This window comes from Macrobrachium nipponense, chromosome 2, assembly GCF_015104395.2.
Source record: "Macrobrachium nipponense isolate FS-2020 chromosome 2, ASM1510439v2, whole genome shotgun sequence".
In the NCBI taxonomy this organism is placed as follows: domain Eukaryota; kingdom Metazoa; phylum Arthropoda; class Malacostraca; order Decapoda; family Palaemonidae; genus Macrobrachium; species Macrobrachium nipponense.
Genome location: NC_087201.1, coordinates 120,614,449 through 120,681,844, shown reverse-complemented (window position 1 = coordinate 120,681,844; position 67,396 = coordinate 120,614,449). Strand labels below are relative to the sequence as shown.

General features: G+C 43.2%; 1 protein-coding gene across 1 annotated transcript; it reads left to right on the top strand.

Annotated features, from left to right (window-relative positions):
* Positions 1-6,768: 6,768 nt before the first annotated feature.
* LOC135221509 (serine/threonine-protein kinase haspin-like) lies at positions 6,769-31,901 on the top strand. The gene is made up of 5 exons (XM_064259240.1): positions 6,769-6,807; positions 6,937-7,020; positions 7,632-7,773; positions 9,019-9,204; positions 31,816-31,901. The coding sequence occupies exons 1-5, from the start codon at positions 6,783-6,785 to the stop codon at positions 31,856-31,858; spliced, it is 480 nt and encodes a 159-aa protein (XP_064115310.1). The 5' UTR covers positions 6,769-6,782; the 3' UTR covers positions 31,859-31,901.
* Positions 31,902-67,396: the final 35,495 nt, after the last annotated feature.

Here is a 67,396-nt window from a genome sequence, read left to right as displayed (position 1 = left end):
TAAACTTCAGGCAATGACAAAAATGGAGCCAAAAATGAACTTTTAATCTTGAAAATTAAGCTTGCTGTGATTTTTTGAAAAAAAACTTTTTTCCGCTTCAGCGCTCACTCACGAACGCTGCTGGCATACGGGAGACTCTTTCGGAAATACCAGCTCGGCGTTTAAGGGTTAACTAATAGAACCAACAAGTGTTGTTTTTTCAACTCTAACAACTTTTCTATTTTAAATTCATTACATGACTTAATGCTTTGGAGTGGAATATGTGAATGATCCCAATTCATTTAAATGTGGAATCAGCAATATAATTACTGGGTAAGTCTCATATACAAAAATAATATTTTATAATAAAATAAGGTTTTGTATAGACTTACCCAGTAATTATATGATCGAAGCCCACCTGGCTCCCCTCTGATGGACATTATACATAAAACAAAATGAAGTGCTTAGCTAAGGCGTTCCTACGTAGTACTATTGCCGTCGTGGGACGGCACTGTATACCTACACTGAGCAATCAAAGCGCTACCCGCGAAATTTGAATTAGGCTAACATCCGTGGAAACTAATAGCTATATAATTACTGGGTAAGTATGTACAAAATCTTATTTTATTATAGAAATATCATATTCATTACTGCCAGTCAAATACTGAACTATAGTTTTTTTAGTAGCATGATTTTGTATTATCACCAGATGGTTGTCTGATTGACATTTTGGTGACATTCATTCTGTTGGTAGCCTTTGTGCTATTTATTTATAAATTAGATTTTGATGTTGACTTTTCCCTGATTAAGACATTTTTTGAACCATGTCTGACTAGTACTTATTGTAGTATCCAGTTGTAGCAAAGGCTGCAAAACCAGTCTGATAAAAGCCTTGTACAATTCACATACTATTTGTATCAGTTGTAGAGGACAGATAGAGGACAAATTTCTTCAGTTGATCTGACTTGTGATGAATTGTAGGGAGTGGGATCAGGGGAAATGGAAGATGTTCAACACATATCTTGACAGAATTGAGAGACATAGGAAGAGGAAAGCAGCTGCTAGAGCCAAAGCTAGGAAGTTAGCTAGCCAAGTACTAGTATCTTCTCCTAAATCAGGTGTAGCCAATTTACCTTTTTTTTTTCTTTTAACCTGTAACTGCCTTTTCCCCCCATTTACCCTGTCACCAGCCTCCAACTTTCCCACCTATTCCATTACTTGGCTCCCATGCTTCCGACCCCAATGCCATCACTAGCCTCAAAGCCCGAATAGACCAGAAATTCGGTCTACTTGTCAATACTGTGGCCCAAGTAAGGGCATCCATTAGCGTCCTTATGGACAAGGTGAGTGCTAGTGACATAGATACTAGTGCAGTATTGTTGGAGGAGGTGACTACTTGTCCCTGTCATACTCCCTTAAACCTGGGATGAGGCATACTGGAAGTCCAAGGGAGGTCTGTGGGATTTGCCCTTGGGTAGTTGCTCCCTCAGTCAAGCCTGTTGTCTGTAAGTCCCAGGCATCAGCAGACAGCCAATGGAAAGGCATCCATAAGGATGTACATTCAATGTGCTCAAGTTGTTCAGACTCTAGTGTGGACATGAGATGCTGATGATGCTTTTCTAGTGATTCTGCGCCATTGAAAAGGCACGTCTCAGAAGCTGATCGCTCTTTGCTTCCCTGTAAGTGGCTCAGGGAACAGGAGCTTAGTCCACAGCCCTCTTGTAGCTTCTGGAACAGTCCTGAACTTTTGTCTCCTGAGCTTTAATTTACGGAGTGCCAGTATTTGGTGTCAGAGTGCTCTTCCTTCTTTAGGAAACACTCTGTGTCCGAGTGTCCACCAGTGTCCGTGCATCCAATGTTCAAGCGGGCACCTTCTGTCCATTTGGTGCCAGATGTCAGGCTTCAGTGCCACAGTCTGGGCTCCACCTCCTCAGTTTATCTCGGCGGTTTTGTCCACTCCTATACATAATTCCTGACCCTTTCTTGGAGCCCATTCAGCGCCAACTTTGCAACATTATTGGACTGTTGCAAAAGCCTCCTGCAGTGGCACATGATCCGTCAGACTTGGGTCCCTCTCCAGTTTCATCCGATGATGAATCTCCTGATTTAGATAACGGACCTTCTTCACTCCAGCGGCCTTGACTTCTTTGCATTGACTTTTATGACGAGGAATCAGCCTCTGGAGTCACATTTAGCTTTAGAACAGTCTGCCCCTCTTCAACAGCGGCACTTTCCAGGCAGTAGAGCAAGATTTCAGCCTCGAATATGCACATACCTATGCTCAGTCAGACCAGTCAAGAAGTCCCCTGCTAGGCCTTCCTCTCACAAGTGAAGAGGCCGTCCTCCATGTTACAGTGGGAGCCAGGCTTCTCCATTTTTGGGAGAAATTGGGAGCTTGAAATGTACACCTGGGGTCTTGAAAGTTATCAGAGAGGGCTGCTCCATCCTGTGCAAGGAGAAACCTTTAGTTTCGTCACCCATCGCATTACAGCCTACTCTGTAGGCTTAGAGAAGTTTTCAGCTCTGTCGTAAGAGGTCTCGTACCTTCTCAGGAAGAAAGCTGTAGAGGTGGTTGAGGACATGAGCACAGAAGGTTTTTACAAGTCATCGGGGGTTGGAGATCTGTCCTCAACGTCAGCGCTCAGAATTTCTTCGTTCAGAAAACGAAATTCAGAATGGAAACAAACCAGTCAGTTTTGTTATCCATTCAGCAGGCCGAATGGATGGTCACCATCAGTATGCAGGTTGCATACTTCCATGTCCACATACATCCAGAGTCCAGGAAGTGCCTAAGGTTTGTGTTTCAGGACAGAATCTTCCAGTTTCAGACTCTGTGCTTCGGCCTCTCTACAGCTCCTCAAGTATTTACCCATGTTCTCGCCCCTCTGGCGCAGTGGCTCCATCTCATGAGCATCAACATCTGCCTGTATTTGGACGATTGGCTTCCACACCCTCTCTCAAGAGAAAAGTGTACGGAGGATTTGGGGCTTTCTTGTCAACTTACAAAAGTCGCATCTAGTTATGACTTAAGTAATCCTCTGTTTAGGGATGAAGATCGACTCCTAATTTTCTCTATAACATCCCCCCAAAAAGTTGAGTCATGCATTCAGACAGTTTGACGCTTCATCTTTCTCTCCTGTCCTGTTCAGCTAACAAATGGATGAGTCTGCTGGGTACTGCAGTTCTTCCTAAAGGCCAGTTGGAACAAGAAAACTCTTCCTGACTTGTTTGTTTCTCCCATCGTGCCAGAAATCAAGAAAGACCTTCAGTGGTGGCTATCAGACGGAAGGTTTTTAGTAAGGAAGTGTCTCCTTGCTTTGGGCCCCAGACTAACATTATATGTACTCAGATGCAGGAAAATTGCACCAAGATTGTTACCTGATTTTTCTAGGGCGAGTTGAATGTCCAGCGGATGAACTAAGTCACTGCAGACGGGTTCTACCTATGGAGTGGACGCTGAATCCTCAGGTATGCGCCAACCTGTGGAAACTGTTGGGGAACCTGTCAATAGACCTGTTTGCAACGAGAAACAATTGCCTCCCAATGTATTATTCTCCAGCCCTGGACCCTCTGGCATGGACAACTGATGTCATGCTCCAGGACTGGTCAAACTGGATGTGTATGCCTTCCCACCATTCACCATGACCAAGGAAGTTTTACACAAGTTTTTAACACACCACAATACTTCAATGACCCTAGTAGCTCCTTTGTGGCCACTGAATGAGTGGTTCCTGGACCTTCTCAGGCTGCTAGTGGACTTTCCAAGACTTCTGCAACAGAGACTAAGTCTTCTCAGACAGCCACACTTCCATTGATTCCACAAGGACTATCCGCTCTCGCTCTCACAGTCAGGAAACTTGTAAGAGTGAAGGGGTTCTCAAGACCAGCTGCATAACTGAAAATCGGCGCTCATTGGCGCAGATAAATGGTTAATGGGTCCTCTGTTAGGTATGTTTTGGCGCCAATGCTCTATTATCGGTGCATTTTAGTGGCAAAAATCACTGAGGCCAGGATAACCAGGGACTGTGTGTACCATACACATAGTAGTCTCTTGCAAGATTGTTGCTTTTCAATCATTTTACATAGAAAATGGGAGCCATAGAAAATATAAATCTGAAAGTACCAGCAGTTGCCGCCAACTGAGTAGACTTGCCACCATCCTCCCACTCTCCCATTGGTTCCTGATGCTAGTCACTGCCATAAGATCCTGCTCTCTATTGGTCAGCATCTCTCCCATCGTGCTCTACGTAAAGGCGTCCTTCGCCCACTGCTTCGCACCAGCGTTTGTGTACTCACACGGAATTTGTTCGTTCACATATACGAGCTCGTTTAACGTAAATTCTTGTTAGTGATTTTGTTGTACTACTTTATCGTGTTGTGTGAGAACTTTAGTACTATGTTACTACATAACTTAATTACGTACAGTATATGTAGTCATGGGTCCCAAGGAAGTTGGTGAAGTTCACGGAAAGAAGAGGATGCTTTCTATGGAGACAAAGATGGAGATCATTAAAAAGTATGAAGCGGCATGCGGTTGAGTGTGATTGCTAAGGAATACAGCCGAAATCCATCGACGATAGGCACCATCCATAAGCAGAAGGAAGCCATCAAAGCAGCTACACCTTCCAAGGGCGTGACTATTTTGTCCAACAAGAGGAGTCACATGCACGATGAGATGGAGAGGCTGTTTCTTGTCTGGATAAAAGACAAAGAAATCGCTGGCGATACAATAACCGAGACGGCAATCTGCCACAAGGCCAGCGCTATTTTCGGCGATTTGATTGCCCAGGCCGAAGACGACAGAGGAGAAGGGACATCAACGCCAACCCCAGACTTCAGGGCTTCTCATGGGTGGTTTGAAAAATCCCGTTAACGGACTGGGATCCTTTCGGCGGTGCGGCATGGGGAGGTGGCCAGCTCGGACACGAAAGGGGCCGAAGCCTTTATTAAGACGTTCGACGAGATGACGATCAAGGAAGGCTATAGTTCTCAGCAAGTCTTCAACTGTGATGAGACTGGCCTTTTTTGGAAAAAAATGCCTCGGACTTACATCTTGGAGGAAGAGAAGAAGCTACCCAGGCATAAGCCTATGAAAGACAGGCTTATGCTCGCACTTTGTTCGAACGCCAGTGGGGATTGCAAGGTGAAGCCCCTACTTGTCTATCATTTGGAGACTCCTCGAGCCTTCAAGGCCCACAAAGTCCTAAAGGAGAAGCTTCCGATGATATGGAGGGCTAATGCGAAAGCCTGGGTAACGAGACTTTTGTTCATCGAGTGGGTAAATCTGTGTTTCTGCCCAACAGTAAAGAAATTCTTGGAAGAGAACCACCTCCCTCTGAAATGTCTGCTGTTGTTGGACAATGCCCCTGCTCACCCTCCTGGCCTTGAGGAAGATAACCTAGCAGAGTATTCTTTCATCAAGGTTCTTTATCTTCCACCTAACACCACCCCTCTCCTTCAGCCCATGGACCAGCAAGTGATATCGAACTTCAAGAAGCTGTATACGAAACATGTTTTCAAGAGATGTTTCGACATCACCGATGCCACAAACCTCACCTTGCGTGAATTTTGGAAGGAACATTTTGACATTGTCATATGCATCCAACTCATAGATCAAGCTTGGCAGGAGGTTTCGGGGCGAACCTTGAATTCTTCGTGGAGAAAACTCTGGCCTGATGCCGTATCCACCTGAGACTTCGAAGGATTCGATGTTAGTGAAGTTGGTGCAGATTCAGAAACAATTGACGATCCTGAAACTGTTTCGCAACCAGATCTTGACGAGATCGTTGCACTCGGCAAGTCCATGGGGCTGGTCGTCGACGAGGACGACATCAATGACCTTTTCGAGGAGCACCAAGAGAAGCTTACGATGGATGACCTGAAGGAGTTGGAGGCCATGCAACATTATGTCGTTCAAGAAGAGTTCTCTAGCAGCGGCGAGGAGGAGGAGGACGACCCTATGAGAACGGCAGAAATTAAGGATGCTCTAGGTGCTTTTCATAAGGTGCAATCATTTGTAGAAAAGAGACACCCCGAAAAGGCTTACACAGGTCGTATGCTTGTGCAGTTTAATGACGTTTGCTTGAGTCGTTTCAGGAACATTGTGAAAAGCAGGCAAAAGCAATCTTCCTTGGATAGTTATTTTTTAGAGGCCTTAGAAATTTAAAAAAAAAAAATGTAAAAAAAAAGAAAAAAAAATTTAATTTTAAGTTTTTTGTAAAGTTAAGTGTTAGGGTTTTGTGCCATTTGTTAATGTGTTTCTTAAAGTTTAGTCTTAATGTTTCCTGAAATTTTTTAATGTTTCGTAAGTTAAGTGTACGTACAAGTTTTCTGCCATTTCTCCTCCTCCTCTGTCGCCACTTTCGGAGATAACCTCACTCGAAAGGTAAGGTTCCACATTTTACTACATATGTACGTATGTACGTACAGTATTTCTTGTATACCTTGTACACTAATACACTTTATTTACAGGTACTATGTAGTACATATTAAGTTAGGCATTGAATGGTCCAAATTGTTGTATTTCATTGTTTATTGGTCAATTTAGCTTTATTATAAAATTTACTGAGGTTTGTAGGGCTTGGAACGAATTAAGCAATTTACATGTAAAATGCGGTTCAAGATACAAAAAACTCGTTACGAAGGCCGCCTCGGACTGGATTAATTTCGTATCCTGAGGTACCACTGTGTTGTGGAAATGGCAAGATGATTGGTTTTATTCATATTTTGTTGGCTGTGTTACTTGAATTACTGTAGTTTATTGTAGTAAACCTTACCGAGTTTTTTTTCTTTTTCAGGCGTCTATGTATGGATCTGACCAGTTTGGAGGTAAATAGTTTCATGACATCTAATTGTACAGTATGATATTGTATAATATTTATTGTGTTTTTAATCATGTAACTGAGTAGAAGTAGATATGTTTGCTGTGATTGCTTTCTTATATTAAAATATTTACAGATATCCGACGCAAGACTGTCCATCGCATGTCAATAGGAAGGAGAAGAATAACACATTTTAGTACATCAGGTTTTGAAGCTTCATGTGAGTGCAGCTACATACTGTGTGCTGTTCTTTATTGTTAATGTATTTTATTCAGTTTAACTTATAATGCTATTTACTACAGTAAACCCCTGTATTCCTGGGGGGATGGGTACCAGACACCCTCCCCCCACTGTGAATAGCTCAAATCCATGAATAGTACTTAGAACCCCTCTTAAAGAGCTTAGAACTGCCTATTTTGATAGTTAAAACACACACAAAGAAGCTAAAAATGGTTATACCAGAGTATTTTATGTTTTATCACAAAAAGTGCATTTAGTCACAATAATTATATGAAAATACAGTAATTTATGAATATTTCTCGGTGAAAAATGCCGCAAATAGGCAAATTTAACCAAAAAATTAGGCAGTCCCCAGTTATAGGCAATCTGATTTTATGGTGTTTTTCTAGTGATGGTGGTACGATGACTGGATTTTTGGAGCTGATATGTGTTGATCTCTAGTTATCCACACTGATCCCCATATCAGCACTGATAACCAGGGTATCGTCACACCATCAGGAATGGGACCCCCACCAATAACTGGCAGCTGTCATATTGTGGACATGTTTATCTCTGTTCAGGGATTTAGTTGTATCATTGTTTTTTTTCCAGGGAGTTCCATTAAGGAGGAAGGGTATTATAACCAACAAGGAGAATACTTGAGTCAGAGCATTTTAGAAGATCCTCAGAGACATGTTTTAGCATTATGCAGTCAAACAGAACCTGTTCCTATCACAGAATGTTTTACAGAAAGGTATGAGTGTAATCATAAGTTGAAAGTTGATAAATCCTCTAAGATCTGTTTGCATTGGCTTTATTCCTGGTTAGAGCAACTAGGACTTCATCACTGGAGGAACCTTCATCTCATTGGTCAAATGCTCTCATTCTTCGGCACGGTTTCACAGAAAATGAAATTAGTATACATTTAGTGCTTCTCTGTCCATCTTTCACCTTCCTTATCATCATCATTATTGCAGTCATATTTTTTCAAGTAAGTCTTGTATAATGTTTTCAAGTCAGTGCATATTATACTTCTTTATGCATTCCCAAAACCCCTAGCCCTTTTTTTGGGTTGGGAATGTCAAAGGGCAACTATACTTAATCTATCAAAAGCCCTAGCCCTGTTTTTGGGTTGGGAACATCAGAGGACAACAATACTTAAATCTAATTATTGAAACTCCTAGTGGACAACTGTACTTCAATTTAATTATAAAAATCCCCAGCCCTGTTTTTAGCTTGGGAACATCAAAGGGGAACTACTTAAATCCAATTATTGAAAACCCTATCCGTCTTTTTGGGTTGGAACATCAGATGGCAACTACTTTAATCTAATTATCGATACTTAGCTAAAGATAGTAGCCCTGGCTGAATTAGCTAGGCTTTTTTCTTTTTCTCATACCCAAGTTTTTCCCTGTTGCACTTTATGGATTCACTTTTCATGTAACACTAACCTGTAGAATTGATGTAGCTAACAAGATTGAGCAAATTGAGATACTTAGGCCAAGAGATTTTCACCAGAGGAAGGAATTTGTTTTCATCCAGCCTTATGCTCCATACACTATAATTGGTATTCCTAGATTGGTAATATGTGACCAGAGGCTCCTTTTTTTTTTCCTGTGATGTAGGATGTGGGATAGAGTATTGTCTAGTTAGGAGATAGCTAAAGGGCATAGAAATAGATCACCATTATCTGTGAGGAATGTGAGCAATTTTTATATTATCTGTTTGATGCTGTTGCCCTTCCAGCCCGTGTGATTGCCATACTTCTACAGTGTGTGGACAGTATGAAGGAATGATAAATCTATATGGGCAGAAGTTTTTATTGCATTTATACACAACTTTTTCTGCCTTACCAGGCATGTAGTCATAGAAAGAGCTTGCTTCAGTAGAAATATATAAACTTATTAGTTTTTTGCAATCTTATGGTGTGTATGGATGCATGTTATTTGTGTTATTAATATTCAACTCTCAATAATTATATTGTTTCTTCAATTTGTAGCCGGCTGAGTTGTTGCAAAAAGATTGGTGAGGGTGTATATGGTGAGGTTTTCATGACAAAACCCAATCCTCATAACATGGATGGTGCCACTGTGTTGAAGATTATGCCTATTGAAGGAGATTTTGAAGTAAATGGAGAACCTCAAAAGCACTTTAGTGAAATCCTCTCAGAAATCATCATATCATTGTAAGTATTATTGTAAACATGTTTGTGTTTAAATGATAAATTGCAGAATGTGTTGTTTATACTATTATATTATCATTATTTACTGAGATGAACCTTACCTACTGTTAAAGTTAGCGTATGTCGCCGCGCTGATTAGGTGAGCTGACATTCAAACAAAAAATCAAATGGCTGCCCGGATGACTTCTGGTTCACCTGTTCTCCTCTAGGTGTGTTTCGAATATTTTAGCTCGTCAGAATTCTCTTTGCCGCCATTGAGCTTAGGCGATTGCTGATATTCTATAAAGTTTGACTGTTTTGCACCTGTTCACGGTATTGTAATTTCGTTTTCCTTGGATGTCGTCCGTGGGAAGCAAAATCAATAATATCAGGATATTTTAAGAATGATTTTGTTGTAAGCAGGATGTTGGAATTTGAAGTAGATCAACATTCGGTTTGTACAGGCTTCAGAGCATCAGAGGTACAGAGTGTGATCTTGGAACTAGATGTGAGGAATCTAGGGGATTGGTTTGAGGATTTTATGCCTGAATATGTCAGATAGAGGAAAAAAGGGAAGCTGATAGGTTACAAAACCAATGATTAGGTCAGTACTTAAACCTGTCAGTTCTCTCCCACCTAGTGTTCCTTCATCTGTGGCTATCCCTGCTAAGCAATTTGATTGCACCTTCATATTGTGCGCTCTTATTCACGTTCCACTGTTAGAAGTAAGGTGTTGGTGCCCACGCCTGTAAGTAGATAGAGCCTGGACTGCCCTGCAATAGTGTGCCTTAGCGAAAGAGTCAGCTACCTGGGAACTGGGTCGGTTCTCGAGGCAATGGGGTTCTGTGCTCTCTAATATACCTACTTTTAGGTATAGACAGTTTTATTGAGCTATTAATGTCTGTAGCGAGTTTTACTTACTTTGTTCTGATATTACGTCGACTTAGTCAACAGTTTAAGCAATCTCTAAATTCTAGTCTGCTAGCCTATTCCTCTTTCTCTGTCGAAATGCAATTGTTTGTTCTTTGCATGTATTTTCTTCGGCTATTGGCAAATGTCTTCCTACTGCCTCGATTAATATACTAGTTCTCTCAAATCTACAATGTTTATAGTATCTAAGGTTCTTTCCAAGCTAGACATTATTCTAGTTTCAGAGCATTCTAATATGTCGTATGGGAATGCTTTCAAATACTGGCAGTCCCCGGTTATCGGGGCGGGAGGGGGCGGTTTCATTCCTGATGGTGCGCTGATAAGCGAAAACCAACATTAATTGAAACCCGGCGATTTATGGCACTTACGGTGCTGATAACCGGTTCTCAACCCATTATGATGCTATAAATTTTTGATTTTATGGCGCTAGACAAGCCCCATAAAACCGCATCAGCGAATAACCAGGGACAGACTGTACTGTGTTGATTTACTCTTGGACAAGGCAGGAGTTGTTGTAACTCCTTCTCCTCCTCCTCCCAAACTTTCCTGTTTTTCCCATTTTCTTTTGCACTTTGTTTTCTTTCCCGCAGTGGACTTGGACTTGTGTGGACGCAACCGAGTCCTTGAGTGAGTTACTTAAGACTGGCTCCCCTTCATGAAGTCGTGGATGCGATACAGTACTCAGCTGCTGTTGCCTCCTATTGACAAGTTTCGCTTCTTGTCGCCAGGTGTTGCCTCTTGTCGGCAGCTGTCTCCACCTGTCAACCTCTGGCAGAAAAGGAGTTTGAATTAGAGAAACTTGTTCAGTTTGATTGCATTTGCTGCAACGTTATGCTTCGCTATATCCTCATTTAGCTGAGGAAAAGGCCACATTGAGAGTAGTGTCTCACTTGTTTGGGCATATTTGGAGAAGAGAACCTAAGCTCTCCTTCAATTAGAGCATGTTTCGTAACTTTTGATACTGACTAGTGCTTTGGACATGCTGAATTGAGTGTCAGTCTACCTTGTATATTGTCTCTTCTCCGCATCAGGTTAGACAGGTGGAGGCGCCAACCCAGCAAGTTAATGAAGCCAGCTTTAAGGTTTTGGCGCCAGCGTGAGTTAGCGAGGGAGAGAGTTTTAACTCATTTCTGATGCTGCAGACTAATGTTCTCATGCTTATACTAACTCAGTTTGGAAGAAGTGAGAATATTTTGCTTCTGTCTGCTTATGCTGCTTAGGTTAAGGCGATAAGGGAGTATCTATTGGTACAGTCTTGTTTTATACCTTTTGGGGATAAGTGCAGCCCTCAGGTTCTGGTAGATAGACAGTTGCAAACCTCCTGGCATGCTTGGAGAGACTTGGGACCAGTACCTTACATGGTAGAGTTTGTGAAGGGGAGTTATGGTTCTTTTTTGATTGCCGTCCACTGGTTTAATCTCCTATAGCTGTTCCTTTGTCTTCTTCAGCAGAAATCTCTTTCTGTAGTAGGAGGTTGATATAAAGAGAATTAATTTACCAGGCAAGCGTGCCTTTCCCCATTGCTCTTTCACACTCAGATGCTGCCTTCTCGTATCTAATTAAATAGTCTGCCATCTTTTCACTAAATTCTCATCTTATTAGAAGGTATCTTTTTATTCTGCCGTAATTCTCCATTACCGAGTCTTTTAGATAGGCTTTATCTAGTTTCTCTAGGATTAACTTTGGACCCTCTGTACCAGTAAGTTTATCTTTATCTAATGCTTCCACTAGCTCTCAGGCTTTCCCTTTTAAGCTCATTCTCATTTCTATCGCCAGGTATTTTGTATCTTCTCCATACAACAATAGCCAATCTTCGGCTTGACCTTCCCATTCTTTGTATTCTTCTTGTATCCCGCTAAACCTGGGACATTCCCTTCTCCATCTAGTAGTCTCCCTTTGTTCACTGTCGGATCCAGACATCTTTGATCAACCTCGCACTGCTACCAGTTTGAATTTTAGCCTAGCTTAACCCCTTTTTTCTACACAAATGAAGAATCTACCCACCTGTACGCTTTCTCCAACTCCAGTATACTCCAGAAATCACCTTAGAACAAAAGCACAACAAGACTTACGACCCAAAAACTCCTACCAGACAGAGAGCTCTCCCCTACCAACCACACACCACCAGCATGTGCTTTCTACTGCCCCATGTTATTGTTTACATCCCCCCGACGCCGACGCCATCTTGTCTATGACGTCACAGCCTATGATGTCACAACACAACTTGAATACATCAACAGACACCTTCTAGAATCAACCATATGCTGTCCATATATAGGACACCCACCATATTTCAACAGTGCATAAAATACCAATAACAATTATACAATATATAATCACATCTTTCTCTGTATCCATTTCCTTACCTTCTCTCAACTCCAGAGACACTCTGAACTCATGAAGCTGTCAAATATGTCAAGTAATGTGACAGGGTAGGGGTGCAGTGCCATATAATGGTCAACGATTTTAATGGTTTTTATACAATTTCTCTCTCTCTCTCTCTCTCTCTCTCTCTCTCTCTCTCTCTCTCTCTCTCTCTCTCTCTCTCTCTCTCTCTCTCACTGAGATGAGATCATTTTTATGGTACATGTATGTAATAAATTTATTATTAATATTTTCCAATAATAATACTATCATATGCATAATAATAATGCTATAACTGTTATTACAAAATTCATATGTGAGTATTTTAAATACAATAATCTTTCCATTTCACTCATTTAAATACTGTAAGGACAACTCTCTCTCTCTCTCTCTCTCTCTCTCTCTCTCTCTCTCTCTCTCCTGGCTGCAAGTGTTAGAAGTACATATGTATGTACGTAATACCTTTAGGGGTACTAATGTCTAAGATTACTTTGAAATATATTAATACAATCTCTAAGATTAATACAGTAATATGATAATGATTTAAGGTAAATTTGATGTAGGATGTTACATAAGGTATGCAATTGGTGTTTCTCTCTCTCTCTCTCTCTCTCTCTCTCTCTCTCTCTCTCTCTCTCTCTCTCTCTCTCTCTCTCAGCAAAAGAATTGATAGACAGGCAAACAGATACTTGTTCAGCCCTCTCATTCTCTCTTCTCTGGAAAAGATATATGTATTTATGGGAGGGGAAGAAGTGTTGCCTGTAGAAGTTCATTTCAATCTTTTGATATTGTAAGGAGTTATTCTCTCTCTCTCTCTCTCTCTCTCTCTCTCTCTCTCTCTCTCTCTCTCTTCTTCTCTTCTTCTCTTCTTTCTCTCTCCTCTCTCTCTATCTCTCTCTCTTCTCCTCTCTCTCTCTCCTCTCTCTCTTCTCTCCTCTCTCTCTTCTCCTCTCTCTCTCTCTTCTCTCTCTGTTATTGGCTGATATATATTTCTAATGGTAAAATGTTTAAGATGACTTTGAAATTATATTAATAATACCAATTCAGTGGTATATTTGATGTAGGATGATGCTTTTAATAATACATTTGGTATTTGAACTTTCAAGATCGGCAGATATAAGCATTTTTGGAGGGGAGTTCTAACTTTTCACGGGATCAAGCTATTCGCGGGGGTGTATGGTACCCATCCCTCGCAAATATGGGGGAACACTGTGTATGAGTTGTATTCTACTTAACGCCATTTGTAACATAACTACGTAATTTTTTACTATAATACGATGGTTGAAATGCAAGCAAACCATTGTTGTTATTGGGTTCGGCTTGTTCATAGCGAATCAGCTGTTTCTGCTGTATGCGTTTACACATTGCTAACGATACTTTTAGCATTCTCTTTTACTTTTTTTAACAACAAGAAGATGGGATAGATAAAGAGGAGGAAAAGAGGTTAGCCTATTGTAATTTGGTCTCAAAACTTTAAGCATGTTACTTGAGATACATGATCAAATCTTTGTTTTGTGGTAAAAATTTAAAGTTATTAAAACTTTAAAACCTTGTTAATGTTTTGTTTAACCATAAGAACAATTTCATATTAGAAAAAATACAGTATTGTACATAGAAAGTATTGAAAATGGGTAGTAAAAAAGTGTGACTAGTAAGTTGCTCTTTGCCTCTGCCCTAATGGAATTATTCCCATAAGATGTGTATTGAAATCTGGGATTTTCCAGTTCTGCAAGGCCGTGGATCAACCAAATTCTCGCGTAATTGTGGACCCTACAGTGTGTGTGTGTGTGTGTGTATATATATATATATATATATCATATATATATATATATATATATATATATATATATATATATATATATATATATATATATATATATATATATATATATATATTATAAAGTGGGCGCTGAAAGTCTTTGCACCCCTGAAGGCTGCGTAAAGACTTTCAGCGTCTTAAAGAATCCTCCATATCAGTCACGGAAAATGCCTGAGAGAAAAAATGACTAATTGGCACCTTTTATTGTTTCCACTGTGTCCTTGATTAAGGAAACAATAACTGATCAGTAGTCATTAGCCGTGGTGTAAGTCGGTTTTTTTTGCTGGCACTCCTGTCAGGATTTGTTCGTCCTCGTGGTGTTGCCCTTGTGTTGCCAATCCCTGTGCCTTTATGCGTAATGGTGGGTCTTTATACTTCTAGGGATGATCGTGTAAGGGTCATCAGTGTTTTGAATTAGTGGGTTAAATACCGCTGAAATTGTGCGGCAGACGGGATTTGAAGCGTCGAACAGTTCAGAACATTGTTGCGCTGGTACAAGGCGTCAGGGAAGAAAGAGGTACCTCTTCCCAACCGCCAAGAAGCTCTGGGAGGCCCCCGTTGCTGTCTGAACGATCTATTTCGCTACTGAGAAGGGAAGCAGAGCTTAATCCTTCACACAGCGCTCGTCAATTCAGGGAAGAAAACCCTGAAATTTTAGGAAAGTGTAAAGTACGTACTTTACAGACGTACTTGTCATGCAAGTTGGGATTCAAGAGTGTTGTGGCTCCTAAGAAGAGCAAGCTAACTGACGCCCATATTAAGAAACGAAAGTTTTTTTTTCATAGATTTGGTAAATGGGACGTTAATAACTGGAAAAAAGTGTTGTTCACTGACGAATCCACATTCCATTGCTCGGCAAGCACCTCAACGAAAGTTTGGCGAAGTCCCCGCCTTAACAAGTGCAGTGACAAACTTATTCGTCCTCGTGAAAAGTTTCCCAAAACTTTGATGGTATGGGGTTCTATGGGTTATGAGGGAGTTGGGGAATTGTGTATATTTGAAAATAATGAACGAGTGAACCAGCACATTTATTACGTTGTGCTAAATGAATATTTAGAGGGGAGCTTTGAGAAGACAGGTGCTTCAATTCTTCAGCAAGACGGCGCACGGTGCCACACAACGCCATTGATTAGGAACTGGTTGCAGGATTGTGGTGTGGAGCTTTTAAGTGACTGGCCCCCTAATTCCCCTGATTTTAGTCCCATAGAAAATCTGTGGTCGATCATTAAAAAAACGTTTGCAGAAGGTTGACTGCTCCAATATCGAGAAACTCAAAGCCGCCATCATCGCTGCTTGGAACAGTATCGAACCAGAGATCTGTCAGCACCTCATTGAAAGGTTTTGTTCCCCGGACGGCTGAAGGCAGCTAAAGAGAACAAATTTGGTTGCTACCAAATACTAGAAAGTCCTAAGGTAAAACTGACACCACCATTTCAATATCTTTACTAAATTTTTGCATTCCTTTACAGGTCGAAGAAGGTGCGCGTGTGTATGCGTTTGCCTAAATGCACTGGTGTAAAGACTTTTCTCGCGACTATTATATATATATATTATATATATATATTATATATATATATATATATTATATATATTATTTATTACACCACTCATATAGTAATTTCTTACCCTTTACAGCATCAGGGACTTCAATCAATTAGCGTCAACACAAACAACAATATCACCTGCCTATTGTCATAGTTCTTTCACCATGTTCATAAATCGCTGCAAGACACTAGATTATCATACTATTTTGTTACTTATGTTCTCAAAAATTAAAACCTTTAAGAAGTATAGAATATACCTAGTATAAATCATCAGTTTTCTGTAGCTTATTCCTCACTTTATTACCTACAGCATGGAAATAATAATTTATGTGTTCTTTACCGATTTCATGCCTCTTAAACAAATTATCAAGAAGTCTTATCTTCTCAATCTGTTTTCCATATGATTGCAGTAAAGTACTACTAAAAGATATCAACCTTTCACTATACAGGGTGACACTGCTTTTTACAGCAAATAGGACACTGCCTATGCAGCTCCACCACCTGTCTTATGCAAGCAGAACAGAACATCAAATAGCCAAAGAGGCAAACTCTGAAAGGGGGAAAAGTTGGTTGGCTGACCTGGTACTCATTCACACCTGAAAAGACAAGGACAGAAGAAAAAACTCCTGAGAGCTATCACAAAAAAAAAAAAAAAAAAAAATTATATATATATATACAGTTGGTACCTCGAGATACGAAATTAATCCGTTCCGAGACGGCCTTCGTATTATGAGTTTTTCGTATCTTGGAACACATTTTACATGTAAAATGGCTAATCCGTTCCAAGCCCTCCAAAAATACCCCAGTAAATTATATTTCCAGGCCTAAAACACATGTTCTAGGGTTACGACGGAAGAAATATGTCTCCAAAAAGGCAAATATGTCTCCAAAAAGGCAAAATACTGTACATACTTGAGCAATATTCAACTGCATGTAATGTTCAACCCCATTTTTACTGCATATATTAGGACTTGAGCATATGTCCCTTAGCAATAAGCCTAGTCTATGTTAGCGGTTGCTACTGTAGCCTAGTCTATGATTCCTGACATCTAAACCTAAGAGCTAAAAGCTTAGAATATGCCAATAAAATGTATAAATAATCAGTATGTACTCATTTCAAATAATTATTAATTAATCATTAACTATAATACACAAACAAAGAAAAAACAAACCTTCCAATCGATTGTTTACATTCTTACGAGTATCGAACGAGCGCCAAGCAATCATTTTTCCTACCGCACAGTAAGCCATAAATTGTCATTAATATCTCTCTTCAACTAATGAAACCACCAAACAGTATAATAACCATTCATTTCTATTCTTTATTCTATCTTTACCATAATGGAGATACCGAGTTACTGACAGCTGTAATGAAACATACGTAATAACTAACGTAATGTAATAAAAACAGAAGAAGAATTCTAAAAAATAACCTATTTGTTGGCAGACTGATTTATTCTATATTTTCTGATATCTAATTCACAATTTTTTTTTTAAATGTATTGCATGTACTCATTTCAAATAATTATTAAGTAACCATTAACTATAATAAACAAACAAAAAAAAAAGCTTCCAAACATCTGTTTACATCCAGCACTTAATAGTATCGAACAATCGCCAAGCAATCACTTTTACACAGTAAGCCATAAATTTTCATTATCTCTCTTCAACTACTGAAACTACCAAACAGTATGATAACCATTCATTTCTATTCTTTATTCTATCTTTACCTAATGTTTTTTTTTTTTTTTTTTTTAATGTATTGCATGAATAAGTTTTTCAATTTACAGCAACCTTTTACCAATAGAATACTTAAAGTCAAGGGGTAGGTGCTGACCAATAGGAGAGCAGGACCTTATGGGGTGACTAGCATCAGGAACCAATGGGAGAGCGGGTGAGGATGGTGGCGAGTTTACTCAGTTGGCGGCGCGGGAGTTTTAAAATTGTTCTCGGTGGTCCGGGCGAATCTCGGGACTTTACAGCAACAACCTTTCGTATCTTGAAAAACTTTTCGTATGTAGAGCAGTAAACTTTTTCGCATTGGCTTTCGTATCTTGAGTTTTTCGTAAGTAGAGCCTTTCGTATCTCGAGGTACTATGTGTATATATATATATATATATATATATAAAACTAAGCATGAAATAAATATACCATTCCTAAAACACAAGCTTCCCCAGGAAGCCCAACATTCTGGACAATATTGATTGGCATGTAAGGCTAAAAACCGGAAGACACCAAGACCGAAGGTTCTCGAACTCATCTCACAGTGACACTTGTATACGAAACCTGACTCAAACAGTGCTACTGGCTTGTAAGAAGCACCCTGTTTACGATCCCGGGATGAGGAATGTCGCTGAAGAGAGCTACCTGAAGGAGATGGATTCCTAAGGCTAAGGTCTCTTCAGGAGAACAAGAAGCCACGTCCACAGGCCAATGAAGCCTCATGTCTCCGACCCTCAGCCTCATTCTTGCTGAGCGAAGGATCCTTAGATGAAGCTTGAGCAACCTTCACATCTGCAGCCTTCGATCTTTCAATCGATGCTTTATTGTCTTTGTGCGACGAACTGGTTCAGGAACAGACAAAGAGGTGTCACCCCTGACCTCGTCAATACGTACTTGCAAGGATGATTCGCATTCACGAACGGAATATGTTGTAACATTCTTATGCTCTCAACACTTGTACTGGCATGAACACGTACGTGAGAGGGAGAGACACAGCTGTGAAGGGAAGACGAAGGTACATTACTCTTATGACATACCAGTGATACACAGTCACGTATCAAAGAGGAGGATGCCTTATTCCACTATTCTCCACTGCCAGCCTCCTGAACATGAACATGAAACATAGAGAAAGAAACATGACCTTGTGGGGTATATTGGAGAAACACTTCTCACACTTGCATGAACATGAACATGCATGAGAACATGAAGGGAAGAAGGTGATGCACTCCTTTCATGCGAAAACGACGAAGCCACGAAGTCCTTGAACCTCCAACGTCTGACATGACAGCGAGGGGGGGGGATGGCGCAGGAACAGGAGGAGAAGGAGAGAAACTCCACTCTCGCAAAACAGAGTCCAGTCTCTTGTAGACCTCTTGAACTAAAGCCGTGGACGGCTCAGCAAGAGAAGACATTGACTTCATATTGGGAAGAGGTGACGTCACAGCTGGAGGATGAGCGGCCACCGCATCTGATGTCATAGGCTGAGATGACTCTGGGAGTGACGTCATGACACCTCTAAGGCCGGAGCTGGTTGAAGGCCTCACTGGCAAAGTGATGAGATGTGACCCAGGCAGCCTCGATGATGACGATTGGGTTCCTCAAGGTGGCAGCATGCAAGATCCAACGTAGAGGAGGCGGGACTACTATAGGGGTAGGGGGAGGGGTATGAGCCTCCAAGAAATGTGACAGCAGTCCATCTAAGGAAGGTGAACCCGTAGCCCCAGCAACGCCCAAACAGCCATCATCTTGGATGACTCTGAATTTGAAAATAAGGCTTTAGATGGCGTAGCCTCCTCCCTCTCGGGTATAAAGTGAGAACCCGAGGGAGAGGGGCCTATATTAAACATAACATCAGCCTGTGGAACTCCCGATACTTCCATCGACGAATCAATGGAAGAAAAGGGAAGAGATAGGCACACTTGCACTAGTCAAAGGGGGAAGCAATCACGGGAGAGGGAGATGCCAAATTGGCCATCCAATGAGAAGAAAAACCCTCCCAAGAAGGAAGAGTCGAAACTCTACGATGTTCCCTCTTCCTATAAAACACACTTCACTGTGACTTAGGCCAGGAATGACTTTCCGGTACATGTGGATCTGTGACAGCAGCTAAAAGCCTTGAACAAGGAAAACCCTGAATGCCCAGGCACATGCGTTGACGAGGCCGTGGAGACTCGGTAGAATCCATAATGCAGAAACACACATACAAACAAACTGAAAGAAAGGAACCGGCTTGGAAGGAGAGCAAAGCGATACGTCTTACTCTCCAAGACGGTTAAATATGTCATGAGGCAGTGAGCGGCCTCTGACCAGCTATCACCTCATACATGCAGGAGTTGCCAGATCTCACAGATTCCTTGCTTACAGTCTTTGATTGGGGTAGTTTACAGATCCGCGGACAGATCCTACACTTCCAAAACTATTACCCCAAATAACAAAATGCATAGAATAAAAGTTGTCCAGAATTCCAAAATATACCCGAAAAGTCACTTATCTGACCAATTTACTCCAAAATGCCATCTGCCGATATTTCCTGTGAAACATAACTTTTTCTAAGTACCCACTTGATGGGAACGGTGACACACCGGTTGGAGCTCCCGTAGTTCTTGAGATGGCCGCAGTCAGGCGCTGTACGTCGGACCACCCCCATTGCGGGAATTTTAAATCAAACCAATCCTGTATCAGGTTCGACCAGGGCTTCCCAAGGACATGGATTAACTTCCTGCAACCAATAAAAACGCGTCCCATGATATGTTCATACACCCATACCTCCTCTCACAGAATTCATTCTTTCTGTTGTTCACTGCCGTCATGGATAGAACACACGAAGTATTATTCCCTAAAAGTGTAACAGCAGATGAGTTTGATAACTGTACCCATTTGTATGTTAGTATTGTGATCGAGAGTGTACACAACAATGATGAATTTATGAAGTGGTTGTATAGAGAAGGTTTACTTGGGGACTATTCGGGGTTATGTACAACGCAACATAGGAAACCGAAGGGTTCATGAAAGATGGGGACCAGCAAGGCCACAGGCCAGGCCATATACATGCGGCGCTGTAAACAAACAGCAAGGGCGGGAAGAAGTTATCAGTTCGGCACGGGTCATTTTTTGAAAAGTCACGTTTGTCCCTAGAAACAATTACGTATTATATTAACCCTTAAACCCCGAAGCGGTATTTTAAAAATCGTCTCCAGTATGCTGGCAGCGTTCACGAGTGAGCGCTGAAGCTGAAAAGATGTTTTTTTTTCAAAAAATCACAGCACTTAGATTTTAAGATTAAGAGTTCATTTTTGGCTCCTTTTTTTGTCATTGCTTGAAGTTTAGTATGTAACCATTAGAAATGAAAAAAAATATAATTATCATATATAAATATTGTGATATATGACAGCGCAAAAACAAATTTCTTATATAATTGTATACAAATTGTGCTGCGAGCAAAACGGTTACAGCTAACGAGCTAATTTTTTTTTTTTTTTTTTGTATTGTACACTAAATTGCAATCATTCTGCTATATAACAGATTGTAAAATGATCAAGGCAACACAGAGAAAATATCACAAAATGATGCATGAATCCGTAACGCACGGATGTAAATAAAGCTGTTTTCAAAAATTCACCATAAATCGAAATATTGTGCTAGAGACTTCCCATTTGTTGCAAAATGAAGGTAATTGATTGAATATTACTAGACTGTAAGTGTTGTAGCTTACAATTGCAGTTTTCGACCATTTTGGTCGAGTTAAAGTTGACTGAAGGACAAATTTTTTCTATTTATCGTTATTTATATGAAAATATTTCAAAACTGATAAAATATACAACCATGGATTGTTTTTTGTTGCATTCTACACGAAATTGCACATATTTTCATATATAAAACTTTATGTAATGGCTAATTTAAAATGGTGCAAACATTACGACAATCTGACAAAAAAATTTTGATTTTTTCGTAATAGTTACCGTGCGTACATAAGGAAAAAGTTTATTTTATAAATTCACCATAAATCGAAATATTGTGCTAGAGACTTCCAATTTTTTGCAAAATAAAGGTAAATGATTGAATATTACTAGAATGTAATAGTTTTAGTTTACAATTGCGTTTTTGACCATTTCGGTCGAGTCAAAGTTGACCGAATGTTGAAATTTGGCACTTATGTTTTTATATTATGAAAATATTTCAAAATTGATAAAAGCTACAACCATGGTTTGTTTATTGTTGTATTCTACATGAAATTGTGCACATTCATTTTTATATATAAAACTTGATGTAACGCCTAATTTAAAATGGTGCAAACATTACGATAATTTCTGATTTTTTTCGTAAGAGTTACCGCGCGGATGTAAGGAAAATTTTTTTTTTTTTTTTCATGAATTCACCATAAATCGAAATAATGTGCTAGAGACTTCCAATTTGTTGCAAAATAAAGGTAAATGATTGAATATTACTAGAATGTAAGAATTTTAGCTTACAATTGCGTTTTTCAACCATTTCGGTAGTCAAAGTTGACCGAAGGTTGAAATTTTGGCACATCGTTATTTATGTGAAAATATTTCAAAACTGATAAAAGCTAGAACTATGAGTTGTTTTTTTGTTGTATCTACATGAAATTGTGCACATTTTTATATTTAATACTCCATGTAATGGCTAATATAAAATGGTGCAAAGATTATGTCAAAATAATTTCCGAGATGTGTCGATGATGCTTTTTCGTGCGAGAAGAAAGAAATTTGCGCTTGCATGCCTGGGTAACGATTGTAAACAAAACAATGCCTTGATTCGTGAGCTCCCAGCATCCCCCAAGCCGCGTGTTTCAAAAGTTTTCGCCTAGTAGGTCTATAACTATTTTTCCGTGAATTTAAAAAAAACATTTTCGTCAACGTACCATATGTCGGTTTGGCACCCGACAGACAATTTTCGTCGACGTTTAATACGTCCAATTGGCATTTAAGGGTTAATATTTTGTTTCACTAAGAAAACCCCACAGTGTGTTGTAAGGGATATTGTTATGCCTCTAGCACCTAACACCATGGTGGATTGGTATAATTTTTGTAGGGATATATGTTGCAAAATCCTGTGTTCTGATAATAAGAAAATCGGTGGTCTTGGTCATATTGTTGAGATCGATGAATCTAAATTTGGGAAACGGAAGTACAACTGTGGCCGAAAGGTGGACGGATCTTGGGTGTTCGGTGGCATTGACGTACAGACACGTGAGACCTTTTTCAAGGTGGTTCCTGAACGTTCTGCCGAAACTCTGCTTCCGGTGTTGCTTGATAATGTACTTCCAGAAACCACAATCGTATCTGATTGCTGGAAGGCGTACAGCAAAGTCCAGGATCATTATTTTGAGCATAATGTCGTGAACCACAGCGTTAACTTTGTTAGCCTGGATGACCCGAATGCACACACGAACACTATAGAATCGCAGTGGCGTGTTCTTAAACGGAGTGCGCTACCGAGACACGGTACGCAGAAAGAACTTTACGAAAGCTATTTTTCTACATACTGTATCCAGAAGCGGTATCTACAAGATATTCCATGTCTATTTCGGGCGTTTCTGAATTTGACCAAACGTGCCTATCCGCTCAAAAGCCGCCCGACATCCCCCATCTCAGATTTGATTTCCCGGTCCGAAACAATAAGACCAGGACCTTCTACCAGCGAGGCATGTGATCCCCCACCTGTTTCAAAGAGGCCGAGACTGATGCCTTCATGGTTGTCGGACAGCAGCGACTTTGAAATTTGAATAAGGTAAGTTGTATATTACCTAAACTAGTGTTTCAGTTAGTTCGAAGCCAGTACTGAAGCACGTGTTCAAACAGATCTATCAGCCCGACGGTGGGCATGTAGGAACATGAATGATGCAGCCATTTGTACGTAAATTAGTTTTTCGAAGGCCGTAGCAGAACGAGTAAGGTGTTTAATGTTACAGTTATGAGGGGATTTACAGCCTAGGCTAGTCTTGTCCTTTTGTATGTACTGTGGCTAATTCTCTGTAACCCCTGTGGCTAGTGTGCTCAGCGCAACATTACCTCTTGCCAGAACATACCGAGCTTGCCAAGAAATCTAAATAAATATGCAGATAAGGCGCAAAGCACCGTTCCGCCACGGCCTTACTGTAACCCCTGTGGGTAGCGCGCTCAGCGTAACATTACCTCTTGCCAGAACATACCGAGCTTGCCAAGAATCTTTAAATTTGCGGATAAGGCGTGTAGCGCCATTCCGCCACGGCCTGACTGACAGCGCACATAAACATATTCACCGTTAACGACTAATTTATCAGTAATGCCGGTTAGTGGTAGCCTAGGCTAGTCTGTCGTTTACATGTAAAGTAGTGGTTCAAAGTTATGTATGCAAAGTAAGGGGTCCTAGCATTCAATTTCATGTTGGTTAGTGGTAGCCTAGGCTAGTCTGTCGTTTTACATGTAGGCTAGTGGTTACAGTTATGAGGGGATTTATAGCCTAGGCTAGTTGTGTCCTTTTGTATGTACTGTGGCTAGTGTGCGCAGCTTAACATTACCTCTTGCCAGAACATACCGAGCTTGCCAAGAATCTTTAAATATGCGGATAAGGCACAAAGCGCCGTTCCGCCACGGCCTTACTGTAACCCCTGTGGCTAGCGCCCGCAGCGCAACATTACCTCTTGCCAGAACATACGAGCTTGCCAAGAATCTTTAAATATGCGGATAAGGCATGAAGCGCCATTCCGCCACGGCCTTACTGTAACCCCTGTGGCTAGCGCACTCAGCGCAACATTACCTCTTGCCAGGACACACCGAGTTTGCCAAGAATCTTTAAATTTGCGGATAAGCGCCTGTTCCGCCACGGCCTTACTGACACCACACATAAACATAATCACCGTTAACGCCTTTATTTAACAGTAATGCCGGTTAGTGGTAGCCTAGGCTAGTCTGTCGTTTACATATAAAGTAGTGGTTCAAAGTTATGTATGCAAAGTAAGGGGTCCTAGCATCTAATTTCTTGTTGGTTAGTGGTAGCTTAGGCTAGTCTGTCTTTTTACATGTAGACAAAGTAAGGGGTCCTAGGCTAGCCTAGGTCAAACGTGTATGCAGAGTAAGAGGTCAAACTTTTGTATTCAGAGTAAAGGGTCAACCTTAACAAAACCGTAAATATGTACATTTATGTGTCTCGAAACCGGAAATTGAGAGTTTCGGGCGCTGTGAAAGTCCGAGGCCGTTTCCCCCCACCCAAAAACCCCGGTTTCCAACTGGGTCCTCCTTTACCGTTTGATGTTTTGTTCATGAAACTTACCTGTCATATATATATATAGCTGTATTTTCTGAGTCCAACAGAATTTCAAAAACTTCCGGCACACGCAGTGGTCGGCCAGGTGGTTAGTACCCATTCCCGCCACTGGGAGGCGGGTATCAGGAACCATTCCCATTTTCTATTCATATTTTTTTCTGTCGCCGTACTGTAAACACCATGTTTCAGTACCATCCGTCTTAGGATTTTGAAACTTCATTGCCGCTAAGTATCCTAATTGTCTTTTGATTTATTTACTTGGATTTGTGGCTAGGCATACGCTATCATAAATTGATTTGAATTTGATTCATTTTTGCATAAGATATCTGAATTTAGTTAGGCTAGTTTGAGATGGTGTTGTCTGCAAAGATAGGGTGTGGCTACCGAAAGCTTCGGTAGATCCGCACTTGGTTTGCACGAGGGGTACGGGTCTTTCTTCTTTGTTGAGATTTGTCATGTAAGGAGTGTGAGACTTTGTCTAATTCCGTTAAAGGAAGAATGTATGATTCGTATGTATGCAATTAATCAGTAAACAAAAGTCAGGGTAGTGAACTGCCTTAACTTCCCTGTAGACTTTATTTTGCCTAAACCCTGTAGTATGGCCTACGGGCTGTGAGCTTATGTCTGCGAGAGGTAATGCCCTTTACGTTATAGATTCCATCTGTATCTTGGAATCTAAAGTACTCGCTCTCCAATCATTGTTGTGAAGTGTAGTGCCCCTTCTGTAGTTGCTGCTCCTAACCCTGTACTGTTGCCTACGGGCCATAGTGTCTGTAGAGGGTAATGCCCTTTTCTCTGATACTGTATCGATTCGTAACTTAGAATCGAAAGTGCTTGCCTTAGAGAGCAAAAGTGAAGTGGCTAAGTGCAGTGACAGTGCCCCTTGTGTAGTGGAGGGTGCGTCAGATCGGCCTTATTTCGCCTCTAGGCCGGGACCTCTGCTGGACTCCCAGGAACAGGGAGAGAGCATTCGAAAGCCGAAGGAGGGTTACGAGGAACCCACCGGATCTGACGGTGCCTTCAGCCAGACCTGAAGATACTCCTAGGCTGCCAAAGTGCGTGCACATGCACGAATCCTGAAGGATTGCTTCTCGTCCTCCGAAGCGTCCTCCCTGCGCAGGGGTTGGAGCTTTCGGAAGGACTCGCGCCTTTTATATAGAAGCTTTATAGAAGAGGACGCTTCACGTCCTCTCTCTCTCTCTCTCTCTCTTGTCATGCGTGGCAGTGAGAAGTAAGAAGGCGAACGTCGCCTGAACACGTGTACGTCTTTCCAAAAAAGGAAAAAGAAGTCATAGTAGCAGGACGCTTTTGAGCTGCGGACGTTTTTTTTCCTAGCTTGTACTGAGAATAAGAAGGCTTTCCTTCGCCCCTCGCATCTTTCACACGATCAAACCCTTCTCCTGAGACTGCTTCGTGCAGTCGGTTTTCTCTCCAAGATTTGTCTCACTCTTCCCTGAAGACAGTTTCTCTCGCTTGTTTTGACGCCTGTCAGGAGCGTGACGCTTTTCTGCACGCTTCTTTTGACGCTCGGCTTGAACGGGACGCGTGGGTGCACGCCAAGCGCGCTGCAAGTGGACGCCGAGCGCGCACCAGTGGACGCCGAGCGTGCGCCATGCGCCAGTGCACGCCAGGTGTGTCGCCTGGCTGAACGTTTCTGTTGAACTCTTCAAGCAGATTTGGGCCTAAAGATTTTTAACCTATACCTTCGGTGATCCCTTCTACCTCACCTTGCAAAGAATGTGAAGTAAAAAAAAACCATTGCTTCGGAGGAAGCTTAAAGTGAACAGGCAACTTCGTCTTCGAAACCCAGCAAGGCACGGGGTTTCCGTGAATTCAAGAGTCTCTGTCAATTATATTGCTTTTCGCAAAGTCCAGGATTGGATGGAGTTAAGGAAAGCTCAAGGGAAGATCTCTTTTGCTCTACCGCTATCAAGACTTTGCGGTAAGGCAGCTACGGGGTATGTAAAAGCTCGACGTCCTGCACGTCATGACGCTCGACAACGTTCAGTAGGATTCTTGCAAAGGCACTCATCAAGAGGACGCTCTTTAGGAAAGCGCAAGACAGGACTTCCTTTGCCATACTGCCAATAAATTTAAGCGTTAGCAGGCATTCGTTGTGATACGGGAGAGGAAGCTGGTTGGAGAGTTCCTTCCTCTTCCCAGGATAATTTGCAAGCTTTTTAGTCCATCTGAAAGGGCTTTTCAGATGATAGATTTTGTTAGTTCCTTGTTCGGGACTACGCTGCCGAAGCTCTTTGTCCCGTAAATGGGTTAGTTCTCATTGACAAACATCTCAATAACTTTATATTGCGTAAGCGGATAAGCTCTTATTAACAAGATTCGGAAGAGCTCTCTTTCATCAATCGCAGACTCGTACAAGAAATAGACTCGAGCTGTCCGCTTCGATTCTCTACGATTTGTTCATGAAACTTGCCTGTCAGATATATATGTAGCTATATTTCCGAATTCAGCTATAGATATGTCTGCCAGGTAGGTATGAACAAACTTTATTGTATCATAACAATATCATATTTTGCCTTGCGTGATTTTACTACTGGTTGGTTCAAGTCATATACGCATGTTGTAGTTACCTCTACGGATGGCAACCGAGAGGTCTATTATTTTAAGGGCATTTAATTGGTACTCCCTGCAGCCTTCCAGGAGTTTCCAATTTATCTTTTACCGTTTTATGGTAGTGCTATGACGACACAAACGCAGCTCTATATTTAGCATTTTCTGTTTCGCTTAAGTATACCAGCTTGAGAGTCTCTTTCTGCTCAAAAATAAGACCTATTCCTTCGTAGAATAGAGTAGCTGGCAACCCAGGCATAAGAGTTAGAGACAACGAACGTAAGCTGCTGTCACTGAACTCCAACGACGGAGCCAGTACCAGCTAGTTCGCTGTCATGCGCGGTTGGTTACGTCTCTCTCCTGCGGGATTGACTGACTAACCGTATCTCTGCGCGGGCGGTTACGTCTCTCTCTCCTGCGGGATTGACTGACTAACTGTATCTCTGCCCTACAATCACGGACTTTAGCCTAAGATTTAGGGGATTTCTAACATGCATTAATAAACATTGCCTTCGTTTTGCGTAACTATGTTCAAAAGATATATATCTTTCTTTCGGTGCTCGTTACTGCACTGTAATAGGACTACGAGTCTACCGCGACATTGCGCTATTATATGCTCTCCTGCTTAGGTAAAGCGCAGCCTTATTAGGGAAGTAAGCATGCTCGGTGAGGGAATGGATGAGCGTGCTGGGGACAATTTCCTTCCTGAAGAAGTTTGTTTCCCTGAATAGACTGCAATTCAGACCTCTACAGTTTTTTTTTCCTATCGGAAAACTGAAATATTATCCAAGATCTAGAAATGATTCTGAACATCTTTCAGTGCTTCAAGTATCACCTGAGGTGATAGCGAGAAGGTGCCAGGCATCTGGAGAGGGTTTCAGATGTCATGGCACATAATCTGAAAGAATTGGAAGCAATTCAGTCGTCCCTCCAGTCCTCGAAGAATGAGTTTTTGGAACCAGTGGTCCAGATCAACTCGGACACTTCCACAGCTCTCTCATATCTTAAGAAGTATCATCTCTCGGTCCCTGTTCGAGTCTACGAGAAAGAGCCTATTATGACAACAGGCGTAGAACGTAACGATCCTCAAGAGGTTCGTTACAGAATTGCAAAAGTCTGTACGAATCTTCTCGATCGACGGCAGCAACTACTGACTTCCGAGTGGAATCTTTGATTAGAAGTATGTTGAGAGTTGTGGAGACTTTAAGGACGTCCTTTCATACATCTCTTCGCTATGTTGAGGACGAAGAGGCTTCATATACTCTGCTCCCTTATTCTCGATCCGGGAGCGGTAGCATTACACGCCATCCTATGGTATTGAACGGGGATGGATGTTTAGTCTCTTTTCCTCTTTTTTCAAACTCTTAGGAAATGTAATAAGATGATTTATGACGTCACAGGGAGCGACAATGACGCTGATCGCCCCATGTCAGCCTTCAAGATCCTGGATTCTCAGAGGTCACGTCCTTCCTAGTTCACTTTCCAAGGACCTTTTCCGAGAGAGTCGGTCTACTCTAACAGCCTCACTTCGAAAGGTACCTATAAACCTCTCTGCTCTGAGTCTGACTACTTTCAGACTATCGAGATGTTGTCAGGAATAAGATTTCCGTCTTCCCTTTCTGTCTGAAGAATGGGATAAAGCTGGCGTCACAAAATATTAAAGAATACGCAAATATGTTGTTGACGGCCTTTGGGCTCAGAGTTTTGCATCTGTTAAATAACAAACCCTTTCACGATCTTTGAGGTCTGTGGAATCTCGAAACTCGCTCTCCATCTACTTTTTGTCTCACCTGTTTTCTCGGAGTCAGACACTCGTGAGAGATCAGGTGGCATTTAGTAGCCCTGAGTTTCTTGTTGACGAAGTCGGTTGCGTTGATACACCCCCGATGATCGTGTAACACGAGACCAGGTCGGACTGTCAGGCATTCGTCCTTCGGGTCTGAATCGCCTTTTTGCTCCGCGCTCCTTTTTCCTGGCACCAGAAGCTCGAGTCAGGAGTTGGCTCATGAGTTGTTTCGCTGACGGACGATTGTTGCTTGCGTTGATACACCCCCAAGGTTTGCTTAAGCTTGAATCGCCCCCCAGGCAGTCCAGACACTCATCCTTCAGCGAAGAATAGTGCCTTATAGTCTTCAGAGTACAGCCTGGCTGTCCTTGATTCGTCTGACTGGTCACCTGGTCGGTCACCTGACTTTAGCACAGACGGACTGACTGTGCATGTCCAGATCGAAGCTTTCAAATGGAACTTAGACGTCGTCTGAAATTCTTGATGTCAAAGCATTTCGAACCTCTCCTTTCTGTTAACTTATTGCACGTGACCAGAAAGGCCTATTTTTTAACCACTCTAGATACGACAAAGAGGGTTAGTGAGGTTTTAAGCCATCGTCAGACGTTTTGGCTTTAGAGAACACAATGCGGTGTGTTCTCTAAGCCTTCCGTTGTGGCCTAAGAATGGAAACCTGTCTAGTCCTTGGGCCAGGAGCTTGGAATCAAGGGATGGCACAAGTTATTGGGCAAGAGCCAGAGAGAGTCCTGTGCCCTGTCGGGTCTCTCAAGTTTTATCTACATAAAACTAAAGAAAGTCGAAGTCCTTCGGACAATCTGCAGTGTTCCGAAAAAGGCCAGACTTGCCCATATCAAGGAACACCCTGGCTTTATTGTTAAGGAGTTCTTTAAAAAAAAAAAGGCTCTTTCATTGTGTTTGAACAAAGATTTGAAATCTTTTGATCTGAATGCTCACGAGGTGAGGGCGCGGCCTCGGAAGCATTTCAACAGAGCATGGCACTCAGTAACATCCTGAGTACCATGTTTTAGCGAAGCAACTCTATGTTCGCTTCACACTCCCTGCGGGAGTGAAGACGGCATATGAGATCTTCTGCTCGCTAGGGCCATACGTGTCTGCAGACACAATCTTGGGGGCAAGAAGTACCACTCATCCTATCCTGTAGAAAATGGTTAGGAAGAGCTCTTAATTTATTTGTAGTTTTTAGTCGCCGCCAATGGCGACTTCTTAACTCTTAAGCCTTAGTTAAAACACCTTAACTTTGGCTAGGTTGGTCAGGTGGTGATATATATATATATATATATATATATATATATATATATATATATATATATATATATATATATATATATATTTATTTATTTATTTTACTTCTTAGCCCTCAGTATGGTCAATATGGTCTAGTCACATTGTGGTCACGCCCCTGTTGACAGATCATCTGGGAGTGCACCAGCTATATAGGTCTCTACCTGCGTGGCAAACTCTAGTAAAGCAGAAGCAGACTTGGGTGACAGTAATCACGAAGTCAGCTATGCTGACAGGTGGAACCAAGATGTAAATCATCTCCATGCATTTGTTTCCCAAAATCCTTCTATTCTGTCCCTTCCCACCTCCAACGGTGGATTCAGCTATATATATATCTGACAGGTAAGTTTCATGAACAAAATGATATTGTTATGATACAATAAAGTTTGTTCATACTTACCTGGCAGATATATATAATCAAGTACCCACCCACCTCCCCTCAGGGGACAGTGGGAATAAAAATATGAATAGAAAATGGGAATGGTTCCTGATACCCGCCTCCCAGCGGGTACTAACCACCTGGCCGACCACTGCGTGTGCCGGAAGTTTTTGAAATTCTGTCGGACTCAGAAAATACGGCTATATATATATCTGCCAGGTAAGTATGAACAAACTTTATTGTATCATAACTATATCATTTTTTTAGGGTTTATTTTCACTGGGTCAACTACAAAACCATTGTTATTAGCAATTATAATGTTTCCCCTTACTCATTTCCAAATATGCATTTATACATTTAGTTACTTAATTTAAGATTTTTTTTCCAACGAAAATCGAATCGTCCACCCTGCGGATATTGTAGTCGCTCCTTTGATTGTTTTAACCGGTTACCAGCTAGTGCTTGGAAATATCCTATTGTTAAGACCGAAGGCTTGTTCTGCATATGAAAAAGTAGTCTTCTTGGAAAAGTACCACAATGGTTTGCTTCAGGGTATGGATAATAGTACATTTTCTGGGGTCAGTTCTGGTGTTAGGATAACTAGCTCTCTCTCTCTCTCTCTCTCTCTCTCTCTCTCTCTCTCTCTCTCTCTCTCTTGGTGTTTGGTACTGACTGATTACTGATGTTTCTCATGATGGTTGTCAAAAGAAATTTGGTTTCCATAACATTGTTGATGCTGGGCTTTTTTCCCATGATATGTAAGGCATTCTTGAAGCCTTGCATATCATGGAAAATAAAAACCTGCATAAACACTTAAGGAAACCAAATTTCTCATAGTTCTCTTCTTAAGTAAGTCTGGATGTGTCCTTAGCACCCCCCACCCCCAAATGAAAAACTTATATTACATGGAGAATTAACTTTTTAAATGGTTTTAACTTTTCTTTCAAAACAGGGAACTTAGTAATCTTCAGGAAGTCCAAAGAAGAGCAAAATAAAACTGGACTGAGAACTTTGTCCATGTTCTGAACTGCTGGTGTGAAGGGAAGCTATCACCAGGATATTGTTGCCATGTGGGATATTTTTCACGAGTGAAAAAAAAGGCAAGTTCTTTTAACATACTTTGAATTTTCTTATAGTCTTTACTTTTTTAAATTTCTATCTCATCAGCAAGGTTTTTTATTGGAGTAGGTACTCAGCTCCATAAGTGTGGCATTTTAAAGAATAAAGCTACAGTTGTATACAAACCAGTTATTTTTTATACATCTAATCATGTGGTTAGCATCTCTTGAAATTCAATACACAAGAATGCCAATGACTTTTTTGTTATAAGGAAGAAAATTAAAACTAGGATGCTTAGGTAGATAACCTTCTTAGTGAGCTTGGTTAGAAAAAATTCACTCATGAGGGGTCAGGAGTAAGATTGGAGTTTTGTAGTAGAGCTGTAAAATTATCTGGTAAAAGATTTAAAACGTTTCCCAAAGATCCTGTTTGCTTTGTAAGGATCTTGAGGGAAAAGGAATATGGATAAGTCAGAGAGGATAAGAATATATTTAGCGATCACTGATTAAAGTCAGATCCAAACTTTTCTTACCTCCCAAAACATCTGGGTTGCTTAAAGTTTAGGTGAGCCCTCAGAGGATGATAACTATACCAACCAGGAAGGGATAAAAACAGTCACAAATGAATAAAGCAGGTAGCATGGAATACTTGCCAGTGCATAACATCTTCAGAATATCTTACTTTAAAAAGAGAGGGGAGTAAAGACATAAGTATTGTCAGATTCCTCAAAAGATTTTAGTCAGGGCACCATAAACTGAAGTATGTAAGGGGTATGAGAAGCTATGATATATACTATACACTTTGAGAAGGCTTCAGTCATTGTAGTTGGTTCCTCCTAAATTGTGGCAAATTCAGCATTTTTACTGGCCTTTGTATGCCCAAAGAGAATTAGTGAGCTTCATTCTTTGTCTGGAAGTCTTATATTTCAAGATCTGGAAGTCAGGTGTTGTTAATTTTTGCACTGGACTTCTTATCAAGGACAAAATCTGTTCCATTCTTTTCCCATATACCATATATGTACGAAGAGCCACCAGTATATATTTAGACTGGACTAGAAATTCAAATAGGACACATTGAGACTTTCTTTTTATGGGCTGGACAACTAAGCACTTTACAGAGAACACCCTTTTCTTTTGGCTGCAAAGAGTTATTTGTAGCACCTGCAAGAGCTCTACTGAAAAAATCACCAGAATTTGAGAGCCCACAAGATTTAGGCACTCAGTCTTTCTACTGTTGAAGAGAAATTTAATTGTTCATTCGGATAAATAGCAGGTACTTAGGGGTGGCCAGTTAACTTTTGCTCCATATGTTATCTTAGAGACACTCCTCATAAGTTCTGATTTTATTTTTGAGTCCAGTAGTAGTTTCAGGTGTGGATTTATCAGAGATGGTTTGAAGATCAGGATGGGGGATACATCCACTTCATCTTCAATGGTGTGTCTTTATGACATCTGTCCTGGCACAGATCTCTAGGGTTAACTGTTTCTGTGCCTAAATAGGATAGTAAGTGTGCATGCCTTCCAAGTTTGAGAATGATACAACTACAATCATTATTCCTATCTAAGACAGAGTTTTAGTTCTTATCTAGAACCCCATTTTGTTCCTTTAGTGTATTGGGGTCTGGTGTCTATTTTTCACTTACTTGGGCAGTAAGCCTACAAACTACTTTGTTGTTTTTGTTGCCGTTTTGGGGGAAATGGGTTTAGGAAAAGTGTATGGAAGAGCATAAAAAGGTCTGAAAAAGGTGTTTTGCATTGAGTTAAACATACAGGAATTTTAGGATAGGATATTTATAATTTATTTATTAGAGTGAAAATGTAAAAAATAAATAATATTCAGATTAAATAGTACAGAAAACATATTTCTAATAAAATATAGCGTATTTATTTTAATTTTCATTGGTGAAACAAGGTTCTATTTGACTAGATTTTAGCACGTTTTAATTTGCATTAAAGTTAGCAATATAATGTTTACAACTTTTGCATGAGGGGGAAATCTTGCACACATTATGAGTAAGCTGGAGGTCAGATTACTCCTTTTTTCTCTCCCAGAGGTTCCTACTGGTTTCTTTAGGTCAAAGATATCTGAGCCACTCTGCATCCATTCTGATTGCTCAGTCTTAGTAAAAGCACACAAGTTTGAGATGAAAAAATTAATTTTTTAAAAGCAAAATTGTTTCAGAAACTTATCACAGGCAGCCCATGGTTGTCGGTGATGCCGTTTTATGGGGCTTGTCTAGTGCCAAAAATCGGTGATTTTCGGTGTCAAAATGCACCTATTTCCAGTTATCGGCGCCAATTCATTTAAATATTTTCCTAGCCTAATCTTTCCTTTTAAACACAAATGTGCAATTTACCCACCTGTTCAAGTTCTCTGGTCCCAGTATCCTCCAGCTTACACATTTGAACAACACCACAACAAGACTTACAACCCAAAACCTCCTATCTGACAGAGAGCTCTCTCCTCCCTACCAAACAACCCTCACACATGTCTCCTCATTCTGTTGTTGTTTACCTTCACCCGACGCCACCGCCATCATGTCTTCTATGACATCACAACGCAACAATAGACACTTTCTAAAATCAACCTTATGCTTCCCATACATTGGACATCCACCATATTTTGACTTTGCAGAAAATAACAATAACAGTAAAAATGAAATAACACTGACTATACTGATGTATAATCACACTTATCTCTTTCTCCCTCCCCTCCGACTGCTTCTTATCTCTTTCTCCCTCCCCTCCGACTGCTTCCTAACCTAGTCCCCTCTAATTTCATTTATTCTCAAACTCTTTACCCTCTACATAATTTCTAATATTTTCCCCTGAAACTCCTGCTTTAGCTAGTACATGAGCTATTTGATCCTTTCCTTTTATCCATCTCACCTTTATTTCCCCACGTTCTATGGTTTCCCTTATTGCTACAATATCTGTTTTTATTAATCTCTTACTAATTACACCAGTACTCGATTTGATGGCAGTCATTAGTGTTTTACTATCAGTATTAACCAATGCTTCTGCGTAAAAGCAAGCAAATGTCAGGTGAAACTTGAACGTGTACACTACATGAGGTTTATGCCCGCACTGAAAGGTGGTTGGTAGCTGACTTCCTTTCTGCGACTCATGGAATCTCTACAAATGCCATTGCTCACAATTTCTTTGACAATAATTATCAAAATTTACGATAACAGAAGAAATATTGCATTTTCTTGTATGAATCAATGTTTTTGGCTTATTGAGTTATGCTTACTAATTACCCTGTAACTACGAAGGTAAGAGGAATTTGTTCCGACACGGCATACAAACCTTCGGTCCTTTTACAATAGGAAGGTACTAGCGGCAGCTGGATAGGTCGTAAGCTTCGAACAAGGGGTTCGGTAGTTAACTGCTTGTCCGACAGGCGCGCGCGCGCGACTGGGAGGTAAACAAATCACTTTTGCTTTCGGCCTCACAGCGAGTAGACGTGTGTGTTCGACGCTCTCTGCCCGCTTCTCGTCGTTTGCTTTCCTTGAGTATATGGTGTGTTTGTGTATGAAAGAATCATTGTAAGTACAGTCATTTCTCTTTATTCATTTAATTGTGATTTATTGGTCAATCATGGAATCTCCTCGCCTCGCTACCCCACGGAGACTATGCCCGGTACCGAAGGGCGTAAATGCGGAAAAAAGAAAGTTCCGCTCATCCCGGAAATTGACCCACATATTTTGTGCGCTCGGTGTCGGGGGCGCGAATGCACCCGAGCGAGCCCTGTGAAGTGTGTAATAACTGGTCGGAGGGCGCAGTGGATTTGTATGAGGGCAGGAAGAAGCGAAGGCCTGCAAAGGAGTCGTCGGAAAGCTCTCCCGCGACTCCTTTGGTTACGGACACTTCGTCTTCTTTCCTGCCGCCCGCTCAGCTCCCACGTTTGTTTGCGCCTTCCCCTTCGGGGGGGGTTTTGGGGGGGGTTTCTAGGTCCTTCTCCTCACCCGACTTGTCGAGTGTGGAGGAGGGCGCTAGATACCCCTGACGTCGAGTTGTACTCTGGGTCCTCTATCCGTTCGTCTTCCGCGAGCGGGTTAGAGGATCCTGCTAATCACCCGACTTTTGCTTCCTCAGGTGTCGGGTTGCCGCGAAGGACGACCTCGGACAGGTGTGGGCATCGTTGGGGCTGCAGGGCGTGCCGAGTGTCCAGGGGGCCTGCTCTACCATCTCGCTGGCTCCGTGGCGGTCACGCATGCGACGGTTACGACCACCACCACGACCTTACAACACCTGGCTACGCTTCACCTCCTCACCTGGTGTACACCCCGCACGCGGTCTCTGTAACACCAACTACATCGGTGCAGGGGCCAGTCGCGTACCACGGGGGAGTGTGATGCCGCCACCTGGGTTTGCCGTGCTGCCGCGACCGGACTTCGTGTGCCCGAAGAGCTCGCCCCCCCCTGGACCTCCCACCAGTACCAAGGATGTCTGTGCCGCTGGTCCGTCCAACTGGACCGCCTGCACAGCCTGCCGTACCTGCCGTACCTGCTGTTCACGGACGTGACGTTGATGACCACTGCTGCCGTTCCTTTACCTGCTCCTGCCGTCTCTTACTGCTGTTCCTGTGATTGCCTGCACCTGCTGACGTTGTTCCTGTTCCTGGCTCCGCGTGCCCCTAAACCCCGATGGCTGATGCTGTTCGGACAGGTGCGTCCGCCGGGCCCTGTTGCTTCGGCAACAGCAGCCCCGGCTCCGCTCTGGATGACAGATCTGACATCGGTCCTGAGAGGTTGACGAAGAAGAAGAAGAAGAGGAGGAAGGTTGTCGTCATCGTCTTCATCGTCTTCTTCGTCGTCGTCGTCGTCTGCCGCCTCTTCCCCTTCTTCTTCTAAGGCTCCCCCGCCTAAGAAGAAGAAGGTCGCCTCCCCCCCCCCCTCCCCCCCTAAGAATCTCCTTCGGGAACTTCTAAGGGCCCGTCTCGCTCTGGTGAGACGGGGGGTTCTTCCGCTGGTCACCCATGCTCCTTCGGGGGCAGGACCCGTCTCTTCTTCCGCAAGGGAAGAAGACTACGGGGGACCAGAGGAGTGCCGGCTAACACCGGCACTTCCTCACCTGCTGTTAGTGGTTCGGCCACGGCAGCAGGATCCGTCTCGGCCTCTCGTTCGCGAGAGGTACCGAGTGTACGGTCGCCTAACAGCGACCGTGCAGCTAGGAACCAGACCCTCTGAGCCAGCTCAGCATCAGGTTCACGGCACGGAGCGGAAGACTGGTGACAGCCGCTCACGCGACTCTCACCAGACCAGCTCTCGCTCTCGTGGCGAGCAGCTGGCCACCCGGGCGGACGTGACGGTCCAATGACCGGCCACGGGCTGAGGCTGGGAAGAGGTCCCCCCGTTCGCGTCCGGCACCAGCCACGGCTGGTACCAGCAACGTGACCGCGCCGTGAGGATACGCACCGGTCTACACCGTGACAGTGGGAAGCTCGCCGGTCGCCTGACCGTCACTCTCACAGAGAGCGATCGGGTTACGGCGAATCAGCCCAGCACCCGTCCTGACACACGAGACCGGGGGCCGCTGTTCTCGGTCCAGCCGTTCTCCACAGCGAGACGGCTCGACTAGGTCTGCAGCTCGATCGCCACCGCGGGGTTGACGATCGCCTGCAGTCTTCCAAGCCCACTGGTTCTGCCAGCGAGCGAGGAGGGAGCGTCAGGTCTGCCTCTCCCATACCTTCAACCTCCTCGGGTTACACCGGGAGGGGCGAGGTATTGAGGAGTGATCGTGAGGGGTGGCGCCCCTCAGGATCCCACCACGTCGTCATACGTACCAGGCACGGTTCTCGGACTCCAGGTCGTACGCACAAGTGGTTGGAGGAGACCGAGAGGGGTCTGTCGCTGTTCCTCCCTCGAGGGAGGAGGGTCTCGGGAGATGCTCCTGAATTGAGGGACTGGATGGTCCGACTCCGCAGGACGCAGTCACTCCTGAGATCCAGAGGAACTTTGCCGAGGTTATTGCGCTGATTCGTCAGCACAACGACCTCGCGGAAGGATCGCCGCTCCCACCACCCGAGCCCACGTCCCGGCCCGAGTCGTTCTGGGGCCCGAGAGGGAACCCAGACCGACGGTGGGTTTGCCGCGTTCCGAGCTTGCAGACTCAGTGCTGGACCAGGTAGAATCGCTTGTCTCCGACAAGACGGTTCTCTCAAGTCTGGCAGGTCGAGCAAGCTGCTTCCAACCTCCTCTGCTGCGACAGCGGCGGTTTTACATGCCATCTGAGGACCCGATGCCGCCCAAACAGGTGAACCCGGAGTAGCCAGGCTGACTCCGGGTGTGTCTCTGCAGCAGCTCCTGTCCGAGAACCTATGGTTTCTCGCAGCAAGAGGCACTCGGCCTGGAATCTACTGCCATGGCAGCTTTCCAGGCCGTCTCCTGGCTAGATCTGTGGTCCCTCACAGTATCTAAGGTCGCCAGCCAACTCCGGGGGAATTTCTCCCGAAGATGACTCGGCCTTCAGGAGACTTTGCCAGTTCTGGAGGAGCCATCTCCTTCCTTGCCCACCAGACGGTGAACCTGTGGGCCAACCTGGTTCTCCGACGAAGGGACGCTGTCCTTACTCGGGTTTCCAGGGCGGCGGGCGTGAAGCGGCGTTGGGACTTCGCAACGGACCTTTACGGAGTTCCACGTCTCTCTTCCCAGGAGAGATGGTGGACGCTGCGGTGGACAGACGGCGCACTGACGACAGTGACCGTCTTGGGTTCACCAGGGCAGTCTCGAAGGCTTCCTGGGGAGCCTCGGGGACTGCGGCCAAGTCTAAGAGCTCGGCTAGCGCTTCCTCGGCGGCTAAGACGGTAGCTGCGTCGAAGCCCGGGGAAAGACTCTGTCTTCTTCGACTTCTACCAAGGGGAGCCGTAACCAGCCCTCCTCCCAGCCCTCCTCCTCCCGTGGAGGCTCTGGGAAGAAGTCGAAGAAAGGGGGGAAACGCTAGGGACGGCGTTCCCCCTCACCTGCTGCCGGAAGTGGGGGGGGTGCCCCTGGCCAGCCATTGGGCAACTTGGCAGCGCTACGGCGCCGAGACCTGGATTGTAGATGTCCTTCGGGAGGGAGGGATCTATTACCCTTCGAATCTCGGCCACCCTCACCTCCAACCCGGTCCAACAGCAGTCGTACGTTCCAGGGTCATCGAAGGACATAGCATTGAGACAGGAGATCAAGACCATGCTGAGCAAGAGAGCTGTAGAAATCTCTCACGGATCAGTCACCGGGCTTTTACAGTCGACTGCTTCCTGGTGTAAAAGTCTACTGGGAGGCTGGCGTGCGCCCGGTGATAGATCTCTCTCCTCTGAACCGGTTTGTTCGCCAGACCCGGTTCACGATGGAGACGGCACGTTCAGTGCCTCGACTCCATCAGGGAGAACGATTTCATGCATTTCAGTGGGACTTGAAGGATGCGTATTTCCAAATACCAATTCATCAGTCCTCCAGAAAGTACCTCCGCTTCATCCTCGACGGGACGGTGTACCAGTTCAGGGCACTTTGCTTCGGTCTCTCAACCGCCCCACAGGTGTTCACGGGCGAGTGTTCACTCTGGTGTCTGCTTGGGCCCATTCGCCACGGGATACGTCTGATGAGGTATCTCGACGATTGGTTTAGTCCTGGCGAGCTCCCCGCTCGCAGTTGCTACAGGACAGGGATCGACTGCTCGAGTTCTGTCGCGATCTGGGGATCGTTGTGAACTTCGAGAAGTCCGATCTCGAGCCCAACCCAAGCAGAGGATGAAGTACCTGGGTATGCTGATCGACACGGTAGCAGGGCGAGTCTTCCCCGCAGACTCGCGGATCAGCAGATTCAGGGAGGCAGGCCAACCAGTTCCTGTCTCGGCAGGAACAGGTAGCTCAGCGATGGCAAGTCGTGATCGGACACTGTCGTCACTCGAGAAGTTAGTCCCTCACGGGCGTCTTCACCTGCGGTCTCTTCAGTGGAGACTAAAGGAGAGTTGGTCACAGGCGACGGATCCCCCAAGCTTTCCAGTGTCACTGACACAGGAGGTGATGCAGGACCTAGCCTGGTGGCTGGACGACAGGACCTCTTAAGAGGAGTGCCTCTGCGCACTCCACCCCCCGGACATGCAGCTGTTTCTCAGACGCATCGACGAGGGATGGGGCGCACACCTGGAGGAGTTGCTGACTTCAGGAGTGTGGGACAAGAACGACAAGCACCTTCACATCAATGTACTGGAACTCAAGGCAGCGTTCCTCGCTCTCCAAGAGTTCCAGGACCGCTTGATGGGACACTCAGTGGTGTTGATGTGCGACAACACCACGGTAGTGGCCTACGTCAACAAACAGGGGGGCCTAGTGTCTCTCCCGTTGTACCAGTTGACTCGGCAGGTGCACGAGTGGGCCGAGGCACACTCAATAGAGCTGTCGGCACGCTACATTCCAGGGAAGAGGAATGTAGTAGCAGACACGCTCAGCCGTCGGGGATCAGGTGATAGGGACCGAATGGTCTCTACACCAGGACGTGGCGGAAAGGCTCTTCGACCTGTGGGGGCGACCAGTCGTGGATCTGTTCGCCACCCGGCACAACAGGAATAGCTCCAGGTGTTCTTCTCGGCCGTGCCGGACCCATGGGCAGCTGCAGAGGGACGCTCTTCAACACCCGTGGGTGGGACAACCTCTTCGTATATGCCTTATTCCCCCGTTCAGCCTGATTCGCAAGGTGATCAGTCGAGCACTGGTCACCCCGAATCTCAGAATGATCCTGGTGGCTCCCAAATGGCCATTTGGTATCCGGGACCCTGCTGGCTCTTCTCGCAGGAGAAACCGAGAGAGATTCCCCCTTGGCACAACCTTCTCGCCCAGCCACACGTCGAGCGGGTTACCCACCGAGCAGTCCAGTCCCTACGTCTTCACGGCTGGCTGTTATCCACCATCTCTTGCGAACGAGAGGCTTTTCTCGTAGCGCAGCAACAGAGATGGCTGGAAACGTCCGTCAGTCCTCTGCAGCTGTGTACCAGGGGAAGTGCCGGGCCGTCTTCTGTGGTTGGTGTCGTAGACGGGGTCTATCTCCGCTCTAGAGCACCTCTTCAAGCAGGTAGCGGATTTCCTCGTTTTTTCTTCGCGAGAGAAGCTCCTCTCAGTCCCCACAGTCAAAGGATACAGAGCCGCCTTGGCGCTCGTCCTGAAACTGAGGGGATTGGACATCTCGAACTCGTTCGAGATCTCCTTGCTTATGAGGAGCTTCGAAAGGTCTTGCCCACCCAGGGAACTCAGGCCCCCTGCGTGGGATGTGACTCTCGTCCTTAGGAGTTTGACTCGAACGCCGTTCGAGCCACTCCGAGAGTCGTCAGACAGGGATCTGACCCTCAAGACCCTCTTCTTGCTGGCCCTGGCATCGGCGAAGAGAGTAGGGGAACTTCATGGTCTTTCCTATGATGTCGACATTCCAGGGGATGGGGATCTGTGACGCTCGATTTCGTCCCGAACTTCGTTGCGAAGACTCAGAAACCGTCGATCCCTGACGACAGGTTCGAGTCCTTCACGATTCCCTCCCTCCTAATGGACTTCACCGATAATGATGCGGATGAGATGCTGCTTTGTCCTGTGAGGGCGCTACGGCGCTATCTGAAGAAAACTCGACACTCAGGCCTGAGTGTCGACGCCTCTTCGTTAGCACGGGGTAAACCAAGAAAGAAGTATCCAAGAACACTCTTTCATTCTGGCTACGTGAGGTCATCAGGAGGGCGTATGAGGCTGATGGTAGTGACGACATCCGTACGTCCCGGGTCCGAGAGCCTCACGAAGTTTCAGAAGTATTGGCCCCTCGTTGGCGTTTCGTAAGAACTTCTCCGTGGCGCAGGTCCTGAAGGCAGGGGTCTGGTCTAACCAGACTACCTTTACGTCTTCTACCTTCCGGGATATTGCCCACAGGTCCTTGGATACCTTTTCCTTGGGACCCGTGGTGGCTGCTCAACAAGTTGTGTAGCTAACCCAGACCCTCGCAGGCTGAAACAGCATCGAGTCCTGGTGTGACTGTGTGGATGGATGTGTGAATGAGTGAGTGACTGGCTCCCTCTTCCCGTCTTTTCCTCCTCTACCTGTGGGCAGAGGGCCACGGTCGTCACTACGCTGGATGAGGACGAGATGCACGTGAGCTATATGACAGAGCCCCATCCTATCCCTTTCACTAGGGATAGGAGCAGAATATCCACCCACTTCCTCCTACAAGGGGGGGAAGTGGATGCCTACCAAGTCAAACCCATGACTTTTATATTTGCTCCTGTACAGGAACAAGTTCTTACATTGCTGGTACGAAGAGATACGCTTGCCTCTCTCTTAGTACTCGGTCCAGAGGTCTGACCATTGATCCTGCGGTGCACACCCCGATCAATCGGACAGAGGCTTGGATCCCCTCCCTCGCTCTTACGACCAGGAGGCTTCCAAGGTTGGGCGAACACCAGTCTGTTCACAAAAAGACTCAGATTCCTCCCACCAAGAAGTGAGTCTTCCTATTGTAAAAGGACCGAAGGTTTGTATGCCGTGTCGGAACAAATGACAATTTGTCCAAAATTGCATTTTTCCTAACTATACAAACCTGAGGTCCTTTTACACATAGCCCCACCTCATGCCACCCCTCACTCTGCAGTTTTTGCTTGGGCCAAAAGCAAAAGTGATTTGTTTACCTCCCAGTCGCGCGCGCGCGCCTGTCGGATAAGCAGTTAACTACCGAACCCCTTGTTCGAAGCTTACGACCTATCCAGCTGCCGCTAGTACCTTCCTATTGTAAAAGGACCTCAGGTTTGTATAGTTAGGAAAAATGCAATTTTGGACAAATTGTCATTTTAACAAAATATTTTGAATACTTATTCCCCATTACCATACGAAGCTCCATGAATTTTTTCATGACTTTGCATTTTTTGCCATATACCCCCATATATAAGGGTTCCGGCTGGCTCCCTTAAGTTCATCTATATCTGTTCCTTCTGCCACTTCTTAGGCTTTCCCTTTTAAGCTCATTCTTATCTCTATTGCTAGGTATTTTGTATCTTCTCCAAACAACAATAGCCAATCTTTGACTTGACCTCTCCATCCTCTGTACTCTTCTTGTATCCCTCTAAATCTCCCTTTGTTTACTGTCTAATCCCACCATCTTTGATGAGGTAATTAGACACTTTAATACACTTGGGTTGAACTTGATTACAGTCTCCTGAGTCTCTCATTAGAGTAGCTACTTTAGGATTGTAACTGCTAAGAGTTGGAGGAGAATTGATGTTTCAAAGAGGTAATAAGGTGCCTAAATGGCAAGGTTGCTGAGGATGATTTCAACCACATCAGTTGCCAAACTTGAAGCTGTTTTGAAAGGGGTAAATATGGCCATTAAATGGGGTCTTGAGTCAATAGAGCTGAGGACTGACTCTGCAACAGTGGGAGCATGGTTGAAATCTATAATAAGTGCTGAGAAGCACGTTCACACAAAGGGAGCTGCAGAGATGATAATCAAGAGACGTTTGGTAACATGGAAGGAATTGATTACAGAGTTTGTTTTAAATATTGCAGTTCAGATGGTGCCTACAGCGAAGAATAAAGCTATTATCCTGACGAGAAACAAGAAGAGTTGGTTGGCAAGCAATGAAGTTGAGCATGCACATCTCTGTGCAGGTGCTGTGGTTGATCTAACAGAGATACATAACAAACACCATAAGGGCATTGACAGAACACTATATTTAGCCAAGAAGTTGGACCCTGAAGTTTCCAGAGAATGTGTGAAGAAGGTAGTTCAGGGTTGTGATCATTTTCAGTCCATTGATCCTGCTCCTGTGGTGCACAATGGAGGTGAATTAAGTGTTGAAAGAAAGTGGCAGCACCTAGCTATTGATGTTACTCATTACAGACAGATATTCTATTTATCAGTGGTTGAGTGTGGTCCAGGTCGTTTCGCAATATGGAGAAAGTTAAAGAGAGAAAATGCTCAAGAAATATCTGCTGAGTTGAAAAATATCTTTTTGGAAAGAGGGTGAACTATTACTGGATAACAATACAGTATTTAGGTCACAGAGTTTAGGAGATATGTTGTCTCGTTGGAACATTGTTAAGGCGTTTCGGGCTGCTTATCGACTGGGAGGAAATGGAATAGTTGAAAGGCATCATAGGACCATCAAGGCTATTGCAGAGAGGGGAGGAAGTAGTCGTATTGAAGCAGTATTCTGGTACAATGGCACACCAAGGTCTGGACAGGATGAATCATCTGTTCCACAGCATGCGGTGTACAGATATGAGTTGAGATGCCCTTCAGTAGCCCCCAAAGGAAGAGATACCAGCCAAGACACGCCCCTTTCAATTAAGATGGGAAAGGAGGTGTGGGTGAAGCCCCCGGACGCCCGTTGTACTACTCCATGGCATAAAGGGATGGTTACTCATGTGAACTCCTTAAATAACATTACTGTGGATGGAATGCCAAAGCATGTATTGGATGTGCGACCAGTTGTAGTTCCAGCTTCCCTATCTGATTACTCAAGCAGAATGCAAGTGATGGTTCAGTCTCAGAAGAATCAGTGAAACCACAAGTGAGTGGTCAAAGAGAATCAGCATCCACGGAGGAATAGAAGACCTCCCGTAATGGATGGCTGATTATGTCTCTGATTAAGTTTGTGTGTGTGTGTTTTGATCTTAAGATCATGTGGATGTGTTGTGTGATTAATGTAATTTAGGATTTTTTGGGAACTGCTGCAGTTACGTGTGAGTGGGATTGTCGATACCTGGGCAGTAGTCAGTCAGTTGTTGTGGAGGTAGGGTATTGTGCCCCAGGGCTCTGTGGTTCAGAGTTTGTGGTGAGGGACCTCTCCCTCTTTCCCTTTAGTATTTTCCTTGTTGGTTGATGAGTTGGATCTTGAAGGTCATCCATTACGCAGTCTGAGGAAGCTTGCAAGGTGAGTTTAGTAGTCTGAGGGAGCGAGCTTGCAAGATGAGTTTAGCAGTCTGAGGGAGCTTGCAAGGTGAGTTTAAATATAATCATCTCAGTCTAGCCTAAGAGGTTGAGTTCTTAGCCTAGCAAGTAGTTGAGTTCTTAGCCTAGCCTAGCCTAGCTAGTCAAACATGCCTTAACCATCTTAGCCTAGCCTAAGTGGTTGAGTTCATAGCCTAGAAAGTGGTGTGGTTCTTATCCTAGCCAGCTTGTTCGAAACTACCTTAGCCTAACCTAAGTACTAGTTGAATTCTTAGCCTAGCAAGTGTCTTGAGCCCTTAGCCTAGCCAAAGTAGTTGATTTTTTACCCTAGCAAGTGGTTGAGTGCCTAGCCTAGCCTTGCTAGTTCAAAACTACCTTAACTATCGTAACCCAGCCTAAGTACATAGTTGAGTTCTTACATAGCAAGTGATTAGATTCTTACCCTCGCCTCGCCTCGCCTAGTATGTTCGAACCTAACTTTTCCCTCTTAGCTTAGTCTAAATGGTTAAGATCTTAAGTTAGCCTAGTGTAGCCTACATTGGGTGAGCTAGTTCGAACCTTTCCTTACCGACTTAGCCTAGCCTAAGTGGTTGGGTCCTAACCCTGGTCTAGATTGTTCAAACTTAACTCTCCATCTTATCCTAGCCTAAGTGTTGGAGTTCATAGCACAGCCAAGCTGGTTTGAGCTTATGTTTTTTGGGCATGCTCTTCAATTTCCCAGAGCATGTTCTTCTACTTCATGAATTCTGCAAGATTTTAACCAGATCAGTAATGTATCTCAATATCCTAGTGTTGTCATCTCTGCAGTAGTTAAGATCCATCTTAGCTCTGTGCTATGTTGCTGAGAAATGTCGGCATGATGGTTTCCTTAGTTTAAGGGGGGGGTCCTATCATCATAGGACATCACCTTGGTTGGAGATGTACGTTTCCTTGGCAGCTCAAGGGCTTCTCCCCTGTTTACAGTGCAATACTTTGACAATGCACAAGTTGACAGTTAGGATATTGAGAACGTATCTGTGCTGAGCATTTTGTCATAGGACATCCTCTTGGGTTATCCTATTACTGTAGCTCTTCTGTCTACTTTGAAAAGACCCTTAGATCTCTTCACTTTGATAGAAAGTTAGAGGTCTTCTATTCATGGTCCCAGAATTGTTCGTTGGAGCAGAAACTCCCTTCTGCCTTGTGGGAACTCTGGGAGGCTGAACAATGGTGTGCCCACACCTACCTTCTTCGAATCTTCTGAAGTCCCAGGAAGTTGCACTCAGCTCCAACACTGATGTGAACTTAGTTGTCCTGTGTGCTTTTTGCCCCTGAGGCCAGGAGCAATCTTTGAGATGAGCACCCCAACCTTTGGTGGAGGCTCATGAGTACAGTCTGGTCCCGAATTATGTGTGTTTGAATTGTGCTATTCCCTTTTTATGCGGTTGCTAGTTCTCAAAATGAGATTTTCTGTATCTGCGAAGCCGTTCAAATTCTGCAAGTCACGCGCTGCAAAACGTATCAAATCTATTTTTTCAAGTATTTTAGATGTGGGGGCCGGTTGCGGGTATCTGAGAGAAGGGGTGGGGGGAATGCTTGGAGGAAAAAACTATTATTCCTCCAAGGGGGAATGCGAGAGAAAAATTTCCTGCTCAGCCATGAACTAAGATGGAAGGCTCTGCCTCACGCATTTGTGACGTCATAGCGTAGTGTGTATGAATGATCATCGCCATACGTATTATTCAGATCTGCAAAGTGTATTCTAATCATCCGCATCATGCAGATTTGATCATTTATTTTTTCTATTGTTGAAATAGGTTTTGATGAAAATGACTAGTAAAAGTAATTAACAGAGTAGCAGATGTTTCTGAAAGAGAGAATTGTTTGATCTAAACTTTTCAAGAAACTGTCATTTCATTTTGAATTTTATCCATATCTTTTTAAGAAATTGTAATTTCATATCAAAATTTGAATTTTTGAGAGAGAGAGAGAGAGAGAAAGGAGAGAGAGAGAGAGAGAGAGAGAGAGGAGAGAGAGAGAGAGAGAGGAGAGAGAGAGAATCGTTCAATCTAAACTTCTCAAGAAACTGTCATTTCATGTTGAATTTTGAATTTTTATAATTTATTTTAAGAAATTGTAATTTCATATCGAATTTTGAATTTTCATCAGTTCATTTTTTATCGTAGAATAAATTTATATGAAAATAATTACATAATGAATGGGCCTGACAAATAAACAGACAGGCGCTTGTAACCAAGTTTGTTAGGCCTAACGAGAGTGAAGACAAGCATGATCCGCCAGTCCCGAAACCTTAAATGGTTCACAAAGCCTTCATCAGCAGAACTCTTCACAGAGGATGAGATAGAGGAGTTTGAAGGATTTTTTTGGCAGAGGATAGGTAGAGGAAATTCCATGCAAAAGGTTTTATTAAAGGAAATGACTATATCGTACAGTACACTTGCACCCAATGGTGGCATTGTTTACATGTGGGAGTTTTCACCATCCTGTGTGTAATTTAAAACTTTCATGTTATTAAAACCTTTTTAATGTTTTATTTATCTATAAGGACAATTTCATATTAGAAAACATTACATTATAGTATATAGAAAGTATTGAAAATGGGTAGTATAAAAAAGTTTGACTGGGTTAGTTGCCATTTGCCTTGGTCCAAATGGAATTATTCCCATAAAGTATATGTTTCGAAATATGAGAATTTCCAATTCTGCGAGGCCATGGATTGACTAAATTCTCGCATAATTGGGGACCATACTGTACATCAACCATTCAAAGGGGTGAATTAACCCTTAAACGCCGACTGGACATATTTTACGTCAACATTTTTTGTCTCCCGGGTGCGTCGACATACAAAAGTTTTTTTTAAATTCGCGGAAAAATGCTTATTGGCCTACCAACCTAAAACTTTTGAATCACGTGCCTTGGGGGATGCTGGGAGTTCACGGATCGAGGTGTTGTTTTGTTTAGAAGCGTGACCCAAGTGCGCATGCGCGAAATGCCTTCTTCTCGCACCAGTCAGCATCAGCGCTGCGTCGTCCGAGAGCGATCTTTTTTTGCAATCGAGTTTTCCTGAACTTGTGCGAGACTTTAAATATTTGTGGAGGTACAGGACATACATATAGTAGATGTCTCAACGACGTGTGGACCGCGAAAGGCGCGTTTTACCCGTCGGAAGGGATCGTGTAAGGCATATCTTGGACTTGGATGCTGGTGAAGGACCAAGCACCCAACATGACCTGGCGCCTCAACGCCATTCTGTGCGACCACATGTGAATGAAAGTGGTTTAGGATCACAACGTGTGTCTTGTGTGCCTTTAGTAACCCCTAGGAAGCATCAGGGCGTCCTTAGGGGCATTCGTAGGAATTTGGGAGGCCTCCAACCAAGGGACATAGAAGAGTATTTATTGGAGCTTGATCGGGAATATGTCGCAAGTCCTCATTTTGATGGCGGATGGTCATAGAGTGATGAGGACATCAGTCCCGATGTCAGTGATGACGAATATATGCCCCCAATGTCCGTTCGAGGCTCACATCCCGAAATTGAGCTCGAATTTAGTGGTTTCAGTGCATATGAGGGGGAATCTGAGGATGGGGATATGGGGTCTAGTTTTATCGCGGATGACGATACTGAAAGCGAAGGCCTAAGTGAGGGTGATGGGCCAATTGGGGGGGGGGGGGGGGTTAGTGTGCAAAATCGTGCCCGCGCATGGGCACGTAGAAGGTCGGCTCGTCGTGCCAGCCAAGGTGAAGGCTGGTCGTCCGAGAGCGACGAGGGGTGGACGGAGGACCCCACCTCTCCTAACATGCACCCATTCACGGCAACACCTGGGCTCACCGTACCTGTACCTCTCACTGCTCTGGGGTTCATCCAGCTGTTCCTTACGCGGGAATTGCTGGAATACCTGGTAGAAGAGACGGTGGACTACGCTCGGTACTGCCGTTATGAATTACGCACGACATTGTCGTATAATTGGCGGGGCTGCAACCTCATTGACATGGTGCATTTTTTGGGGCTCCACGTTAATTTTGGTATGATGCCTGCTGCCGACGTCAGGCAATATTGGAGGCAGAATTTTTTTTTAAGTACGCCCAATGTGCCCGGCGTTATGTCCTGTGATAATTTCCTGGCGTTGGACAGGTATTTCAACGCCTTCAACCGAAGGGCCATACCCCGGAATAACAGCGATCGCCTCCTCCTAATCAGCCCAGTGTTGGAATACATTTGTGAACGGTGTAGAATTCTCGTGGTTCCTGGAAAGAACCTTTCTTTGGATGAGGGGATGATGTCTTACAAAGGACGTCTCAGTATTAAAGTGTATAACCCCAAGAAGCTGAAGAAATATGGAGTGAAATTTTTTTTTATTACCGAGTCCAACACTGGATACGTCGTGGACTTTTCGGTGTATTCCGGGGTCTTCTCCACGCTGCGTGACACTGTATTCAGTCTTGTGGAACGTTTCCGTAACCAGGGATATCACCTGTTTATGGATAATTATTATAACTCGGTATCCCTGGCCCAGGAACTGTATGAAGCAGGTGTGCACGTCAGTGGTACCCTTCGGTTGGTGCATGGGGCCCCGAATTCCCTCAAGAGGTACGCTAGCTATCCGCAACACCTGGCAAGAGGAGAGACAGAGTGGCGGCGGAAGGGCGCTGTCTTCGTCATCTGTTGGAAGGGGGTCCAACTCGTCCCCATGATTACGGCGAGTCATGAACCCATCCAAGAAGAGATCATACAGCGGAAGAAGACACGTCGACAGGGCCGAGTTGTGTTTGAGCAGTTTCGTGTCGAGCGGCCTACCATCATTGGGCACTACAATAGGCACATGGGAGGAGTTGATCTCTTTGATAGCTCATCCAGTATTATCCCTTCCCCAGGAGAACCAGGAGGTGGACACAGAAGCTCCTCAAATACATCCTTCAGTTGGCCCTCCAAAATGCCTACATACTGTACTGTGGGTACCGCGGTGACCATCTTCGGAGGTTATCCCACATACAGTTCCTCGAGGTAGCAGGGAATGCCCTCATCAACTTCAGTCCTGATGAGTGGCCTTCCATCACTGACCCCTTGCCCCGAGCTGCAGATCTGCCCCTACAGGAAAGGGCAGATAGGAGGGCCATCTTCGGTCAACCTGCCGCCGCCCCTGCTGCCGTCGCCCCTGCTGACGACGGCCCTGCTGTGCCCTGTGTGTCGGCTGCAGCCAGGGGATTACACACTGGAGGCCCTAGAAGGGCGCAGGCAGAAACGGTGCCGGGTGTGCCATATGAATGGCAGAAGGAGAGACACCCGGTTCTTCTGTCGTACCTGCAAAATAGCTCTTTGCAGGATAGGGGACTGTGACCATAAATACCACAGTACAGTCTTGTATAGGAGTGTGCCTCATAAACCGACAGCGGAGGGCGCACAGGGCCGTCGGGCCCATCAGCAGTAAGGGCGCGCGTCTCCCTCCTCCACCTGTACCTTGTCATGTCGAGAGGAAAAAAATGCAAGACTCTTCAATGGAGGAGGGAGAAAACAAGAATAGAATGAAGAGTCAGGATTACGAGTGAGTATTATGCATTTATTTTATATTTATTTTTATATTTATTACAAGTTTTTAAATATCCGTATCTGTGCATGATAAAATAATAATAAAACATTTCATTGTATGCGAAAAGAAAATGTCACCTGCACTCCTTTTATTTATGTATTCGTACCAGAATTGGAAAATGTAATTATATATATATATATATATATATATATATATATATATATATATATATTGGTATTTTTGGATAAGCAAATTACATAACAGTCTAGTAATATTCAATAATTTACCTTCACTTTAAAACAAATTGGAAGTCTCTAGAACAATATTTAGATTTATGATGAATTTTTGAAAAGGACTTTTTTCTTCCCTCCGCACGCCGATTCTCGGCCGCAAATCTCCGAAATGCGTAAGTCGCATTCTCCTAATATTTGTGCCTTTTCATATTAGGCGATTTATAGAGTTTTATATATGAAAATGTGTGCAATTCCATGCAGAATACAACAAAAAATATTTGAAGGTTGTAGCATTTCTCATTTTCGAAATATTTGCATAAAAATTACGATAAATAGAAAAAAACTACGTTTGGTCAAATTTGACTCAACCGAAATGGTCAAAAAACACATTTGTAACATAAAACTCTTACAGTATAGTAATATTCAATCATTTATCTTCACTTTAAAACAAATTGGAAGTCTCTAGAACAATATTTAGATTTATGGTGAATTTAAAAAAAAAACTATTTTCTTCCCTCCGAGCGCCGATTCTCGACCGCAAATCTCCGAAATGCGTAGGTCGCATTCTCCTAATATTTGTGCCTTTTCTTATTAGGCGTTTTATAGTTTTTTATATATGAAAATGTGCGCAAAAACATGCAAAATACATAAAAAAATATTTGAAGGTTGTAGCATTTCTCATTTTCGAAATATTTGCATATAAATTACGATAAATAGGAAAAAAACTACGTTTGGTCAACTTTGACTCAACCGAAATGGTTGAAAAACGCATTTGTAACATAAAACCCTTACAGTATAGTAATATTCAATCATGTATCTTCACTTTAAAACAAATTGGAAGTCTCTAGAACAATATTTAGATTTATGGTGAATTTTTGAAAAAAACAATTTTCTTCCCTCCGCGCGCCGATTCTCGGCCGCTAATCTCCGAAATGCGTAGGTCGCATTCTCCTAATATTTGTGCCTTTTCATATTAGGCGTTTTATAGTTTTTCATATATGAAAATGTGTGCAAAAACATGCAAAATACATAAAAAAATATTTAAAGGTTGTAGCATTTCTCATTTTCGAAATATTTGCATATAAATTACGATAAATAGGAAAAAAACTACATTTGGTCAACTTTGACTCAACCGAAATGGTCAAAAAAACGCATTTGTAACATAAAACTCGTACAGTATAGTAATATTCAATCATTTATCTTCACTTTAAAGCAAATTGGAAGTCTCTAGAACAATATTTATATTTATGGTGAATTTTTGAAAAAAACAATTTTCTTCCCTCCGCGCGCCGATTCTCGGCCGCAAATCTCCGAAATGCGTAGGTCGCATTCTCCTAATATTTGTGCCTTTTCATATTAGGCGTTTTATAGAGTTTCATATATGAAAATGTGCGCAAAAACATGCAGAATACAACAAAAAATATTTGAAGGTTGTAGCATTTCTCATTTTCGAAATATTTGCATATAAAAAAATATATAAAACAATTTCGACATTCTGTCAACTTTAACTCGTCGGAAATGGTCGAAAACTGCAATTGTAAGCTAAAAATCTTACAGTATCGTAATATTCCATCATTTTTTCCACTTCCGCGCTCACTCCGAAACCCCCCCGGCACACAGAAGACAATTTTTATTTTACCGCTTCGGCGTTTAAGGGTTTAAGTCTTAGGTTAACCCTAGTAGCTCCTTAACCCCAAGCTGAGTAGCCGAGAGAGATTCCTCCTTTTTGTCTAGCTTCTTGTGGAGGAATGCCTCCAATCGCTAGGATCTATATCTGTATGTCTGGAGTCGAGCCAGTATATTTTTCGGGAGATGTTTGCTTTGGGAGATGTAAGGCTATTACTTCAGAGGATCTTTGTCAGCCGTATGCAAGATGAGCCGTCTACTGCTGTGATTGGTGACGTCAAAAGGGTTTATCTTCACTCAGAGTTCCTGTTTAGAAGATAAAAGCTTTTGAATGTTTTTCAGAACAGAGGAGGTTACTTTTATTGATAAAAATGAGGTGCTACAAGGCTTACTTGTGTCTAGTTTGTCTGAAGGATGCGCACCTCTCTTTGCCATTAGAGTCCTTGGTGTGATTCAAGAGCTTGGAGTGTCTTGTTCACCCAGGAAACTCAGATCTCCTACTAGGGACCTTACTCTGGTACTGAGCACGGGACCATACTCTGGTACTGAGTATTCTCTCCCAACCTCCTCTGAGCCCATGCATCAATCACCCCCCAGGAAACTGACTCTGCAAGCAGTTTTCCTTCTGACCTTGGCTTCCTTGGAAGTGTATGAAAGCTTCAGGGTCCTATCAAGCACTGCATCATTACGGAATGTCTCGTTTCTTAAAGGTTAGGTGTCATAGAATTCATGTTAATACAGGCCAGACTAGGTCAAGAAAGAGGTGTCCTAAAACACCGTTTCAGTTTTCTACATGAGGTGTTTAGACAAACCAACTCCTCATCGTCAAGTTCTCCCACGGATTGGGTGCATGCAGAAGCACATGACACCAGAAGAATATGTTCCTTCCTGGCTCCTTAAAGTACTTATCTGTTCATAGGATTTAAATGCTGGTTCATGACTGCCTCAAACCACTTTCACTTTCCTCTGTGGGAAGGCCGTTGTCCACAGATCCTTGGACACGTTTTCCTTGGGTCCAGTGGTGACTGTTCAACAAGTGTGACTCATCCAGTGCCCCTGGCAGGACACTTTGTATCTTGCCTAAGATGATTGTGTAGAGTAGGGAATGAGGAAGTTGATTGGCCTCTTTTCTCTCCTTTTTCTCCTTTCTTCATTCGTATGGGCGTTTGAAGAATAGACACATCATACACTGGAACTGACTTGATGCAGGTGAGCGTTGCAGCCATGCTGTTACAGTACATTTCATGCATCATATAAATTTGCTTCTCATTAGCTTAAACTCCTCTCTCCAGCAAGGAGAATGAGTGGTGACAAACCCATTTCTTGTGGCCAACATGGTTTGTTGTGGATTTCCTTGAATACAATGAATCTGGTCATTTTTTATTGTATTTGAACCCAGTGGACTGAGCTATAGATATCCACATATCTGACATCCCAAAGGCTTAGGTCTTCTTTAGTTATCTAATTTCCAAGGAGAAAGATTTGGTTTGCCGAACCTCCAGTCGGTTCGGGATTCTCATACCTCCCTCCGAGTCCAGCGTATTGTTAAGACCGAAGGTTTGTTCCACGTACTATGAACAAATGAAAATTTTTTTATTAATTTGTATTTTTTCATAGCTAAAAAACCTGAGGTCTGAACATAGACTGCCCACCTCTAGCCGCCCCTTTTACTTACATTTCGTCCTGGTTAGGAAAAAAGACGGGTGCGTCACTGGATTCAAATGCACTCTTTCTATGTTTCCACCTCAACTATGCATCAGATGCCAGATGCCACAGATTCCTTGCATTTACAATCTTTGGTTGTTTTTAACTGGTTTCCAGCTGGCACCAGAAGATTTATCATATTGTTAAGACTTCAGGTTTATCATATTGCAGCCATGGTACATCTATATAGTATGTTTAGTTTAATTTTGTTGCACAATACTGTTAATATAGTCTTTCAGCAGTTTTCTAATGGATGTTTGTGGCAGCTTAAAGTGAGAATTTCAGTGTATTCAGGATATCATTTCTAGTAATCACTCAGCAACTTCATTTTAATTTAAAGTTATGAAGGGGGCCAACTGGCTAAAATTAAGCTAAGAAATTTATGAGAACTAGATCAAATCAAAGATACATAAAAAAACATTAATATCATAATACAAATGTTTTCAAATATGTTCAATATAACAAATGCAAAAGCTGGTCCATCTCTCCCCGAAGGGGCAATATCGCCTTGGGAGGCAGACCAGTACTATTACACATAACGCAGCCGATGACGAAGCAGAGAAAAAGGCATGAGGCACATCTATGGCAATTTACATCTACCTAAAGGAAGGTCAAGATGCTAATCATGGAATCCTGTCTAAAAATGTAGACGTCCATGGGACTAATGGGCTGGATAAATATGAATCAAACCACAGGCTTAGGTAAAATAACCAGCTTGGGGGGAGGAGAACAAAGCAAAAGTCAACTCTCCAAGGTTGTTAAAGAAAGGCTGGTGCTTCACAAGGTTCCAAGCCCAGTCGGTGACCAGCATCCACCTTGTATAGGAAGGAGTTGCCCGATGCCACAGATTCCTTGCCTTACAATCTTTGATTATTTTTGACCGGTTTCCAGCTGGCGCTAGAAGATTATCCTATAGTTAAGACTGAAGGTTTGTTAGCTATGAAAAATACAAATTATTAAAAAAATTTCCTTTTTTGTACTTTATCTTTATTTGCTCAGGTATTTTTAACATTAAATTTTTAAGCTGGAGAAAATATTTTCCAATTATATTTCTTAAAGTTTCTGTAATAGATATATGGTATTTCTAGAAACAAACTTGGCTTTGCTTATAATATAAATAGGAATTGAATGATTTTCAAATATCACCTTTAATTGATAATTTTTTTTCACAGTGTTCATTTTTCATAAATGAATTGGTTTATACTTTATGTATCTGTCTTAGACAATTTCTTGTTTATAATATAATTTAACTGGATAAAACTATACATTGATGTTACTGGTAATTGAAATTGTTTTCTTCCCCCTAGGATCTGAAAATGATCGTCCTGATATCTTCCCAGACACCCAGTTACACATCGTACTTGAGTTTAGCCATGGTGGAAGAGATTTAGAAGGCTTTGTATTTAATAATGCTGGGCAGGCTCATGCTATATTCCTCCAGGTTAGTTGATTGACAGGAGTTATCTAACTAAATTGAATGTAAGATAAAATAGTGTTTTCATACATACTTACCTGGCAGATATATACTTAGCTATAGACTCCGTCGTCCCCGACAGAAATTCAAATTTCGCGGCACACACTACAGGTAGGTCAGGTGATCCCGCCGCCTGCCGCTGGGTGGCAGGAATAGGAACTATTACCGTTTTAAGCCAGATTTTTCTCTGTCGCGGTACTAGTAACATCGTTGCTAGTTCCTCTTGACTTGAATTTCGAATTTCATTACGTGGCATACGCTATTGTGGACTGTTTTTTGGATTTGGCTTTGGAATTTCTCATAATGTCTGACGTGTCGATTTCGTTCAGAGTGTGTGTGAATGAGAATTGTTTTGTGAGACTGCCGAAAGCTTCGGTGGATCCTCACACCACTTGTAAAAAGAGGAAGAAGAATGTATATTCAGAAGCTTCTTCTCCTGCATCGGAGGTTGGAAAGAGAGACGTAGCTACGAAGATGTTAGAGGATATGCAGAAACAGATATCTTCCCTAGTAGGAGTTCTTAAATCTGATCAGCCTAGAAGGAAGGATAGATTTCTCCCTATCAAAAGATCCCGTCCTTTAGAACTATCTGAGAGCTCGGACGAGGCGCCTGCCAGAAGCCTGGCGCCAGCCAGACGTCAGGCTACTGTCAAGCGCAAAACGCCGTCAAGGCGACAAGATGTGTATAGGGAACTTCCTGCTAGGAAGAAAGCACATGAGATGTCCGTATCGAGGAGTAAAATTGGAACTCCCGAAATCGGACGAACTCCTGAAAGGAAGCGCAAAGAGCCTGAAGCGCCTGAAGGGAGGCGCAAAGTAACTGAAGATCCTGGAACTCTTTTGGCGAGGCGAAAAGAGTCTGGAGCGCCTGAAATGAGGCGTAAAGCTCTTCAAGTAAAAGGATTGAGGCGCAACGCGCCTGAAAAGCCTGAAGTGGCTAAAAGGAAATATTTAACTCCTGCAGAGCCTAGAGCGCCTGATATGAAACATAGAGCGCCTGGAGAGCCTAGAACGCCTCAAAGGAAAAGCAAAGAGACTAGGGAGCCTGAGGCGCCTGAAAGAAGAAGCAAAGCGCCTAAAGAGCCTGAGGCGCCTGAAACGAGGTGCAAAGCGCCTGAAGAGCCTGAAGCGTCTGAATGGAGGCGCAAGGCGCCTGCAAAGCCTGAAGCGGCTGAAACAAGACGTAAAGCGTCTAGAGCGCCTGAAAGCAGGCGCAAGGATTTGTACAACCCAGAATACGATTTGGATGAGTTATCGGAGTTTGAAGCGGACTTGGAGGCTCCTCTTTGGGATTTTTCTCAAGATCAGTTTTCCCCTGACAGGGCCTCTAGGTGTCGCACAGGTGATCGTAGCCCCTGTCGGGAAGGAATTGATCATGAAAAAAGGGAACGACATTTAAGGACTTCTCCTGGTACGGACAAAAGTTGTCGCACAGGCGGCCGTCGTCCTTGTCAGGAGGGCCTTAGGGTAAAAGAACAACATCGGCCTTCTCCTGGCAGGGACTCAAGATGTCGCACAAGCGACCGTAGCCCTTGTCAGGTTGCAGCCGGTGTTGCTGCAAGCCCTGTGCATTCCCGAGAGAGGAGTCCTCCGGTCGCACACTCTTCTCCGAATAAAACTCAACTGGAATTAGAGGATGTTTCGGACTCTGAAGAAAACAAGGGGGCAGGTCTTTCTGATTATAAGATACTAGCAGCCCTCTTGTTAAAAGAATTTGGAGAGTCTCTGAGTCCTGCTGCCCCTCCTTCTCCTCGGTCTTTATTTTCGAGTACGAAGGCTGCAAAGTCTTCCTCTTTCTTGAAGATGCAACCGACCATTTCAATGAAGAGGGCTTTGCAGTCGGTCGGGAATTGGCTTAAAACCAAGGAGGAGGCGGGGAAGACTGTGTTTACCTGTCCCCCTTCCAGGCTATCAGGGAAGAGAGGGATTTGGTATAGCACAGGGGAATCTATGGGACTTTCTCTTCCCTCATCTGCTGAAGCGGACTTCTCGACCTTGGTGGATTCGGCAAGGAGGCATGCACTTCCAGCAGCCAAAGCAAGCTGGACAATGTCTGAAATGGACCATCTCCTCAAGGGAATATTCCATGTCTTGGAAGTTTTTAACTTCCTAGATTGGTCCCTTGGGGCTTTGGCCAACAAGACTCAAGACCCTCAGTTTTTGGAACCAGAAGTCTTGCATAGTGTTTTGGCATGCATGGACAAGGCAGTGCAGGACGGATCGGCTGAAGTGGCATCCTTGTTCGGGACAGGAGTATTAAAGAAGAGGGCTGTCTTTGGTTCTTTTCTTACCAAAGCAGTCTCTCCAGTACAGAGGGCTTCTCTTTTATACGCCCCTCTGTCTAAACAGCTGTTTCCTTCTCAGTTGGTAAAGGACATTTCCCATACGCTTACTGAGAAGGCAACACAGGATTTGCTGGTGCATTCTGCTAAGAAGCCTAGGCCAGCTGCTTCTGTCTCGAAGAGGGAGCCAACACCTGCCCAACAGCCCTTTCGAGGTAGAGCTTTTAGCCGAGCCCCAAGGAAGAGAGGAGGAGAGAAAAGAGGAAGATCTTCCATTAGAGTTCCAAAGAAGAACGCAAAATGAGATTCCAGTCCTCCAATCACCAGTAGGGGCCAGACTTCTGGGATTTTCGGAAGCATGGGCTTCAATGAAAGCAGATTCCTGGTCCCTGCAAGTGCTGAGGAAAGGATACCTCATCCCCTTCAAGAACAGACCTCCATTGACGACGACTCCAAGGGAGCTTTCAGCGAGATACAAAGACCCTGTAAAGAGAGAGATCCTTCTTGGACTGGTGCAGCAAATGTTGGAGAAGGAGGCCATCGAGGTAGTACAGGATCCGCACTCCCGAGGTTTTTACAATCGCCTATTTTTGGTGCCGAAAGCCTCGGGGGGGTGGAGGCCTGTCCTGGACGTGAGTGCATTGAATCGCTTCGTGGAGAAGACAAAGTTCTCCATGGAGACATCCAACTCGGTTCTCTCTGCTCTCCGTCCAGGAGATTGGATGGTCTCCCTCGAGCTGCAAGATGCATACTTTCACGTCCCCCTGCATCATTCGTCGAAGAAATATCTTCGATTCATGGTGCAGGGAAGGATTTATCAGTTCAGAGCTTTGTGTTTCGGCCTCTCGACGGCTCCTCAGGTGTTTACAGCGTTGATGAGAAACGTAGCAAGATGGCTACATCTGAAAGGGGTGAGGATATCTCTTTACCTAGACGATTGGCTTATAAGAGCGCAGACAAGACAAAAGTGCTTGGAGGACTTGGAGATAGCGCTTCAAATTGACCAGATCTCTCGGATTGCTCGTAAACCTCGAGAAGTCTCACACAATCCCCAGTCAGACTATCGTCTATCTGGGATTCGGATGGATTCTCGGGGTTTTCGAGCGTATCCATCCCAGGAAAGAATCTCGAAAGTGTTGGAGAAAATCTCGGTCTTCCTAGAGAAAGAATGAAGCTCAGCGAGGGAATGGCTCAGTCTTCTGGGCACTCTTTCCTCGCTGGAGCAGTTCATCTCTCTAGGGAGACTGAATTTGAGACCCTTGCAGTTCCATCTCAGAAGGAGTTGGAACAGAAGAAAAGGAGATCTTTTGGATACCTTTCCTATAGGAGAGAGTATCAAAAACCACTTACGATGGTGGTTAGGACCACTGAGAAGAAACGAAGGAGTGTCCTTGGCCCTTCAGAACCCTCACCTAGTGTTATTCTCAGACGCTTCGGACACGGGGTGGGGAGCAACACTAGGGACGAAGGAAGTGTCAGGCAGTTGGACAGAAGAACAGAAGGCCTGGCACATAAATGCAAAGGAACTCTTAGCAGTGCACTTAGCACTGCAGTTTTTCGAGAACGAAGTCAGAGGCGTGGTGGTCCAAGTCAACTCGGACAACACCATGGCTCTGGCTTATATAAGAAAACAAGGGGGGACACACTCTTTCTCCCTTTACCAACTAGCAAGGGATCTGTTGATATGGACAGAAGAAAGAGGGATTCGACTCCTGACGAGGTTCGTTCAAGGAGGGAAGAATATAAGAGCAGACAGACTGAGCAGGAAAAACCAGGTCCTTCCAACAGAGTGGACCCTTCATTCACAAGTCTGCCAGCAACTATGGTCTCTTTGGGGGAAGCCGCAAGTGGACCTGTTTGCAAACATTCCTATCCAGGAGGATGGAGAACTTTTGCTCGCTGGGGGACGATCCCAGAGCCCTATCCATAGATGCCATGCTCATGGATTGGGAGGGCATAGACGCGTATGTGTTTCCCCCATTCAAGATGCTGGGGAAGTAATGAGAAAGTTCGTGTCCTCGGAGGGAATGAGGATGACATTGATCGCTCCTTATTGGCCTGCAAGAGAATGGTTCACAGAGGTACAGGAATGGATAGTGGACTTCCCCAGATCTCTTCCCGAAAGGACAGATCTGCTCAGACAACCCCACTTCGAGAGGTATCACAAAAATATCCACGCTCTCGCTCTGACTGCCTTTCGACTATCAAAAGATTGGTTAGAGCGAGAGGCTTTTCTCGCGAAGCGGCAAAAGCAATTGCTGGAGCAAGAAGGTCCTCAACCATGCGGATATACCAATCGAAGTGGAAAGTTTTCCGTAGATGGTGTAAGGCGAAGAAGCTGTCCTCCTCCGATACCTCTGTGACCGAAATTGCTGATTTTCTTTTGTTTTTACGAGAAGAATCTCATCTGGCAGTGTCAACCATTAAAGGTTATAAGAGCATGTTATCAGCTGTGTTCAGGAATAGGGGCCTGAACATAGAGAATAACAAAGATCTGCATGATTTGATTAGATCATTTGAAACTAAAAAATTAAGAACTTCTCTCGCCCATAGTTGGAATCTGGATGTGGTTCTCAAATACCTTATGTCGGAGAGATTTGAACCTCCCGATAAAGCTACTTTCCGGGACTTGACTAGAAAATGCATTTTCTTAATAACTCTCGCCACTGCGAAAAGAGTGAGTGAGCTGCAAGCGCTTGACTCTAGAGTGGGTTTTAAGAAGGATTCGGCTGTATTGTCCTTTAAACCTTTATTTCTAGCAAAAAATGAAAACCCCTCGAGACCTTGGCCTAGGACTTTTGAAGTAAAAGGCCTTTCTCAATTAGTTGGGAATGAAATGGAAAGAACTTTATGTCCTGTGAGAACTTTGAAATTTTACCTGCAGAAGAAGAAGCAGTAGCAGGGTTGCAATCAGAGTTTATGGTGTGCAGTTAAAGACCCTAGAAGAGCTATGTCAAAGAATGCCTTAGCATTTTTTGTTAGGAACATCATAACGGAAGCCCACATGAGCTGTGATAGTGAGGCATATAAGACCTTAAGGGTAAAAGCGCACGAAGTACGTGCAGTCGCTACATCATTGTCGTTCAACAAGAACATGTCAATGAAGAACATCTTAGCGGCCACGTATTGGAGATGTAACTCAGTGTTCGCCTCACATTACTTGAAAGATGTGAGAGTGACATATGAGAAATGCTTCTCTCAGGACCTTATGTATCAGCGGATACAGTGCTGGGGAAAGGAGAGAAGACTGATCCTTAATATTAATTTTTGTCCTTATATTTTATATATTGTGATTTTAAAATTATTGGTGTTGAGTTTTTAGGTTGTTTGAAAGGTGTTTGGGGATAACGCCTTTCAATCATTTTTACTAATCCACGGTTAGGATCGGGTGATTGGGATCAGTATTTTACTCCTTTGTATGCCAAGAGGCATAGGTATATTGTCATGTAAGTGAATAAGACTCCAGTGACAATTGCCATTAGGTTCTGTTGAGTAAGTGGATAAGACCCCATTGACAGTCCTTTTCAAGAGTTCTCTGCCATAGGGCACACCCTCGCTGAAGCTTTTGAGGCGAAGCAGACTTCTCAGCACAAGCTAAGAGATCTTCCGCCTAAACAGGTAGGAACTAGGGTATTATTAATTAACTTGTATTACCTACAACATATGTTGTTTACCTATTAGGTCAGTAATTAGCTGTCTCTTGCCCTCCGCCAAAGGTGCCAATCAGCTAAGTATATATCTGACAGGGAAGTTGAATGTATGAAAATGATATTGTTATTGTACAATAAAGTTTCATACATACTTACCTGGCAGATATATACGATCGTATGGCCCACCCAACCTCCCCTCAGGAGACAGGTGGAAGAGAAAAATCTGGCTTAAAACGGTAATAGTTCCTATTCCTGCCACCCAGCGGCAGGCGGCGGGATCACCTGACCTACCTGTAGTGTGTGCCGCGAAATTTGAATTTCTGTCGGGGACGACGGAGTCTATAGCTAAGTATATATCTGCCAGGTAAGTATGTATGAAACTTTATTGTACAATAACAATATCATGTTCTTTGTTATGAGGCTTGCTTTTGCTAATTTTACTGTAGTAACATTTGATATACTGAGATACTGTCATACTACATCTATAAAAAATTGAGAAATCAGACAGACTTTGCATTATGTATAATGTGGTTCATGACGAATATTAGGCAAATTTAAAGATGATCATCCCTGTAATAGCCTGTTAGTAGGTACATAGTTTCACATTCCTTCTAGTATATTGATATTTTGTAGTGACTGTCAGTTCTTAAGATTTATTTACTCATAAGGTATGCTTGTTGCAGATGTTTTTATCTTGATTTGGATTTATATAGCATTTGGAAAACCAAATCTTTTATAGAGGGGGATCTCAATTGTTTTCACCCACTAGCATTATTAAATTGGAAGTATAAAAAAACAGATTTCATGCTTACTAAGTAAGGCAAGTACAGGCAGTCCCTGGTTATCCGCGATTCGGTTTTGTGGCGCTTGTCTAATGCTGATATCTGGATAGCAGCACTAATAGTAGAGTATTGGCACTGATACATACACAGAGGTGCCATTAACCAGTTTTCGGCACCAAAATCCAGCTACCGACACTGATAAGTGCTGAAAATTGCCGTTTTATCAGTTATCGGAGATCCATGTCAATTACTTTGAAGCAGGATCCTTATAGTCAAAACTTATAGGGTGTTTTCTTTGAGTCCCAGGCTCCCTTTTATAGCAAAGGCTATGGTTCTTGAACTCATCATGGAGTCATTCTTTTTTCCGAACCTTAGATGGAAATGACTAGAGATGACCTAGTGAGCCAACTGCTTTACTTGATTCAAGGCTGTTCCTCACAGGCATCCATGGAAAGTACTTTGAAGCAGGTTCCTTTAGTAGTTGGAACTATAAGGTGCTTTCTTTGAGTCCCAGGCTATAATTAAACTTACAGGAGGGGTTCTTGAGTACAATTAACTCATTGTTGTTGAAGAACCTAAGTTGTCCGGCAAAGTTGCTAATGCCAGAAGGATGTTGCTGTTGCTAATTTTCTCTATCAACTCAAGATCCCTTCGTTATCAAAGGCTTATCATCCTTGAACTTGTCACAGAAGTCATTCTTGTTTCGAAAGAGTCGAGTCGGGGAGCTCTAGAAGCTAATTTTGACAACAACCAAGGGAGTAATTTACAGCCTTGGCAGCATGGATTCTCCCAGACTGTTCTCTGTCTCAGCAGGACAAGTCATGGATTTGAATCATCCTCCCATCAGAAGTCCATCAGCAAAGGATTTTAGTCATGCTTTCAGGGAGTTGTCCTACTGCCAGCAGGAAAGCTTCAAGAAGGTAACATTGTTTGCCATTTTGGCTCAGGAAATGGTAACTGTTTGCAAGAAAGTCACTTGGTAATTTGGATAGAAGAGTTATCAGCTTTCTTTCCCAGACAGTTTCTCAGAGGAGGGCTTGCCTCTGGAAACTCTGGAAATCCTGAATGGAGATGGGACCAGAGCCATGTTTGATAGAAATAATCAGGGTCTGCTACTGACTGCCCTATTTGGAAACAAGCCTATATTGGAGACCAAGAGGTAGAGATTGCCTTGATTTTGTGGTCATCTATTTCTGTTGCCCAAGGTGACGGCAGGTTAGTGACTAACTTTCTGGCATCCCATGACCTCAAGGATACTTACTTCCACATCCTAATATTATTCATCCTTGATGAATACCTGTGAGCAGGAAATGTTTTCCAGTGTCAAGCTTTATTTTTTCCTGGCCTCCAGTCCTCAGGTCTTTTTCCCAAACAGTGGTAGCATGAGTGCATCACTCCAGCATATGACTGGAGGTATCTGGATTATTTGTTGGTAAGAATAGTAAAGGCAGAGGAGGTACATCAGAACCAAATGTATTTTTACTTTTGAGCTTTGAACTTGAACAACTAAGTTTTCCAGCCAATAACTCCTTTGTGGGTGAGATATACAGTTTACTGTGGTGCTGAGGCACATTTTGATCCCAGTTGATTAGGCTGTGCATATGCCATTTAATATCTGACAACGGAAAAAATCTCAGATTCTGTTCCAACTGGGAGAAGTTACACCTCATTGCTTCAATAAGAGCTACATACCTGAGGTTTCCCATTGACAGGTTGGCTGGCCTGGTTTGTATAAACATAAGACAAGATTAGGAAATTCCACTCCATGCTGTAGCAGTTCTGTTACTATGCTGATTCCCTGGCTAAGCTGTGATGGTCCCTGAACAGTCAACTTATGTCCCTGAGAGAAACTGGTCCCACCCAAAAGTTCGACTGTCATTCCAGTTGCATCTGTCAGCTATGTCATTTCCAGATGATCAGTTTGTCATAATTTGGAGGAGACCCTGCATGATTTTCAGTGATGACAAGACCCCATTCATCTGCTCTTGGGAATTCTCATATTTCCTATCCCTCCATAGATTTTAATGTTGTCAGGTGTGCCCAACCCCAGGTGGAAAGCACACTTTTTGAACCAGGTGGCAACAGACTCATGGTTGGTGCAGAATGCAAAGCAGGTTATAATTATTTGAGGAGCAGGAGTTCCCAGGCTGTGCAGTCTTTGTTTGGGCAAAACTGTTCAGATACTGTTCCAAGGTTTGTCCTTTGGAAGTCACATGGTAATATACAGTCTCAGCTGTAGGAAACAGGTTCTGCCATTAGAGTTGACCATGAATTTGTTATGTAAGGCTGTTTGAGATCAGTAGGGCACCTGATTGGTAGATATGTTCACAAAAGCAAATGATATGTAGGAAATTATGCAAATACTGAATTATGTAGCTTTTATTAAAGTATGCCATTTTAGTTATTCAGTTTGAAAATTTATAGCAAACTTTGAATGCATGCTCTGGCCAAAATTTACATCTAGAAAGACCCAAAAAAAATCAAACAGACTTATTCTTCTGTGGAAAATGTGCGTTTATAATCTCCAGTAAAAGTTTCAGAGTAACAAGATTTTAGGAACTGAATCTTCCATTCGCAAATTTTATCACATTTTCTTTGTTTACTCACACTACCTCTGATATAATAAACATCACCTTATTTTCCACTGTCACTGTAGTTCAGTTCTACTACTATCATTGTCATTTCCAAATAAAAGCCTGTGTACTACTTCATCATCAAGAGAAATCTTCTCCCTTCATGGTATTCTGATATTACTGAGAATATTCTGTAAGTTGGAAGTTCAAAGTTGCCAGTTGTCTCTAGAATGTGGAAGAATGCTCTTTACAGTTATGGGGAAATGTGTTATCTGTTATAAGCTGCCTAACTAGAACCAAAAGAATGATGACTAGAGATCAGTCTCATGTCATGGATGAGACCTCTTAGTGAATGAGATTAGTCCCTCTCAGCAAAAGGGTTAACTCATCTTTATCCAGCAGCCTGGAAGTTGATAAGGAGGATGCATTTCTAGGACATCTTTGGCGTATACCCTCTGCCTTTTGGCCTCATCATGCAGATGGACTAGCTCAGGGCATCCTCCCAAACAGAGGTGGTACTGGGTGCTCCCCTCTGACTGCAGCAAGAATGGTGATAGAAGATCCTGAGAGTTCAAACACAAGGTAAGCTTCTCATGCAGTCAGGCTTCCTAAGTTATCATGGCAACCTTACAAAGTCTGAGCTTCATGCTTGGTGGTTGTTCAGATATTGCAGTGGGCAGGCCTGGGCTTTGCAAAACTCAACCAAACTTCAACTATCAACTTTCATGAAGCCAGTGGATGTCACTTAGGTAGTTGGTGCAGTAAGAGTGGCATTGTAATGTAATTGATTCCACTGTTCCTGTGATATCAGACTTTCATCGGCTTCCATCATTGTTGAGGGTTGACAGTCACCCCTATATATGGGGGTATAGGGCAGAAAACGCAGTCATGAAAAAATTCGTGGAGCTTTGTATGGGAGAAATTGTATACAAAATATTTTGTCAAAATTCCTCTTACCAAAAATGTTGATCCATACAAGAAAATGCAATATTTCTTCTGTTTTCATAAATTTTGATAATTTTTGTCACATAAATTGTGAGCAATGGCATCTATAGAGATTCCATGAGTTGCAGGAGGGAAGGTTCTCAGCTTACCACCCTTCAGTGCGAGCAGAAACATGATAGAGGGTACACGTTCGAGTTTTACCTCTGATATTCGCTTGCTTTTATATCTCTTTATCTTTGTTTTGGCAAGAATTTCATCATGCCAAAGAGGAAAAGACAAGCAAAACATCTCGCTAACATACAGAAGAAGAAAATTTGCTCTAATAAGCAGAGAGAGAGATGCATAGGAAGGAGTGCCCCGTCTCACCAGACGCAGTGCCCCAGGATACGATCTATGAGCTAAGGGATCTTCATTTATGACTAAATTATGATAAATAACATAGTTTTTGTTTATTAACACCCAAAAAGAAATATAAAATTCATAATAATCATTATTTGTTAACATTGCCTTTGTGAAAATACAAAGAAAAACTTGGAATGCCTGCATCTCAAAACTATACTATTGCCATCATCTCAAAACTATACTTGTTGACCTTCAAATTCGATCTTCTCCATTTGTTTTAAAGGTATAGCATTGAAATTTGGTATAACTCAGAAAGACATTATAGAACAATCAAATGAAGCTCTTTTATCCATTTTTTTTCTAAAAAATTTTCTCCAGATTTATAGGGTTTATTTTTTTCCTATAATGAAAAAATTCATATCTAGCAAAAAAATGACATTTAGAAAAAAAACTCTTCATTAGATTGGAGGCCTACATCAGGTCTATATATGGTAGCAATCCCAGGTCTAAATACAGTATGGTCCCCAATTATGCAAGAATTTGGTCGATCCACGGCCTCGCAGAATTGGAAATTCGCATATTTTGAAACATACCTTATGGGAATAATTCCATGAGGGCCAAGGCAAACGGCAACTTACCCAGTCAAACTTTTTTTATGCTACCCATTTTCAATACTTTCTATGTACAATACTGTAATTTTTTCTAATATGAAATTGTTCATGTGAATAAATAAAACATTAACAAGGTGTTAATAACTTGAAAAAGTTTAAAATTACACACAGGATGGCGAAAACTCCCACATGTAAACAACGCCACCATTGGGTGCAGTTAATTCCTTTAAAAAGCTTATTGGATGGAATTTCCTCTACTTATCCTCTGCCAAAAAATCCTTCAAACTCCTCTATCTCATCCTCCGTGAAGAGTTCTTCAGCTGTAGGAAGGCTTTGTGAACCGTTTCGGGTAGTGGTGGATCATGCGTTTCTTCACTCCCGTTAGGCCTAACAAACTTGGTTTCGAGCGCGTCTCAGTTTCTTTGTCTGGCACGTTCACTATGTAATCATTTTCATATAAATTTATTCTACAATAAAAAAAGAACTGATGAAAATTCAAAATTTGACATGAATTTACAATTTCTTAAAAAGAATTGATAAAAATTCAAAATTAAATGACAGTTTCTTGAAAAGTTTAGGTCAAACAAGTCTCTTATCTCTCTCTCTCTCTCTCTCTCTCTCTCTCTTCTCTCTCTAATCTCTCTCTCTTCCTCTCTCTCTATCTCTCTCTCTCTCTCTCTCTCTCTCAAAAATTCAAAATTTGATATGAAGTTAATTTCTTAAAAGAAATTATAAAAATTCAAAATTCAACATGAAATGACAGTTTTTCAAAAAGTTTAGATCAAATGATTCTCTCTCTCTCTCTCTCTCTCTCTCTCTCTCTCTC

Excerpts from the sequence above, each read along its gene's own strand:
- LOC135221509 (XM_064259240.1), top strand. The coding sequence starts at position 6,783 with ATGTATGGATCTGACCAGTTTGGAG. Across the intron at positions 6,808-6,936 it reads TGGATCTGACCAGTTTGGAG|ATATCCGACGCAAGACTGTC; the intron begins GTAAATAGTTTC and ends AAATATTTACAG. Across the intron at positions 7,774-9,018 it reads ACAGAATGTTTTACAGAAAG|CCGGCTGAGTTGTTGCAAAA; the intron begins GTATGAGTGTAA and ends TTCAATTTGTAG.